Here is a 51,722-nt window from a genome sequence, read left to right as displayed (position 1 = left end):
AATGGATAAAATTTAGGAACAAGTTTTATTAGGACTAAACCGTAAGAAATCCCGCTTCGACCCAAGAATTAAAGTTTCTTAGAATAATATTTTACATTTTCTGAAATTTTTTGAGAATTTTCTGGGCACTTTTTTTCTTGCCAGAAAACGCCCACCCGGATTCCGTTCACCGGATTTTTTTTTACTGGAGCTTCATGGATCTTAAAATGACCGTCTAATTTATACGAGTCTAATAGTATAAAATTTTTCGAAAAACGAGGATAGAAATGTCGGAAAAATGTATTTTAAAGAAAAGAAATAAAACAATTTTCTGTTGGAACAATATAAGTATTATGTTGGAACAAATGGTACACTGATTTGGAACAATTTCGTACACTGTCGGAACAATGTAAGTAGGATAAAAAATGTGCCCATAAAATTATCAAAAAAATCTAAAACATGTAAAACATTATTTTAAGAAACTTTAATTCTTGACTTAAAGCGAGATTCTTTACAGTTTTGACCCAACAAATTGTTGAAGCATGTAAAATTGATAAAAAGTTTTATTGGGACTAAACCGTAAGAAATCCCGCTTCGACCCAGAATTAAAGTTTCTCAGAATAATGTTTTACATTTTTTGGAATTGTTTCAGAATTTTCTGGGCACTTTTTTCTCGCCAGAAAACGTCCACCCGGATTCCGTTCACCATAATTTTTTTTACTTGAGCTTCATGGATCTTAAAATGACCGTCTAATTTAGACGAGTCTAATAGTATAAAAAATTTCGAAAAACGAGGTTAGAAATGTCGGGAAAATGTATTTTAAAGAAAAGAAATAAAACAACTTTTCTATTTTCTCTTTCCTTTTATTTACAAATTTGTCATCTTGCCCTTTTTAATTATCATCAAAACTATGTAGTTTTGTTAAGTGAGAACCCTCCCCCATATATATAGGGGAGGGATCAAGTGAGAACCCTCCCCTAAGTGAGAACTCACCTTAGGTGAGAACCACCCAAAACTACGTAGTTTTGAGTAGGAAAATTAAGAAAAAATGATGCTGCTTAGTAAGGGGTTCAAACCTAAGACCTGTTCATCTACACTCCATGTTGTTTACCACTAAGCCAACTACTCTTTTTATATATTATTTCGTGCGCTGATTAATATATCATCTCCCTTTTAGCTTTTATTGTTTTTTTTGTTTAATATTTGACGCATGCACTTATTAATATCGATTAAATATGCATAATAATGAATTATTAATAGAAAAAATGAAATGTGCATAATAATGAATTATTAATAGAAAAATAGAGAAATGTGCATAATAATGAATTATTAATAGAAAAATAGAGAAATGTGCATAATAATGAATTATTAATAAAAAAATCCAAGAACATGCTCCAATTTCTTATTTATTTAATTCCTTTATATTTTTGTAATTTATGTTACATAGGAAAATATATTTTTTAAAATATACGTTAGGACATATATTTTAACTTTTAAAACACGAACTATGAAGTTTAGAACGTACGACATATTTTTTAGAACATACGTTATGTTTTTTAGAACATGTGTTATGTTTTTTCAAACATGAGTTATAAATTATATTATAGAACAAATGAAAAAACGATCCAGATATCTACTGATTTTTTAGAACATTATACTTAATTTTTAAAACACAAACTATATATTTTTTAAAACATACGTTATAACATATATTTTAACTTTTAAAACACGAACTATGAAGTTAGAACGTACGACATATTTTTTAGAACATACGTTATGTTTTTTAGAACACGTGTTATGTTTTTTCGAACATGAGTTATAAATTATATTATAGAACAAGTGAAAAAAATATCGAAATATCTACTGATTTTTTTAGAACATTATACTTAATTTTTGGAACACAAACTATATATTTTTTTTAAACAAACGTTAGAACATATATTATAACTTTTAAAACACGAACTATGAAGTTTAGAACGTACGATATATTTTTTAGAACATACGTTATGTTTTTTAGAACACGTGTTATGTTTTTTCGAACATGAGTTATAAATTATATTATAGAACAAATGAAAAACCGATCGAGATATCTACTGATTTTTTTAGAATATTATACTTAATTTTTGAAACACAAAATATAAACTTTAGAACATGCGTTATGTTATTTAGAATATGAGTGTTATAAATTATATTATAGAACAAATGTAAAAATGGTCCATATATTTACTATTTTTTTAAACATTATACTTAATTTTTAGAACACAAATTATAAAGTTTAGAATATATGTAACAATATTTAGAACATCGTCCTTAACATTTTAAAATATAAATTACAAAAATATAGAGGAATTAAATAAATAAGAAATTAGAGCATGTTTTTGCATTTTTTTCTATTAATAATTCATTATTATGCATATTTCTTTTTTTATTAATAATTTATTATTATGCATATTTAATTGATATTAATAAGTGCATGCATCAAATATTAAACAATGGAAGCTAAAAGGGTCGTAATATATTAAGCAGCGCGACACATAGTACACAAGAAAGACAATTGGCTTAGTGGTAAACAACATGGAGTATAGATGAACAGGTCCTAGGTTCGAACCCTAGCAATATTTTTTTAAAATTTCCATATAGGGGAGGGATCAAGTGAGAACATTCTCTTAGGTAAGGACACATCCTTATGGTGAGAACACTTTTTGAGTATAAAAATCAATAAAAAAACACTAAATGCTACTAATGGGAGTTGAACCTAGACACTCCTATCTACACTCCACTTTACTTACCGCCGAGACAATTACTTCTCTTGTGCATTATATCATGAGCGCTGCTTAATATACCATTGTGCTAGTAGCTTCTATTGTTCAATATTTGACGCATACACTTATTAATATCGATTAAATATGCATAATAATGAATTATTAATAGAAAAAAAGAAATGTGCATAATAATGAATTATTAATAGAAAAAATACAAAAGCATGCTCCAATTCCTTTATTTATTTAATTCCTTTATATTTTTGTAATTTATGTTATATAAGAAAATATATTTTATAAAACATACGTTAGAACATATATTTTAACTTTTAAAACACGACCTATGAAGTTTAGAACATACGACATATTTTTTAAAACATACGTAATGTTTTTTTTAGAACATGTGTTATGTTTTTCCAAACATGAGTTATAAATTATATTATAGAATAAATGAAAAAACGATCCAGATATCTACTGATTTTTTAAGAATATTATACTTAATTTTTGGAACACAAACTATAAACTTTAGAACATACATTGTGTTTTTTAGAACAAGCATTACGTTTTTTCGAACATGAGTTATAAATTATATTATAGAACAAACACGAACTATGAAGTTTATAACGTACGACATATTTTTTAGAACATATGTTATGTTTTTTTAGAACATGTGTTATGTTTTTTCGAACATGAGTTATAAATTATATTATAGAACAAATGAAAAAACGATCCAGATATCTACTGATTTTTTTAGAACATTATACTTAATTTTTGGAACACAAACTATAAACTTTAGAACATACGTTATGTTTTTTAGAACATGCGTTACGTTTTTTCGAACATGAGTTATAAATTATATTATAGAACAAATGCAAAAATGATCGAGATATTTACTGATTTTTTTAAACATTATACTTAATTTTTAGAACACAAATTATAAAGTTTAGAACATATATAATATTATTTAGAACATCGTCCTTAACATTTTAAAACATAAATTACAAAAAAATATGGAGCAATTAAGTAAATAAGAAATTGAAGCATGTTTTTGGATTTTTTGTTCTCTTAATAATTCATTATTATGCACATTTCTTTTTTTTCTATTAGTAATTTATTATTATGCACATTTAATCTATATTAATAAGTGCATGTATCAAATATTAAACAATAGAAGCTACATGGACAATGGTATATTAAGCAGCGCACTCCATAATGGATAAGAGAAATAATTGTCTTGGTAGTAAGTAGCATAGAGTATACTTCCAGGTTTGAATCCTACCAGCAGCATTCCGTTTTTATTGATTTTTATACTCAAAACGACGTAATTTTAAGTGATCTCGCCATAAGGAAGTGTCTTCCCCTAAAAAAGGGTTCTCACAAGAGCCATCTCCTATATATATATATATATATATATATAAAAGAATGCTTAAAAAAAAAGTAATATAAACAACTTAAATTTTTGTTTATTTTTTATTTTATTAATTTTAATGAAAAAAGTTTGTGTGTGCAAATGAGATTTTGGCAAATAAGCAAAATCATAAGGTTTGTTTCGGTATTTATCCTGCATTATTATATGCTTGCGAAATTGAAATTGGACTTGTTTTTGGTATTTAGCGGTATGGCTAAAGTAAACGTGGCCATATTCTCCATCAAAATCTTGTTGCGGTTATATTTGCATTAACGTGCGTGATTCTAATCTGTGCACCAATATTGACCCCAAGTCGGTTAACAATAAAAATTGAATTCCTACCAAGTTAAAGAGGAAACTTGTACTATTTCCAATTCCATAATGACTCTGTTTGGTAAAGAGCGTTTTGAAATAAAAAGAGCGGTTTTGACCAATTTTAGATGTTTGACCACTAAAACCGCTGATTGGAGTGTTTGGTGGAGAGAGGTTTGGGAGAGAGTTTTGGGATGAAAACGCTAATTTAGAAAAAACTCTTAAAATGAGATTTTTCAATTAGCGTTTTGCAATATTAAAATTAATGGACTTCTTTAACCTTAATAGATAGACTCCCCCTTCTCATGCGTCAAAATTAATGCCCTTATTCGTCTTTTTGCACAAACCGCTATTATCAATCAGCTAATTTTTACCAAACAGATCTACACAAACAACTAGTCAAATCAACTAATGTAATCAGCTAACAGCTAATATAATCAGCTAACAGCTAATTCCCAAACAGGGCCAATATTATAATTTAGCTAACAATTTTAAACAACAATTTTGATCACATACACTTTAACGACTAGACTTATTAGAATCTTAAGGTGGAAATTCAAAGCATTATGAGGTTTAGATTTAATAAGCCTAGATCTAACGGTGAATGACCAAATTTAGGATACATACTTTATAATTTAGGATCTAAAATTTGTATATAATTAACTGAAAAATAAACAATTAATTAATTACCAAATATAAGGTTCGAACTTTAGATTTAGATTAAACGACTTGAAGCCCTTAACCACTCACAGTTGCGTTCACATGGACCCTGATGACCACGTAAATTTGGTCATTCATCGTTAGATCTAGGCGGATAAAAATCCTAAGGTGGAAATTCAGAACATCCTAAGGCTTATATTTAATCCGCCTAGATCTAACGGTGAATAACCAAATTTATGTGGTTATCAGGATCCATGTGAACACAACTGTAACCACTCAAACCAACTTTAATTGATAATATTAATTACTAATTTCTATTAATATATATATTATTAGAATTAATCATGTTGGTCATTAATTTTTTTTATTTTTTTTGGTAGGAATTAATTTTTTTTATTTAATATATCTAAAATCTTATCAAAATAATAATTAATACTCCAAAATAGGAATTTTACAAAAATAAATAAATATTTTCTACATGTTATAATTTCAAAATTAATTTCCTTTCAGAAGTTTTGCTAGATTTTTATGTTATAAATCTACAATACTATAACTTGAAAATTATCCTTGAAATCAATTAAGGACCTCAAGTCGCTTAAACTAGATCTCGAGTTTGAGTCTTAACATACGCAAAAAACTTTAATTGGATATGCTTGACGTCGAACCGAAAAATCAGACAAACTATAAAAAAATAATATCATCCTCGACTAAATTTGTTTAATTGACCCATGTATTTTAATTTGTACTCTTTTGATCCATGCATATCTATTTTCCATTCCGTTCAACCTCACATTGTAAAATCTTAATGTGTGTTTCCATTCATAAACTCTTTGTTTAGTTTATGAATAAAATGGAAGGAAAAAATAAAAGCATTAAAGAGCATAAAAATTCAAAACAAGAATGAAGAATGGAAGCATATAGTAAAAGATTGTTATGGTATAATTATGATTTCCATATATTTTTAAATGATCATATCAAGATACAATTAATAGAAATGTTAGTGAGAGACTGAATTGGGTGAAACATAAATTTATATCAAATAACAAAGTGCATGTGAAAGTACACTAGGTAAGTAAAAAGTTTTAGCTCACAGGGGCTTTAAATCCATTTACACGGGTAAATTACACCTATGATTACTGAATTTTACTCATTTTAACATTGTGGTCACTGCGCTTCAATTCTTAACGGTATGACTACTGAATTTTCCACTTTTTAACATCGGTGACCACTAAATGCCTCAAAACGACAATTGACGGCCTCAAAATGAAAAATTCGAAGAGTTAATAATATTTTAAGAAACTTTAATTTTTAAAATTTTTTGTTTTGAGGTCATTATGTGTTGTTTAGTCAGTAAAGAGAAAGTGAATTTTTAGAGGAACAAAGATTAAAAAAAGTGATTTTGGAAAATAAAAAAATATAGTTTTATGGTAAGTGTCGTTCTAAACAATTTTAATTATTAAAAATTTTCATTTTGAGATCGTTAATAGTAATTTTGAGGAATTAGTTAAAGTTGAATGGTCATCGACGTTAAAACATATAAAATTTAGTGGTCATAGGTGTAATTTACCCCCATTTACACTTTGATAGTAAATTATTAGAAAAAAACATCAAGCAACAAATGATAATAATAAAAAGAAAAACCTTGTATTGGAATACGTACCTTAGCTCGACGAATTGGTGTACAGTGGCATTTTTGTAAATGAGTGGAAATTTGAAGGGCAATGGCTAACAACCTAGCGAGCAGCACTCAGCAATGAGAAGCAGCCAATTGTAGACACAGCTTCCAATATTTAGCCTACCATCCCATATTCTCCCTGCTTTCCGAAACCTCTTTCTCTCAGTTCGTCTCTCCTGCTAAACTAACACATCTCATCTCACCTCTTGTACAACTATTTCCCAAATCTATCTCTTCTTCTTCTTCTTCTTCTTCCATTAACTAAACGATCTTATTTTTCAGACAAATAGATGTGGCGGTGCGTGGCTCGTGGCCTTCGCCTTCCTTCATCATCATCTCCTTTTTTAAGGAATTCCATCTCTAATGATTCTCTTAGATCACACATTTCCAGATTTTTCTCTACTGCATCGGTTTGTCTTTCCCATTTCTTTTTTTTTTTACTTACTTTTGCTTTTCGGATACAGTCCATGTCTGATTTAGGGTTTGTAATCTTTGCTTTTCTAATTTATTTTCTTTTTCCCTTACTGTTTCGGGCTTACGCTGGGTTTGCGCCTATTTTATTATTTTATTGTTTTGCATATTTTTTTTTTTATTGATTTCAATAAGTGAAAATGACACAATCAATTTCAATTGGTCTTAGTAGAAGTGAATGCCTGCGTAAGCTTGGCTTAGAACTGTACATCACATGATTCGGTGATTTTCATGTTAGGTCGTAATTCAAACCAACTGTTTGGTGACTTTTATTTCTAAAGTTTTTTAAGTGAAGTCTTATAAAATAATAAGATATTCTTTCATTGTCAAGCCCTTTTGTTGGTTACATTCTGTTTATTGCATGATGCAGTGTTTTGATAAGAAAATATATTTGGTTTTAATACTGTAGCAGGCAGGTGGTTCCTCATACACCATTGTCGATCATACATATGATGCAGTAGTGGTAGGAGCAGGTGGTGCAGGATTGAGGGCTGCCATAGGACTCTCAGAGCATGGATTCAATACTGCTTGCATTACTAAGCTTTTTCCAACTCGTTCACACACTGTTGCAGCTCAGGTATAATTTAAATTATATTAATTTATTAATAAGTGTGCATGAATTGTTGAATCTGAATTTTGGTTTCATGAAGTCCTATATTTGTAGCTTAATTGAATTGCATCAATGGTTCATGGACCATTGGTAGGATCAAGTCTGTTATATATTTCAAGTGTTGTTAATTTTTGGATGTACTTTGGCCTGATGAAGCATGATTGGGGCATGTGGCTTTGTTCAAATGGAATCATTTATAAATTATAAGGGGTTTGCTTGCATTTTTTTCCTTTTCCTGTGATTTTTTTAAATTAGATTCCTATTGGACTGAGCATTTGGCATGTCTAACCATCAAATATTCCAATGCAAATTCTGCACATTCTGATCTAATTTGGTCTAGCTCCTACTTAAAAATATATTAGTGCAAATGGTGCAGGGTGGCATCAATGCTGCTTTGGGAAATATGACTGAAGATGATTGGAGATGGCACATGTATGACACTGTCAAGGGAAGTGACTGGTTAGGTAACTCAACTTTTCCAAGCTTGAAATTAGTTTTAAAACCAATTATATGGGGAGTATGATATGTGACCATGAACTGTATATTGCTTTGTTGAGTTAGATGGTTTGCTGAAACTTTAAGGGTTTTGTTTTTGTGCTTCTTGTTTATCATTTTCTATTTAAAATATAATTTGGTAGCTAGCTGAGTGAAGTAATGACATTGTATTGGATTCTGGTTTATTTGTTGGAATTTATTATGAAAACAGTAGAGTTCACTTCCATTTTTTCCCCCACAAATCGATAATGAAATTTCCTTGTATTCTCAAACAAAAGTGCTTGTCTAGGAACTCCAAATGATCTATGCAGTGATTCTGCTATTTGATTTTGTGTAACATGTTACTTTGCTGTACATTGATGTCTGGGAATATTGCTACAGGTGATCAGGATGCTATTCAATACATGTGTAGGGAGGCACCAAAGGCAGTTATTGAACTTGAGAACTATGGCTTACCATTCTCTCGAACAGAAGATGGACGGATTTATCAGCGCGCATTTGGTGGTCAGAGTCTAGATTTTGGGAAAGGTGAAGCTACTTGTAAATGAGAGCGTCAATCACTGAAATTTATGATTTATTTGTATTTTCTGACATGGTTTCTTAATTATGTAATCACAATAGGTGGACAGGCATATCGTTGTGCATGTGCTGCTGACCGAACTGGGCATGCGCTTCTGCATACTCTCTATGGCCAAGCTATGAAACATAATACACAATTTTTTGTTGAATATTTTGCTTTGGACTTGATAATGAGTAGTGACGGTACGTTCATATATGCTTTAGTACTATGATTGATTGTTTGGCAAAATGACACTCCGGATAACCAGATGCATAGTTTTCCATGTGACTGAATTTGTTTATTCATACTTCATATTTTGTCTTTTAATTTTTTTTTTTTTTTTTTTTTTTTTTTTTTTAATGTATATGATCTTAATTTGACCATCATTAAGATATGATGTGTTTAGATCCCACAGATTCATGTTTTTAAAACCATGGTTCTTGATACTGAACAGTTGCTAGGAAGTGGGGGCAAGTCTGTGTTGTTAGTCTCTGACTAAATTTTGGTGGTTAAGAGAGTCCACTCATACAAACATAAGTGAAGCGTGCACATACAAACCATGCTTTCATGCATACACATGAGATGAGAGTTCTTCATTTTAATACTGTTAGGAAAATTTTGGGAAGTTAAATGACTAGTATTAGACTTTCGTGTTAATCAGAGCTAAAATAATGTGTTCGGTTTGGATTTGCTAATTGACTAATGGGAAGGGTAATAACCAAAAAAGCATATTATGTATTGTCAGATGGCTAAGCTCTTATGCAAAGGTAATGAAGATTAATCTACTTGGCCTGGAATTTTTATGAAATTGTAATTTAGTCAACTACAATGCATGATATTGTCTGTTCTGTGGTTAAAAAATAGGCAAAACTGTTGTATTCAAATATGAGCTGCTATCTCACGGGATGGGAAGTATACCAGTGAAAAAAGAACATGGTTGAGAATGGAGATTTAAGTTGAACACTCACCATATTAGCCATTGACTGTTATGGAAAGCTTGAGCCTGTTGATATAATATAAGTAGGCAAATCAAGTTGACACGAGGAAAGACAGTGATTTGGTGTTTAACAACGCAAATTGTTTAGGAAGTGGTAATGTTTTAAACTAACCAACCTATGCTAATTAGGGATTAAGATTCAGTTGGGTTTTGTAGGCTAGCATATTGGATAAATCTTCTCCATGGCTTATTCCTGGTCACCATGTACCTCATAGGCTCATACTTTCCATTTTATATTCTTCTAATTCTGGCCTCACACTATATCAATCATTTCAAGTAACACTGCCCTTGTACAATCGGCATATTTTGGGGGCTTTCCCTTATTATAACGTTTTATTTGTTTGCTTGGAGGTTTCACTTGTGTAAATTTTACTGATTAGTGGCATCTGACATTCAGGTGCCTGCCAGGGAGTAGTTGCATTGAATATGGAGGATGGAACTTTACATCGGTTCCGTGCAGCGTCAACAATCCTGGCTACAGGGGTAATAAGTTAGTTATTATTATTATCTAATTGCAAATGCCTGGGAAGAGTTTTTTCATTCTGATCAATCTTTATCTGTATCGTGTTATTCTTTTAGGGTTACGGTAGAGCATACTTCTCTGCAACCTCAGCTCACACATGCACGGGAGATGGCAATGCTATGGTTGCACGAGCTGGGCTCCCTCTCCAAGTTTGTAGTGTTTCTTAGACTTGAAGTGAGTTTGGGTCAATGTTACCAACATCCAGTATTTTACTTTTCCCTTTGATGCATTTTTTCTGCAGGATCTGGAGTTTGTTCAGTTCCATCCTACAGGCATATATGGTGCTGGCTGTCTAATTACTGAAGGTTGATATTGTAGTATTCCTTTTTTCTGGAATATATTACTTCATCCAGATACTTGATTACGACTCAGGGTTAGTATATGTTGAAAATCATTCTTACTTTTCTGCATCTTTTAGGATCTCGGGGCGAAGGTGGTATTCTAAGAAATAGTGAAGGTGAACGATTTATGGAAAGATATGCTCCTACAGCAAAGGATCTTGCATCAAGAGATGTTGTCTCAAGATCAATGACCATGGAAATCCGGGAGGGGCGTGGTGTTGGTATGATTCCTTTTCATGATTAGATAGTTTCATTTTCTTGGGAGACAATGTTTTAGGTTTTATTTAATAATAAGATATGCATTTGAAAGTTGCCATTCCTATGGCCTAAAGCTTCGTGTTATTGAATTTTCAGTCTGAGTAATGCTTCTTCCATGTTAAAAACTGAATGCATCTTGTTTTAATTTTACAAGAATGATAAATTAAATACATTCGCAAGGCTTCTTACTCCACAACAAAGAGATTTGTGTTAAATTCGTAATGTTCCTGTAACCTGAACATTTGAGGTGTTTATACATGATATTTTGTAAATAATTAGCCCAATCACCTCAGTGTTTGGTAACAATGAGCTGATCAAAATCCTTTGAACTTGTTTTTGGAACTATCAATTCTCAATTTATTGCATGAATTAGGTTTTGCATTTAGAGCAAGGTTGATATGTTTATTTTCTTCAAACAGGACCTTTGAAGGATCACATCTATCTGCATTTGAATCACTTGCCGCCAGATGTACTGAAAGAGAGACTTCCTGGTATTTCCGAGACTGCTGCAATTTTTGCTGGTGTGGATGTTACTAAGGAACCCATCCCAGTCCTACCTACAGTGCATTATAATATGGGTGGAATCCCCACAAATTACCATGGACAGGTGAGTTAGTGGCATATATGTTGGAATCTTCTTTCACCGTTATCAACATTTATGGCCAATATTTGACTTAGTGCCCCTTTAAGAGTTTGAGACACAAGTGTAGTTAAGATTGTGGAATATCATGCTTCCAGTATAGTGTTTATGGGAGAAAAAAGTAAATGAATGAGAGGTCTTGGCCCTGAAATGAAATGTTAGAATGCCTTACTATTTCCATTTTTCTCTTTGTAGAAGAAACCTAGCATCACCTAGTTTTCAAAGTTATGCATTTTTTATGTTTGCTACTTCATTCTTCAGGTAGTTACCGTCAAAGGAAATGATCCAGATGCTATAGTTCCTGGACTAATGGCTGCTGGAGAGGCAGCTTGTGCATCAGTTCATGGTGCAAATCGACTTGGTGCAAATTCTCTACTTGACATTGTTGTGTTTGGTCGAGCTTGTGCAAATAGAGTGGCTGAGATCCAGAGGCCAGGTTATAGCCAACAAACTAAAAGAATCTACTGTCCTTTAAAAGAAAAGAAGAAAAATAATAAAAGACCAAGAGTTTACAGCTTGATTTCATTTGTGCAGGAGAGAAACAGAGGCCTTTGGAGAAGGATGCTGGAGAGAGGACAATTGCTTGGCTAGACAAAATAAGAAACTCAAATGGATCAAATCCTACTTCAAAGATTCGGCTAAATATGCAGAGGGTAATGCAAAATAATGCTGCTGTGTTCCGTACACAAGAAACGTTGGAAGAAGGTATCTAATTTCTCTCGAATCTAGATTAATTGATATGGTTATCCCCTGAAATAGCAAAACCCAGATTTTTATTGATGCTTATGCTTCTCTCCTTGTTTTTTAAATTCTTCTGAAGTAATAAAGTATAGACTCAATGGGGAGGTTGCTGTTAGGTGACTGATATTTGACATGTACAACTAGTAAATAGCTTTTAGCATAATTGGAAGTTGCATGTGATAAATAACCGTTCCCTACGCTTAACAAAGTAGGAATCCTTGTGCAGTTATTTCTCTCTGTCAACCCTTCCCCTCCCTCGATGTAGTTCTCTTTGGTTCTGTAGTAGCATTAAGTGATGGCTAGTTCTCACACTGCTGTAATTTTGAATCTATTGGCTAAGATTAGCATATTTCTCTGATGGCTCCTTTCTACTCTGTTGCTACTGCAGGTTGTCAGCTGATTGACAAGGCATGGGAAAGCTTTCATGACGTGAAGGTGGAAGATCGAAGTTTAATATGGTGTGTAATTAAGGATGTCAATGATCAAATCATTATGCTGAGTAGTCTATGAAGCGACTTTAAATTTATTTATCATTTGACAGGAATTCTGATTTGATAGAGACCATAGAACTGGAAAACCTCTTGATAAATGCATGTATAACAATGCATTCTGCTGAGGCTCGGAAAGAGAGCAGAGGAGCACATGCCCGTGAAGACTTTACTGTCAGTCTGAATCTATGACCAGTTAGTTACTAATAATGTGCTTCCAATCTTATCATAACAAATTATGTCACTTCCACTCTGCAGAAAAGAGATGATGAAAAATGGATGAAGCACACTGTGGGGTAAGTTTTATTTCCACTATACTAGAAATTTACGTACACTCAAATCTAAGATATTGGCTGCAAAATTTTAGCTAAACACTTGACAAAAGAAACTTCATGTTCCTGCAACATTTGGGTTTGCTTTCCCACATACGTTCTTTGTCCTAGAACAATCATCTACGTTTATGACATGAGGTAGCTTTTGCAATTAAGTTTTTATGGCCTAATAAAAAAAATTATGAACTTCGACTCTTGTATATCCAATTTTCGTAATTTTATCTTTGTAAATAGCGCCTTTTGACATAATAATATCCTTCTCATAATAAATCTTATGTTAGCTAACATCATTAAATTAACCTGATTTGGGTTAAGAATTTGCCTTTGGAGGCATACAAAATGTAGAGGTTTTACATGTTGTACTCTTGATTTCGTAGCCATATTATCTTGGCGGGTGGAATTCTTGCCATATTACCTTGTCAATAGAAAATTCTAACTGATGTTGCATCTGAGCTGAACTTGCGATTTACATTGATACAGTTAAAAGAATTGGATACATTTATTATCAAATCATTAGATTGTTTAGTTCAAGAAACCTTATTATATTATTTATAGTTTAGTTCTCAAAATTAGGATGTTGAGTTAGTGGGTCCTAATGTCATTCATTTGCTAGAACTTTCAATTTCTGTATCCGCTGGACAATTTGCAATTTATTTTCTTCTATCCCTCCAGTGGAGGGAGAAATCCAGAGACTAGGGGCTTTGATGAATATGTTGTAACTAGTTTTAGGCTGTAACAAGTGTTCATACTAATAATAAATGCGATGAATTGAGAGGGGGCTGTGAACTATGTGTTTGGTTAAAGGTAACAATTTACCCCAAGTTAGTTAAAAGTATGTAAGCCCTTAGTTTCTTTTTTCCCTCTTCAATGCCATCAGTGTTTTTGGCCTAGTTCAATCTTTTGCTCTTTTTCGAGGAATTTTGCCAGAAAATGTATTGTTTATAACTGGATTTTGAATTCAGTTTGTCGGTAAATCTTGTTGATTTTTACTTCAAAATAGGGATTTTTATTTTGAAGTAGAGCATAAACGACGAGGAAGAATATTGAGAAAAGTTTTATATGGTTTCCCCAAAAAAGTTGGGGTAAATTTGTGCCTTGACCTATTTATCTTTGTGCAGCCAGTACAATATGTGGCATCATGATTGACTGATTTTAGGTATCAAATCTAATTAAGATAGTTTTCTTTGTTTGATTTTCAGATATTGGGAGAATGAAAAGGTCCGACTGGATTACAGACCTGTACACCTGAACACATTAGATGATGAGGTGGAGTCATTCCCGCCGAAAGCTCGTGTTTACTGATGCATTTGGCTATTGAAGAACTGGGCAATAATAAAAAAGCCTTGCAGATATAGCAGTTTTGAGATAATTACGGCACTAATTAGTGTCAGATTTGAAATTATCTGCAAACCATAAAATAAAGTATAAAAAATGTGTTTGTATCAAAAATTCATACTGATCAATCTTTTAAAAAAGAAATAATAAAAAAAAAATCATGCTGATCAATTGATAGTTTAATGAGCTTTATATTCATGGTTTAGAACGTTGCAGGGGTCATTGGTATAAAGTGATTGATGTAATTTGGTAATTCTTATTTTCAGAGATGTTTATATACAATAATAAATTGCTGATTTGTCAATAATAGGCTGTTTTTATGCAGGGTAAATATTTGTTGATTTGTCTATGTGTAATTGTTAATTAGTCCATCCATGACATAAATGAAATGGAATCTAAGTACAAATGAAATAAAGGGTTAATACTCTCGAATATCTGCTTCTTCAACTTATAAATTGTTTCGTTAGCGTTTAAACTTGCCTTAAAGTGAATTATTAATAGTTTAATTTGTTTAAAGTTACATTGACGTTTTTAAAGTATTTAAATTATTTATTAGTTTTTTTGAATTTGTTAAAAGTGATCTATGTTTTAATTTTTTCAAATCTTATTTTGCTTTACCATGCCTACTTGGGTGGTTGTTTGATAAAATTTAACAAAAAATAAGTATGAAGTTTTAAACGCTGAATATTGTAAATGTTGAAAATATTAAATGATAGAATTGTTTGATAAATATTAAAAGGCCTAATACATCACTAGCTCCTTGAACTTTGTAAGTATTTCACCAGTTCTCTAAACTTGTTTATTTCGTATCATCAGCTCTCTAAACTTGTCTATAAAAGTAGATTAGCTTCCTGAATTTTGGAAGTGTCCCACCAACTCCGGAAACTTGCTTTTTTGTAACAATTAAATACAAAAATCATAATACTAACTCTCGATCTTCATCCATTCAATCTCTCAAACCTGCAACACTAACTCTTATAATAGGTTGAAAGGTAGGAGAAGTGAAAAAATTACCTCTCGAATACATGAAGACGCATTTTTAGAATTTAGGTTTAATAAGTTTTTCTATTTAGTTGTTACAGAATAAGCAAGTTTAGGGAGTTGATGAGACACTTGCAAAGTTCAGGGAGCTAATCTACTCTTATGGACAAGTTTAGGGAGCTGGTTGTAAGGGAGGGGGGGGGGGGGGGGGGGGGGTTAGTTTGGCCATAGGCAAACTCAACACCAAGCATTGGCAAAGCAACGAGAAGGCTTCGACATGGAGTGGCGAATGGGGCATGTCAACATACGCTGATGGAAGAGGCGGAGTTGGCATAAGGAATACTATAGGGGACAAAGACTACCCTGACGTTGGATCTCCGCCCTTGTCGATTAGGGACAGGAGAGTCGGTCGTACGTCCTTCCTAAAGGAAGGCGGATGTCTCCATAGAGGGGAACTCTATGGACACTGTAGGCGGATCGAGCCCACAATGCATGCCCATTCTAGGGTGAGATTTAAACACAGGGAGACCTCCGAGACGGAATACCGATAGAGGTATTGACGGGACCCTTCGGTAGGAGTTGGCTGGTTGAGACTTGGGAAAAGTCGAGGCGCCACAAGGGTTTTGGCTTGGCCTAAAGTTGGCCCCGTGGCATTTGGTATTAGAGCCTAAATTAAGCAAAGGCCTTGTGAAGTATCCAGTAGTCTCTTCACTGAGAAAGACCTTTGTGAGGTGGGTGAGCAAGCTTTAACTAAACGAGTTCTTCGTAGAGTGAGCGTGCCGGCTTTAACTAAGCGAGATCTTTGTAGTGTAAATCAACAATTCTTTAACTAAACGAGTTCTTCGTTGTGTGAGCCAATGTTGCTTTAACTAATTGAGTTCGTCATGGTGTGAGCGAACATTGCTTTAACAAAGCGAGTCCTTCGAGATGTGGGCTAGCGATACTAAACATCTTAAATTTCCCCAACAAATTGACGGATGGAAATTTACGACGCTTTTACGAAAATAATTGGTGATGCTTTTCGGTTTGATTGAAGCCCGTAGTTTACTAGGGCCAGTGTTGCAAGACTTTACCCAGTGTGTGGGAACGCGGAAATAACAAAAGGGAACTAAGATCACTAATGCATGTAAATGCTAGAAAGAGAATGCATACTCCCCTGAGGTAGTGGGCGATGAAATTATACGCGATTCAGTCCCTTTGAGGGGGGGGGGGGGGATGCTTAATGGATTTTCGAAATTCAACGCTCATATGAAATAACATGGTGATGTTCTAGCGAATAGATGGTTGTCATAGCAAAATTATTGAGGTGTAATTTGTGCTTGAAGTATTCTAATTCGGTTAGAAATTACATGTTCCTTTCCATGAGTCGAGAAAATCTAAATACAATTGAGGGATTGGGGGAAGGACATGAGTGGACTGTTGAATTATTGTATGACGATGTAGGCTTATGCGAGCATAATCCGAATTCTAACATATCTGAATTCAATGGAAAACTGTGTATGCCTTCTCAAGAGTCAAGGAAAACTCATTGTAGAGTTACCTTCGGATGACATGGACACTTCCGTCATAGGGAAGTAGACCTTATGGGGGAAATTGCGAGTATCAATAATCATATTGGCCCAATCTATCGTGGCAAAGGATAGACATCGAATGAAAGTGTAATTTTCGGGTGAGAACAACCCAGCGAAATGGTTCTTTGGCCATTTAAGGCCTTGTGGAGATCAAATGACGGAAGATTCATTTGACCAAAGATGGTCGTGGGAAGAATTGCGAAATTGTCATCTGACCCATAGATGGTCATGGGATGAAATTGAGCAAATGTTACGGTTACAAGTAAATGTGAAAAAGAAAAAAGAAAAAAGAAAAAGAAAAAGAAAAGAGAAAAAGAAAAAGAAAAGAGAAAAGAAATAAAGATCGTGATCACTCGAGAATATTCCGGCACAAGCCGATGCCATGAAGGCTAATAAAAATTCGGCAGAAGTCGAGGCCATGAAGGGTAATACAAATCAGGTAGTGGCCGAGGCCATGGGGGCTTGCATTGAAGATGAATAGTTCTAATACTATGAATGTATTGAGGGGACGCCTAAGGTGAGATAATTCATAGGTTTTATCCTTGTTTGTAATGAGCTTTGTGGAGGGGACGCCCAAAACAACTCATGTACAAAAAGGACGTGTTTTGTGTAGGTACTGTCACCCCAATAAACTTAAGAAAGTGGGGAGCCTCAACAACAAAATGAACGTGGTTCTATGTGTTGGAGCCCCAACAAGTTTGACGGATGTGAGAAGTCTCAACAACAAACATGATATGTTATAGACAAGACATGTTTTGTGCAGGATGCCGTTTCGTGCAGAACATGGTTTTGGTGTAGAATGTATTCCATGCAGGAAATATTTTTTGTATAAGAGGTGTTTGGCGCGGGCAATTGAGCTCTATGAAACTCGAGTCAGGCAAGCGCATTAAGCAAATGAGTCTAGCGATTAATAAGTTAACAAGCAAAGGTTTTAGCAAACTCCAGACATGTCCAACCAAATAAGAGGCGTGCTACTAGTAAGTTGAAATGTGAGACAACCAGGAGATCCTATCAGATCCTATGAAGGCAATGATCGGTGAAATACGAACTTAACCAAAGATTTGACGGAGGCAGATAGTAAGACCATCGATGGAAAACCCCCGGGGTTTTTAGTTCTGGGTTTCAACTTCGACTTCGAATTCATCCCGAGGGAGAAGGCAAATCAACCCAACGATGACAATTGAGGCATGACCAATGGTGATAATAGAGGCAGAAATCCAATACAAAAGGAGGCAGGAAATAAAGCAAAGTTTGAACCATCAGCAGACAAGTCCAAGCTTGCCTTACGTTTCCTCCTTAGCCATAAATGACAATGAGAGGATGTCAGCTACACAGTTGGTGTATCAACATCAATACTTTGGTATATCAAGTATTTCAATACTTGTAAAATCGTGTAAGAGTTCTTACCCTTCTATTGCGAATAATGATGGAGAGATTATTGTCATGAAATTTTGCTTCCATTGCGAAGGTGACATGTGGACATTGAAGCAAATGTCAACGACTTCTTGTTTGGCTCATCGACATCAATAACTTTCGTCGACGTTCCAAACCCCGCTCAATGGGGACGTTGAGCAACTGAGTGGGGGAGGGGAAGTGGGTCCTCCCTTATGGTATATTATATTAATTGAAGGTATATTATGGAAGAGTAAGAAGACTCGGAGAAAGATCCTTAGTATAAAAAGACTAGGAGGATGATCCGTGGAGAAAGAGTAGAAAGATTATCAGAGGATATGATCCATGGAGGAAAAGTACCCGGATGAAAATACGAGTTGATAGGAAAAGAATTTCTCAAAGCTTCAAAAACTTTTGAAAAGTACTTTTTCTATTGTCAAGGAATGGAGTTCATAGATGTAGTGCAAGAAAAGATCATCAGTTGAAGATGTTCAAGTTGCAGATTACAGAAATAGAAAAATGATGGTCGAAGTTGAAACCATCCCCAGTGCCAAGCGAACAAATGCGAAAGCTCAAGTAGAGTTGAAGTATAAGCGGAGATTGACGCGCCCCAGCGGCGTTCGGTTCCGCTGAGGCCGACTAAGGGATAAGTGTACCCCGTCGTTATCAAGTAATAAAATCTGGACAAGTCCAGGTATCGAATCCACAGGATTTATTTACCATAAGTATCGAGCTACTCGGTCTCAGGTGTTATCTAGGCTGTATGGGTTTTGAGTTTGTTTTGATTAAGTTAACCTACTCCTAGTTGAATTACGCTACTCCTAGCTAAGTTATACTAATTCGAACTAAGTTATTCTACTCCTAATTAAGTTAAACTACTCCTAGGTGATCTTTTACTAATGTAATTACCCGAAGGAACATGAGGGGATACGATGATAATGAAAATAGATTATTTAAACAACAGAATTAAAACCTAATCTAAGTCACTTATGTCCGAGGCGATTAACCCTACCTATCCTCCTGAGGTCCCTAGTTCGTGATTCCCTTGTAAGGCCAAAACTAGCTCTAAGGCTCAGCAATTTGGGCTTAATCTTCTATAGGGTCGTCAATCCTATAAGCACTGACTAGGTCAGATTCAGCTCGCAATATGTGCCAACTTAATTTTGGGATTATCGAATGAGTTAAACCAATGAGACAAAGCGTAAGACAAATATTAAAGCAATAAATTAATTGAATAAACAAAACTATAATATATATCAAACATGAAAAGTATTGTCACGAAGATACAATGAGCCTAGGATTCATAACATGGATCAGAAACTAGACAGAATGTAAAAGAAGAAAAATCCCTTTCAGGGAACCTGTCTACCAATGCAAGCGTCTTCCTAGGACTTAAGGATGGAACTTGAGCAATCCTCGGTGAACGGAGCTTCGGAGCTGTCTTCAATGGAGGTTGAAGGACACGGAGGAGGTGGAGAGGATTTCTCAAGGTGGAAGCTTAGGTTTTTACAAAGATAAAAGATATCTAATTTACAATTGAAAAGTCCTATTTATAGATGCGGTTCGGGACCTCTTTCTGACCTAATTCGTATCCTTTTGCAGGTGGGAAGTCGTGGGGTCAATCGTGACTTTGTGGGGCCGAGAATCAGTCTTTTGACTGATTCCCATAGAGCAGCTCGCCGAGCTGGGCGCTGCTCGGGGAGCTGGCCAGCTCGACGAGCAGGCCGCTGGGCAGCTCGCCGAGCAGTGCCTGGGCAGCTCGCTGATAGGGGTCAAAAACCCCTATCTTTGGGTACGGTTTTAGAACGGTTTTTAGCGTTATTTAGTTAATAAGCGAGCAATTCTCGCATTTAAATGCTTTTGTGTGAGTTAGTTAGAAATTGGAAATGTTTTATTTACTTTTCGTTGTTCAGGCTCGTTTTATGATCAATTTAGGCAAATACGACCAAAATGGCATGCATATTATAATTCCGTTATCTTTTGAAGCTAATTGATCCGTCAAAAGTCGCACCAAACAAAGCGGTTGCTCAAAATAAGCGATTGGCGGATCAATTTAGCCTTTGGACTAATGTTATCTGGAGTTTTTGTGCATGCGCAGGGATAAGTTCGGGCGAAAAACACATTGTTGGCATTCGGCAACCGTGCGGGGGCGTATCGGGCAAGACTGCTCGATGAACTGGCCTATTTTAGGCCAGCTCGCCGAGCAGGCCCTCAGGGGCCTGCTCGGGCGAGCTGGCCTTCGTAGGCCAGCTCGCCGAGCAGGCCCTCAGAGGCCTGCTCAGGCGAGCAGGAGCAGGCCACGCCTGCTCGCCGAGCAGGCCCTCAGAGGCCTACTCGCGACGAGCAGTGCCTGCTCGCCGAGCAGCTCGCCCTGCTCGGCGAGCAGACCTGCGGGAATTGGTCAAAAATACCAATTCCGCCCCCACGACTTCCTACCTGCATAAGGACACGAAATAGGTCATCAAAAGGGCCCGAGCCACGCCTATAAATAGGATTTTTCCAATGTAATTAGACATCTTCTTTCCTTTGTAATTTTCTTAGCTTTTCATCTTGAGAAATCCTCTCCACCTCCTCCATATCCTTCAAACCTCCATTGAAGATACCCCCGAAGCTCCGCTCACCGAGGATTGCTCAAGCTCCATCCTTAAGTCCTAGGAAGACGCATGCATTGGTAGACAGGTTCCCTGAAAGGGATTTTTCTTCTTTTATATTCTGTCTAGCCTCTGATCCATGTTATGAATCCTAGGCTCATTGTATCTTCGTGACAATACTTTCATCTTTGATATATATTATAGTTTTTGTTCATTCAATTGTTTTAATGCTTTAGTCTTTGTCTTACGCTTTGTCTGATTGGTTTAACTCATTCGATAATCCTAAAATTAAGTTGGCACATATTGCGAGCTGAATCTGACCTAGTCAGTGCCTATAGGATTGACGACCCTATAGAATATTAAGCCCAAATTGCTGAGCCTTAGAGCTAGTTTCGGCCTTACAAGGGAATCACAAACTAGGGACTTTAGGAGGATAGGTCGGGTTAATCGCCTCGGACACAAGTGACTTAGATTTTAATACAACTGCTTAAACAATTTTCATTATCATCGTATCCCTCCATGTTCCTTCGGATAATTGCATTGGTAAAAGATCACTTAGGAGTAGTTTAACTTAATTAGGGGTAGAGTAACTTAATTAGGCATAGAATAACTTAGTTAGAATCAGATAACTTAGCTAGGAGTAGTATAATTCAACCTAGGAGTAGATTAACTTAAGAAAAACCAACTCAAAACCCCTTAAGCCTAGATAACACCTGAAACCAAGTAACTCGATACTTGCAGAAATAAATCCTGTGGACGATACCTGGACTTTTCTAGGGATTTATTACTTGATAACGACGGGGTACACTTATCCCTTAGTGAGTCTCGTGGTGCGACTACCGTGAGGCGCATCAAGTTTTTGGCGCCGTTTCTTCTTCCTCAGGTTCGTCGTGCTCTCCCTCTCTTAGTCGTGGTAGGTTTCTTACCCGTTTTCTTGCCCTCCCACTTGAGCTTGCTCCTCCAGATGAGTTCCTGTTCAAAACTGAATGGAAAGTAGATTTTCCCAGAAATGTGGAGTTAAGCAAGGTGGGGTGGAAACCATCTTCCTGAATGTCCAAATCTTTGAATTGGCTATCAAGGAAGTTGGTAACCAAATGTCCAAGGCCAATGGACCCGTGTTTTCTACTTGTTTGGCTTGAAAAGCCTTCAAAGATGGCTTTGATACTATTGACGGGTTTATGGTTGGCCACACACCACAGTGTGAGCAATTCTGTCTTTGAGATCTTATTGCTCTCATTTTTGCCTAACAAGTTGTGAGCCACAAACTTGTGTACAAGGTTTAGCACTGGGTCTAAGAGGTGGATTGGGCTAGCAGTGCGGGAGTCAAATTCTGATAAGCCTGTTAATTGTTCCCAAGCTTTATCTTTTGTCATGGGTTCCTCAAAACCCGAGACTGCCTCTGGATGGTTATAGACTCCCATCAAGGCTGCTAACGTAGTGTCACTAAGATGATAGGGTACACCGTTCAGTCTGAAAGAATGCTTACCACACCCCATAGGCAACTCCTTTTTCAAGGTGGTCAGAAATTCTACAGTGAAATTGTAATACACTAGGGTCCTTTTTGTGGCCAGTCTATGCCAAACCGTGGAATTTTAGGATTTCATTGAAATCCTTTTCCAGACCTATAGATGTTAGATATTTCTGGTCAACAATGATTAGAGTGGCAAGTTCTTGCCTAGAAAACCAATGATACAATAGCCCCTCTCTCTCATCGACTAGCCCAAAAGGTGGGTTATACTTAGCTTGCAGAGCGTCACTGAATTCGATGTCAGAGTCGGCTTCATTGTCAACTGTGATCTTAGCCTTGCCTTTCCTTCCCATAGTGCCTGAGAGATAGACCAAACAGACTAGTTAGAATTTCTTCACAAACATAAACATAAACCTCCAAATAACCAATAAATAGGTAAAACCATAGTTCAGAAACTTAGGGACCAAAACCATAAGCTTCCAGTCCCTAAGTAATTTACCCGTAATTCTTAAATTCGTGCAAAATTAGAGATGCCCAGTGACTAAAATGTGTTAAGAATGTGATATAGAATTCTATTGGCAAGTTTTCAACTATAAACTGAATATTTGAACTTTGAGCTAAAATTGAGATTTTTACCCAAATTGAGCAATTTCTCCAAATATTCACAAATTAAGAACAAAAATCATACCCAAATCACATATTGATCATAATGTAACTATATATTGCAAGAATATCAAGAATGAAAAGCAAGTAAAAGGTTATTTGAGAAAAAAGATGAAAAACCCAAAACTTAGGTTTTGTCCCAAATCTCAAAAATTAACACCCTAAACTAAAATCTAAACCTAGAAACATGTTAGAAATCAAAAATAGGTAAGAATACATACCTTAGTTGTTGAATTCGGGTTAGTATGGAGGATTTGGGGTTTAGGTTTTGTGAAAAGGAAAAAAAAAGAGAAAAAAGAAAGAAAGAAAGAAAGAAAGAAAGAAAGAAGAAAGAAGTGAATAAAAAGAAAGAAAGAAAGAAAGAAAGAAGGTAAGGAAGGGGATGATGAGTCATCTCCTATCCTTATCTTTTTATTTTTTTCATTCATTTGTAAATATCTCTGTGAATATCATCTATACTTGTTTATCTATACTTGTTTATAACCGTTAAATACTTGTTTATATTTATACTTGTTCATATTTATACCTGTCAAAAACCCCTATATTTATACTTGTTTATATTTATACTTGTTCATATTTATACCTGTCAAAACCCCCTATCTTTGGGTACGGTTTTAGAACGGTTTTTAGCGTTATTTAGTTAATAAGCGAGCAATTCTCGCATTTAAATGCTTTTGTGTGAGTTAGTTAGAAATTGGAAATGTTTTATTTACTTTTCGTTGTTCAGGCTCGTTTTATGATCAATTTAGGCAAATACGACCAAAATGGCATGCATATTATAATTCCGTTATCTTTTGAAGCTAATTGATCCGTCAAAAGTCGCACCAAACGAAGCGGTTGCTCAAAATAAGCGATTGGCGGGTCAATTTAGCCTTTGGACTAATGTTATCTGGAGTTTTTGTGCATGCGCAGAGATAAGTTCGGGCGAAAAACACATTGTTAGCATTCGGCAACCACGCGGGGGCGTATCGGGCAACACTGCTCGATGAACTGGCCTATTTTAGGCCAGCTCACAGAGGTGGCTATGCCAGCTCGCCGCCGAGCAGGCCCTCAGAGGCCTGCTCGGACGAGCAGGGAGCCTGCTCGCGACGAGCAGTGCCTGCTCGCCGAGCAGCTCGCCCTGATCGGCGAGCAGACCTGCGGGAATTGGTCAAAAAGACCAATTCCGCCCCCACAACTCCACGATCGGCCCCACGACTTTCTACCTGCATAAGGACACGAAATAGGTCATCAAAAGGGCCCGAGCCACGCCTATAAATAGGATTTTTCCAATGTAATTAGACATCTTCTTTCCTTTGTAATTTTCTTAGCTTTTCATCTTGAGAAATCCTCTCCACCTCCTCCATATCCTTCAAACCTCCATTGAAGACACCTCCGAAGCTCCGCTCACCGAGGATTGCTCAAGCTCCATCCTTAAGTCCTAGGAAGACGCCTGCATTGGTAGACAGGTTCCCTGAAAGGGATTTTTCTTCTTTTATATTCTGTCTAGCCTCTGATCCATGTTATGAATCCTAGGCTCATTGTATCTTCGTGACAATATTTTCATCTTTGATATATATTATAGTTTTTGTTCATTCAATTGTTTTAATGCTTTAATCTTTGTCTTACGCTTTGTCTGATTGGTTTAACTCATTCGATAATCCCAAAATTAAGTTGGCACATATTGCGAGCTGAATCTGACCTAGTCAGTGCCTATAGGATTGACGACCCTATAGAAGATTAAGCCCAAATTGCTGAGCCTTAGAGCTAGTTTCGGCCTTACAAGGGAATCACGAACTAGGGACTTTAGGAGGATAGGTCGGGTTAATCACCTCGGACACAAGTGACTTAGATTTTAATACAACTGCTTAAACAATCTATTTTCATTATCATCGTATCCCTTCATGTTCCTTCGGATAATTGCATTGGTAAAAGATCACTTAGGAGTAGTTTAACTTAATTAGGGGTAGAGTAACTTAATTAGGCGTAGAATAACTTAGTTAGAATCAGATAACTTAGCTAGGAGTAGTATAATTCAACCTAGGAGTAGATTAACTTAAGAAAAACCAACTCAAAACCCCCTAAGCCTAGATAACACCTGAAACCAAGTAACTCGATACTTGCAGAAATAAATCCTGTGGACGATACCTGGACTTTTCCAGAGATTTATTACTTGATAACGACGGGGTACACTTATCCCTTAGTGAGTCTCGCGGTGCGACTACCGTGAGGCGCATCACTCGCCGAGCAGCGCCTGGGCTGCTCGTCGATGCTTAATTCATCGAGCGACTGCCGGGGGTCCCCGAGACACGATTTTTGCATGAAATTGATCATGTTTTAACCTGCACACGCACATAAACTCCAAACAACATTAGTTCCGAGTCTAAATTGACCCGCCAATCGCTCATTTTGTGTAAGCACTCCGTTTGGTTCGACTTTTTGCGGATCAATTAGCTATAAAAGATAATGGAAATTTAACGTACATGCTATTTTGGCCATATTTGCCTAAAATAACCAGAAAACGAGCCTAAACAACGAAAAGTAAATAAAACATTTCCAATTTCTAAGTAACCCACATAAAAGCATATAAATGCGAGAATTGTCGCTTATTCATGAAATAACGCTAAAAACCGTCCTAAAACCGTACCCAAAGATAGGGGTTTTTGACCCCTATCAAACCTCATCGCACTTAAAACTTTACTTGTCCCCAAGTAAACTATAAAACTAAACCCGCAATCATAAGCAAGCTAGAAAACCTCCTGGTTTGACTAGGTGCTTGACACAATTTCGAGCATCTGTAATTACATGCATTCGGAAATACAAAGTAGAGACACAATATCCAAAAGCCGCATTTTAATTATCACAGGTCATATGTTTAAGAAAAAGGACACATGTTCAATTAAACGAGCTTAAGGGGATAGCTAAGTAAAACACCTCACCATAGGTAGTTCACTCAATTCACACAATTTTGGTGGCTAAAGTGTTTACTCTCGGCTTATGTTCTTGCTTAGGATTACGTTGATTTTGCACGTTCATCCGAGTTGCTCTACTATGCTATATGACTCCAATGATATCAAAAACAGCCTCGAATTGGGGTTGTAATGTGGTTAGAGGGTTAAAGGTACAACAAGGGTTAGGAGTTCTAGCGCTAGAAAAACAAAGTTTAAAATGGCTTTAGCAAATTGTGAAGTGATTGAGCTTTTTATTCACATATTTTTCTGAGACGTTCTAATTTTAAGACTTGGGAGATATGGTTCTCCTTCTTTTGTTCATCTCTTTTCTTTTTCTTTTCTGTTTTTTTCTTTTTCTGTTTTTTTTTCTTTTTGGATAGTAACACTCATTCGCTTCTTAGCCTTTTGGCTTGCTACTGTGGTGCCATAAACAAGGATAAAGCGCTAGAAGAAAACAAAGGCTCAATACGAGCTTTGCAAAAACTTGGGTTAAGTAACAAACCAAGTGATGGTTTGCAAAAATTGGGTTAGAATGAAAGAAAAGCTATAAGCTACAAAATACAGGCTCAAAGGGGCTTCCTAGAGTAGATGAAAAAGAAAAAGAAGGTAAAGAAAAGGTTAATTCTAATGAGGCTGATTCATCATTTATCATCTCAAATCATTGCATGTAGGTTCAACTCAGTATTAGGTGCAAAATCTGTAATCTTTCCACAAGTCAAAGCATTCACACAAAAATGTCAAGAAAAAGAGCTTTTTGATGTTCGCTCTTGGGCTCAAATTCAACTCACAGTTCTTGGGTTTCAATTTTGTGCTTACTAGTTCTCCCCAAACTCAAGTTTAATATCACATGCCTTCAATTCTTAAGTTATCTACCTAAGTAATGATTTTAGCATTTCTTCCAAAGTAGGGTCTAAATGCAAACTTTAGCTCATGCTTTTACAGATACAAGGATTGTGTCCTACACCTAAACTAGTTGTCATGCAATCTTAGATTCGGTTCTCAGCCCTCAAGGACAAATAACGAAGTTTAGATTCGAAGGAGGTTCACGGTTTTAGGTCCTAAATATGCAAAAACATAATGATAACAACCCAAATTATTCTTGAATAAGGAATAAGGGAAAATTAATAGAGATAATGACAAACCATTATTTCTTCTAAAAGAGATATTTATGCATGATTAATGTGGAATTAATGATAATTAATGCAGGGGTGAATATGCAAATAATGAGGAAAAGGAAGGAGTTTCTAGCATTATGCCACACCACGTGGACCATGATGAGATACACCATAACGAGATACGCCCGATGAGAGCGAGTAATGGAGATCCGCCATTGTTCTCAAGGAGAGCGTACATACGCCTTGACGGATCCAAGAATACCAAAAGACGCCTTTATTACCATCCATGAATGGGAATAAATACAATTAAATGACAATTAATAGCCATTAAAGGGGAATAAAGACTTGACTGTTCGAATACCTCAACTCTGAGGGTTTTAATGATAAATCTGGGATTAATGGAGAATTGATAGCAATCAAAGATGAGTAATGGCACAACTCTTCACCTGCTTCCCCATTAATGCTGAAGGTTACATAAACCTATATAAATACCCCAGCTTCCTAGGATCAAAGGTACACATACTGATTCTCTACTTTTGTGCTTATAGTTTATTCTCAGAAATATTACTGACTTTGGCATCGGAGTGTCCCCGGCCGATCCCAACGGCGCCTCACAGGGAAGTGCTCCGATCAAGGATTTTTCCCCAAGTTATCAATTGGTGCGGTGAACGTGGACCTCTAACAAACAGAAGATCACAAAATCTTGATTGTATAGAGTTTCACAAAGAACAAAATAATGGAGTCAATGGAATAGAAATCTCAATCTCAAACTTTGGCTCAATCAATACATCAAATCTATCCAAAGATAGACTTCTCTATAGATTGGTGGGAAAGAGTTTTCTACATTAAATCTGGAGTTTTATGATAAATAAGATAAGTTTCCTACCCTTTCTTATTCCATTTTTAATTAAAGAAAATTGAAATTTCTTACCTTTATCAAGTGCTATGAATATCGTTACATGTTATTATGATAAATCTAATAAACTATGAAAGATGAAGTCATGGACACAAATCTTTCATTAAATCTTGCATGCTTACTATGCCCTCATATTTTTATGCATGACAAGTGTAATATGATATTATCATTGAATTAGTACAAAACACATGTATAAGACCCGTAATCTTGGGATTTACAAAAAAAAATTCATCCATTCAATGTGATTTTGTCATTTGATATTAAAATATCATAAAATGGCTCATGTAATTACATATGATTTAGATCTGGTCGGTCTTTTGGATGAACATGCATATAACTATTAGAAGAAATTACAAAAAGATCATATTTGGTTTTTCCTTGTACAATTCACCATCTATATATGGCTTTTCTCCTATATAGTACTTTTAATATCAGAAATTCATATTTTTGAATATTGTTTTGTCAAACAGTTATTTCATTCCCTTTTTTACAAGGATGTGTCTATTCATATAAAAACTGTTTATTTGACATTGTAAGAATTTCTTTTACCAACGTAAGAGAATTGAACATATTGAATCTATTTGTGATTATCGTGTAATTGTCCCTAACTATTAAAGCCATTATGGACTGATGAATTACCAAATTGGATAAACGAAACTTTCATACCCTGAGCTAACTACAAAATAGTGCAAGTGTCAGTTTCGGATCAGAACATTAATTTATGCAAAATTCTTAGGATATACATGACAGTTCCTTAGAGATTGTTTGGATGATAGTATATGAAGGTAGGTGATGATGAATTTTGAGCAATTTTCCTTACACCCCAAATTGGAGGAGAATCATGGTACATGTATTTTTCTTCCAAAATTACCCTTTGTATTTTATTTTATTCGTACAAATGAAATGATTTAAGAGTAATTTTATATATACCTATATTATTAAATCATCACTTACATTTCTTTAATTACACCTCATTCAAATGAGGCTTTAATGATCTCTGAATGCCATTAATGTACGGATGCACAATATTAATTGCAAGTAAATAGCAACTATGTAAGATATCTTACCCAATATAGAATGTCATAACTTTTAGGACGTTTAAAATAAATATGCTATCTTGGATATTAATGCGCATTGAAATACAAAAGGACATTATTCTTAAACCATTCTTATTATGGTTATTTATTAAGAATTCATTATGATATTCATGTGCAGTAGCAATCTTTATGGTTATGACCGTTATACGTGATATTATTACTAAAACAAGCACGATTAAAATTCTATTATGAATTTATTTGACATATAATATTTACTCGGTTTTATCCTTTGACTAAGTTCATTCTAGAGGCAGTGACCAACGTGAAGGAATTATTAAGTTGATTCCAAGATGAACTAAAAATTCCATAAAGAGAATTGCATCATACATGATATTTGCCAACAAGGCCAATGCAAACATTCTTTTGCTATGAAGTATGTTCCATGGATCAAGCCATTGATCCCCAAGGTAAGTGAATATAGCTTTTATGCCTTACCATAATCTTTTAATAATGGACAGAGTATGCCCCACTTTTGGAGTTCTTTCAGTGCTAACCCACAGGTACAAGGGAGTTGCTAATACTACAACCAGTGCAAACACTGATATGAAAAATAAAGCTCAATGCAAAGAAGTGTATATGCAGAGTCACTTCAGAAAAATTCCTTGACTATGTCATTAGCAAAAAAGGTGAAAAGAGCGCCTAAATAAAAGCCATGTGAGGAAAAAGGTGAAAAGAGCGCCTAAATGAAAGCCCCACTATGGGTGAGAAAGATCCAGAGGTTGAACGGGCGGATCATCATACTAGAAAGATTGTCAACAAGCATATCAAGGTATAAAACAATTCCTAGCAGAACCACCCTTGATGAGCAGACCAATCTGAAGGGGAGACCTGCATTTGTATCAATCTGTCATGGATAAAGCTATGTGCACCGTGGTTATTCAAGAAGAAAAAGGTCAGCAGTTCTCCATCTATTATGTTAGCAAAATGTTGAAGGATGTGGAGACAAGATATTCGAAGCTAGATAAAACGGCTCCCACGGTTGTGACAACATCCATCCGCGTTAAACCATAGCTCCAAGCATAACCTCAACATGATCGAGATCAAGATCAATAGCCGGCTTCACCATCACGATTCAACATTGAACACATGGATGATGCGATTGAAAGGCGAGTACATGCCATTCTAGATAGACAAGAGAACAATTTAGAAAGATACGCCATCCAGTTAATAGGAATTCGCCATTCACAGCGCGGATCATGGGGTACGAGGCGGAAAAAATGATTAAAGCTTCCAACTTGCCACAATATAAAAGAAAAGAATCAATATAAGCGGGACATTACATATCCCGAACCCAAAGGAGGGGATCATGTAACCGTTGGAAGAAACGCCAAAGCGTACTACAGGTTGGCCACCACACTGAAGCTTGCTGGGAGCTGGCAAACTAGATAGCTTTGTCCAGAATAACAAATAACAAGATGACAAGCAGAAGACAGATCCCAAAAATAAATTCAAAAGTGTCATTAATGTCATAGCAGATGGACCAGTGTATCAGCCACCCGTGGAAAAAGCAAAAATATTCGCTCTGGATAAAACATCCCTCCATTGCTCCTTTTGCAGAAACAGGTCCAGTAATCTCTCCACATGCAGATGCATTGGTAGTAACAATGGAGATTCAAGGATGGGAGATAAAATAAAGCGAGTAAAGACACGGGCAGTTCTCGCAATGTCATCACCAAAGGTGCATTCGCCAAACTAAAGGTTGATCCGATCCAAATAGAAACAACCATTGTTGACATCATTAGAGTGACGGGTCACACTATCCAGACCAAGGGCCAGAGGTTGCAGCCCTAATTTCCATCCGTCGTCTGACAATGTACATTCCCACCAGCAAAGGAGGAGTAATGATTAGCGGGAACCAAAAGGTGGCTAAAGAGACTTATACTCGACGTCACTATCAATCCGCCCACAATCCAAAGAGGACGAAGGTGAGATATATTAACTTGTCACTACAGCTTTGGGCGACACAGAAACGCTCCTTATTGCTGATGGAAAGCGGGTGCGGATCGCCAAAGGATTAAAACTTGAGATCAAAGAGGATGTTAAAAAAGTTCTCATTGAGTCTGAAAGCGTATTTACATAGGAGAATGAGATCCCCACAGGAGTAAGCCCAGATGTGATTACTCATAAGTTAAACATCATTGAGGATGCGGTTCTAGTTTCTCAGAAAAGACGGAACCATGGGCTTAAAAATCAGTATTTTTACATATTCTTATATGTGCATTAAACTGTTATAGTATCCTATATTTTATAATTTATTCTTTCTCGCCATACTTCTTATATTCATTTGCCTAGCTTTTAGTGCTGATATACGCCCAGTGGCTGGCGAATGAAAAGTTCCACAGGTGGATCAATTACCTCAAAGATAGGACAATTGATCCCATCACGGGCGGATCCCCTTTCCATAAAGATAAGAAGCACAGACCCTCAGGAGCTTTCAAATGAGCTCAACTCTCTCCTCAAAGACAAGAAAAGGATTGACCACCATCAAAAGCGGGTTAAAATCGTCTCAAACATGAGATCATTACACCCTCAACTTTCTCCTCAAAGATAGGAGAACACTCTCATGGGCGGATCCATCTTTAGATGATCACCATTCGAGAAAGAGTTAAAACATTCCTTGGACGTAAGGACTTTACACTTTCTTACTCCCTTCCCAAAGAAGGGTTCACAAGTCCTACGGGCGGATCGCTTCACCTCAAAGATAGGTAGCAAGTTGATCCCCTGGGCAGCTTTACTTCCTCTAGAAGGAATAGAACAGCTTCAAACCTTCACAAAGGTTCGCACAACGGAGTATGGCTGGCCACCTACTCCATATTAAATCCTACAAACTTATATATTTACTTAGGCAAACGTAAAAGTAAATGGCGACCATAAGGATTAAAACAATTGTACTTAAGTTTTACAAACAATCGGACAATAATCTCAGCGGCGGATCGATCTACCTCAAAGATAGGAAACAATTGATTGCCGTCAGAGACAGAGTTAAAACATTTCTCAGACATGAGAACTTTACACTCTCAAATACTCTTCCCAAAGAAGAGTCTCAAGACCTGGCGGCGGATCGATTCACCTCAAAGATAGGAAGCAAATCGATCGCCTAAGGCAGCTTAACTTCCTCACCAGGAATAAAAGCTTCTAAACCTTCACAAAGGTTCACACATTGAGATACGGCTGGCCACCTACCCTAAACAATCAGAGAAATCCTAAACCAGATTCTAGAAAATTACTTGCTAAAAGATATAATGCATTAGTAAAAATAGTTCTGGAAAGCAAAGGGTTAATCAAATTCATGAAGCATCGTCTTTATCCAATTCATGAAGCCTCGTCTTCATCCAATTCATGAAGCCTCGTCTTCATCCAATTAATGAAGTCTCGTCTTTATCCAAACAATGAAGTCTCGTTTTCATCAAAGTAATGAATCCTCATCTTCATCATAGAAATAACAAAGTCTCGCCTCCACAAAATGCACAAAAGTCCCTAAATGGCTGATCATTCTTACTGATCCCTAAGTGCGGGTCATTCTCCTCAATATGGCAGAACTGAACAAAAGAAGTCCCTAAGGCGAATCATAATCCTATGTCATAGGAACAAATGGTCCCATAAAGGGCGGGTTATTCCCTTTCTAAAGGAAATATAACTCTCAAGAAGCCCCTAGAGGATAACAATGGATACGGTTGGCCACCTATCCACAAGGAAGCAAAAGCCCCTAAAAGTGCATCATATCCATATATGATCCCACATAGGGCGGATCTTGTTCATAAGATCCCGCATAAGGAAGCCCCAAAAGGCGCATCATTTCCATATATGATCCCTCATCTAGGGCGGGTCCACTTTCCTCCAAGATAGAAAAATAAAACACCATTTAGACAGCCCTAAAGAGCTTTTTATACCATTAGGGGGGGCTTCTGATAACAACCCAAATTATTCTTGAATAAGGAATAAGGGAAAATTAATAGAGATAATGACAAACCATTATTTCTTCTAAAAGAGATATTTATGCATGATTAATGTGGAATTAATGATAATTAATGCAGGGGTGAATATGCAAATAATGAGGAAAAGGAAGGAGTTTCTAGCATTATGCCACACCACGTGGACCATGGCGAGATACGCCATAACGAGATACGCCCGATGAGAGCGAGTAATGGAGACCCGCCATTGTTCTCAAGGAGAGCGTACATACGCCTTGACGGATCCAAGAATACCAAAAGACGCCTTTATTACCATCCATGAATGGGAATAAATACAATTAAATGGCAATTAATAGTCATTAAAGGGGAATAAAGACTTGATTGTTCGAATACCTCAACTCTGAGGGTTTTAATGATAAATGTTGGGATTAATGGAGAATTGATAGCAATCAAAGATGAGTAATGGCACAACTCTTCACCTGCTTCCCCATTAATGCTGAAGGTTACAGAAACCTATATAAATACCCCAGCTTCCTAGGATCAAAGGTACACTTACTGATTCTCTACTTTTGTGCTTATAGTTTATTCTCAGAAATATTACTGACTTTGGCATCGGAGTGTTCCCGACCGATCCCAACGACGCCTCACAGGGAAGTGCTCCGATCAAGGATTTTTCCCCAAGTTATCACATAAATAAAACCCGAAAGCGTTTAAACTAAACTAGACATGACGCCACAAAAATTAAAAAATTATACAAATTTTTGTAATATTGTCTACCCCTCCTCCTCACACTTAAAATATGCAATAAGTTCCAACATTGCATCTAAAACCATCAAGCGCATGTGCAAAAAGTTAGGGTGGAGAAGACAACTTACTGATTTTATCGCAATCGCCAAAAACGTGATGATTTGCGGTGCCAATTTTTTTTTCCAGCTCCGTTCGGGAAAAAATCCCGAACTGTTGCTTATCTCGACCGAGCAGCTCGGCGAGCTGGGCGGCAGTGCTCAGCTCGCCCGAGCTGGGGTGCCCGGCGGGCTGGCGCGGCAGCGCCCAGCGAGTTAGGCGACAGTGCCCAGCTCGCCCGAGCTGGGCCGCCCGGGGCAAAATTATGCCCTCTCTCTTTTTTTTAACCCGAGCAATGAAAATAAAAACGTAAAAGAACTAAACCAACCTAAAAGTATATCTATAAAATTTATTAAAAAGTAAAAACCTGAAAAGTTTTATTCAAACTTGGGTTGCCTCCCAAGAAGCGCTACGTTATAGTCGGTGAGCTCGACATAGAGTTCCTTCCTAAGTATAAGCTTCTATCCACGTTAGGAACTCGAATTCCTTAACAAATAATTCGTACCTACAAAACGGATTAGGAGCCTCAAATGAGTTAAATAAAAACAAGAGGCCAAATTTAAACAGATTATGAAAACGTTTGGTTTGCTCCCTTTTGGATTCTCTTGGTAGGTCGAAGAGGATGAAAACTTCTGAACAAGGAGTAAATCCAAACTTTTCTAACTTTTGAGGAAAAGGTAGTTGAAAAACACAAGCTTCGATTTGATCATTTATTTCTATCACATGATTTAGGATTTTAGGTTTTGAATCGGGGTTGCTTACCGCTTCCGGTTCCTCACTTACCTCGAGTGATGCATGTGACAGTGGGCTTGGTTTTACCTTTTTGTCGTTCCTCATGGAGATGGCTTGAGCTGATTCCCTTTGTGGGATTTCTATGTTTTCCTTTATGCATGGGAGAGCATCTCGGGATTGTTCTTGCATCTCATGGTTTATTTGAGCCAATTGGTTGCTCAAGTCCTTGCAAACCTCCTCGTTGATTGTAAGTCGGGCTGATATTCCTTTCAAAAGGGACAGCACCTCATCTCGTGAGCTAGAGGGTTGTGGAGGAACTTGGCTTACTTTTTCGTAAGGGAACATTCCCAATTCGTTTTCCCTGTGCTCATTAATAAACCTATTTGGAGGCCTCAACATGTTAGGGTTCCCATAGGACAGATTTGAGTGTTGAGGTCTCTTCCAATCACTACCATAAAAGCTGTAAGAATTGGGGTTAGAATTATACCTTTGGTGATTACCCACAAAACTTACACTTTCATTGGTGTTGAGGCTCAGTTTCGCCATCAAGATATCCATTTTCTTATTTAACTCGGCCATGGAAGGATAAAGAGCCTCATTCTCCAGGGCATGAATGTATTGTCTTGATGGGATAGTAAACTTTTGAGCTTGCCACTCGACTCTTTCTTGCCAATTCATTGATCAGAGAATGCTGAGAAAAAGTGAAGTTCTAGCACAAAAGTTGATAAGTAAAAGTATATAGTTATGAACAAATACAAAAGATATGAACAAGTATAGAAGTTATAAACAATTATATATAAACAGGTATAAACGACATAAACAAAGGATATTCACAAAGGAATGCCTAAACTAACAAATCGACCTTTGGTTCGATATTGTAGAAGAAATAAATCCCCGGCAACGGCGCCAAAAACTTGACGCGCCCCCGCGACGTTCGGTTCCGCTGAGGCCGACTAAGGGATAAGTGTACCCCGTCGTTATCAAGTAATAAAATCTGGATAAGTCCAGGTATCGAATCCACAGGATTTATTTACCACAAGTATCGAGCTACTCGGTCTCAGGTGTTATCTAGGCTGTGTGGGTTTTGAGTTTGTTTTGATTAAGTTAACCTACTCCTAGTTGAATTACGCTACTCCTAGCTAAGTTATACTAATTCGAACTAAGTTATTCTACTCCTAATTAAGTTAAACTACTCCTAGGTGATCTTTTACCAATGTAATTACCCGAAGGAACATGAGGGGATACGATGATAATGAAAATAGATTGTTTAGACAACAGAATTAAAACCTAATCTAAGTCACTTGTGTCCGAGGCGATTAACCCTACCTATCCTCCTGAGGTCCCTAGTTCGTGATTCCCTTGTAAGGCCGAAACTAGCTCTAAGGTTCAGCAATTTGGGCTTAATCTTCTATAGGGTCGTCAATCCTATAGGCACTGACTTGGTCAGATTCAGCTCGCAATATGTGCCAACTTAATTTTGGGATTATCGAATGAGTTAAACCAATCAGACAAAGCGTAAGACAAAGATTAAAGCAATAAATCAATTGAATAAACAAAACTATAATATATATCAAAGATGAAAAGTATTGTCACGAAGATACAATGAGCCTAGGATTCATAACATGGATCAGAGGCTAGACAGAATGTAAAAGAAGAAAAATCCCTTTCAGGGAACCTGTCTACCAATGCAAGCATCTTCCTAGGACTTAAGGATGGAACTTGAGCAATCCTCGGTGCACGGAGCTGTCTTCAATGGAGGTTGAAGGAGACGGAGGAGGTGGAGAGGATTTCTCAAGGTGGAAGCTTAGGTTTTTACAAAGATAAAAGATATCTAATTTACAATTGAAAAGTCCTATTTATAGATGCGGTTCGGGCCCTCTTTCTGACCTAATTCGTATCCTTTTGCAGGTTGGAAGTCATGGGGTCAATCGTGACTTCGTGGGACCGAGAATCAGTCTTTTGAATGATTCCCACAGGGCAGCTCGGTGAGTTGGGCGCTGCTCGGTGAGCTGGCCAGCTCGCCCGAGCAGCGCCTGGGCTGCTCGCCGATGCCTAATTCGCCGAGCGACTGTCGAGGGTCCCCGAGACGCGATTTTTGCGTGAAATTGATCATGTTTTAACCTGCACACGCACATAAACTCCAAACAACATTAGTTCGGAGGCTAAATTGACCCGCCAATCGCTCATTTTGAGTAAACACTCCATTTGGTGCGACTTTTGGCCGATCAATTAGCTATAAAAGATACTGGAAATTTAACGTACATGTTGTTTTGGCCATATTTGCCTAAAATAACCAGAAAACGAGCCTAAACAACGAAAAGTAAATAAAACATTTCCAATTTCTAACTAACCCACACAAAAGTATATAAATGCGAGAATTGCTCGCTTATTCATGAAATAACGCTAAAAACCGTCCTAAAACCGTACCCAAAGATAGGGTTTTTTGACCCCTATCAGAGATCAGTTGGAAACAAGAATGCTGATAGCTTGGTGGAACCTCAATAGCATTCAGATAGAAGGGAATCTCTTACAAGAGGAGACGAGTCCGATCAACGGGGACGTTGATCCTCTAAGTGAGGGAGAGTGTGGGGGGGGGGGAGTTTGGCCATAGGTAAACTCAACCCCAAGCATTGACAAAGCTACGAGAAGGCTTCGACATGGAGTAGCGAATGGGGCATGTCAACGTACGCTGATGGAAGAGGCGAAGTTGGCATAAGGAACACTATAGGAGTCAGAGACTACCCTGGCGTTGGATCTCCGCTACCCCCTAGGTCAGTAGTCGGAACCGACTTAAGCGATCCACCCTTGTCCATTAGGGACAGGAGAGTCGGGCATACGTCCTTCATGAAGAAAGGCGGATGTCTCTATAGAGGGGAACTATATGGACACTATGGGTGGACCTAGCCCATAGTGCGTGCCCATTCTACGACGAGGTTTAACCACAGGGGGACCCTCCGGGATGGAATACCAGCAGAGGCTTTGACGGGACCCTTCGATAGGAGTTGGCTGACCGAGACTTGGGGAAAGTCGAGGCGCCACGCGGGGTTTTGGCCTGGCCTAGAGTTGGCCCCGTGACACTGGTGATATGAAATAAGCAAGTTTAGGGAACTGGTAATATGAAATAAGCAAGTTTAAGGAGCTGGTGAGACAATTGCAAAGTTGAGGAGCCAATCTACTATTTTGGACAAGTTCAGGGAGCTGGTGATGTATTAGACCTATTAAAAATAAGTACTGAATTTATGAATTAAAAAATATTAAATAATAATTTTCAAACTTAAAATTTTAAGTTAAGACCCTGTTTGGTGAAGAGATTTTTGGGGTAAAATTAGAGGTTTAAACCACTTTTAAAAGTTGACTAGTCAAACCTCTAATAATTGTATTTGGTGAAGAGAGGTTTGAAAGAACTTATTGAATCCAAAAAGCTAATTTTGAGAAAAATCATTTTAGGAGCGTTTTCAATTAGCTTATTGCTCCATCTCTTTTGAGTGACATTTAATTACTATCTTTTAATTCTAAATAAAGAGTTTACCATATCTTTATATGTCATTTTTGTTGGAAAAATTTGAATAAAATTATTTAGTAATTTAGATACCAACAAACACCTCCTTTCAATGAACAGTCGTGTCCGTCGTGAACAGTGTGTTCATATGTGAACAGTCGTATCTGTCCGTGTACAGTCGTGTTCGTTAGTGAAAAGACATATCCTTTCGAGTTCTATTTATATAGAATGGATTGTCAAATTCACAGTAAGTTGAAGTGAGTTGAAAGTGTTTTTGAAATAACTCTTTGTCTGTTCATGTTGTTCTTGTTTTCCTACTCCGGTGATAACTAGGCTACACACGGTTTGAGTTCGCTTGCGTAATCTGTTGTATCCTGGGAGACGATCGTCAATAGCGACGACATCTGTCTTAAGGAAACTGCTAATACAGGCCTCAGATTTGTCTAACTCCATTCTTTTAATTTTCTAGTTTTACTGTTTATATGTTTTTCTGTGTTTGTTTGTTTTTTTGGTTAATCACATCTAAACAGACGTAATTGTTTGTCTAACAATTTTAAGACAGAATTACGTTTGTCTAACAATCTTAAGACAGAAGCTGTGTTGTGTGATTTTAAAAAAAATACACAGAAAAAAGGGTATGGCAATAATACAGAAGAAAGAGTAAGGCAATTCTAATTTTATTGACATGCATCTAACCTCTGTATGTTTTGGTGCTGTATTCTTAATTTGTTTAATTATTCTCGTGGCTGCTATGAACTTGAAAGTTTATATGTTTTTATTTTGACTGTGAAGCAGTTATATGAGGTTAATTGATGAGTTCATTGTGTAGTGGACAAAGCATGAAAAGTCAATTAAATTATGAAGGAGTTCTTGGCCTTTGGTTGATGTTAAACAATAATTAAAATCTGTGTAAAAACCAGATTTTTGTTTTTCATTTATTTTGGTTTTGTTAATCAAAGAAAACCAAAAAGCAGGTAGAATTTTTTTTTGGTACAGGAACTTAGAATTTATAGTATAAGTTTCTGTTCCGAACGGAATATAGTTTTGATGAAATGTTTTTGTACATTCTTTTTATCATAGTATATATATAAATATATATTAGCAGGGATGCATTGGAGATGGCAGATCAGATTAATAAAAAGATCCAAATGTATACGAGAGTTGGCATAGGATCTCTCTGGTTTAATACATGGTGCCAGTTGTTTGACGAACCGGAATACATTAATGATCAATTATCTTGACGAATAGATTATACTTAAAAATTATATTGGTTCTGTTTGTTTAAACAGATTATAATATTCTGATTCTAACTTGATTTGTTTGGAATTTCAGGAAGAAAAAGTTGTTAAATTATTGTATAGTCTCTGTTTGTTTAAACAGAGTAATTGCCTTTTGGCATGTGTTGGTACATACGTTAATTGAAGATGGATTCGGTTCTAAGAACACGGACATTTCAAAGGTTTTAAACCTACTTGTACCAGTGGTAACGTATAAGCCACAACGAAAGTCTACGAAAATTCATTGGTATGAATTTTAAGACTTATTGATAAAAGAAAATACGTTTTCTTTAAAGATGATGATGATATGCGAAAATTCCATATTTGATATTATCACGCGTAAGGGTTGATATACATTAGAAATGTGAAATGTCACAAATTGAAAAATCTGAGCAATGATGTTATCTAGCTGAGTTGGTTGCTGGGAGATGAATATTAGTTGGCTAGATTTAATTTGTGAAAGTAACTAAAAATGTAGAAATCAAATCGCCTGAAAATAAGTACGTTTCAATGATGGAAGAAAAGAAAAATATCATATCAATCGGTGAATATGCGGTATAAAAAGCTTCTGTATGATGAGTTACAGGTAGAAAAGCTTCCGTGTGATACCACCGTTAGTCAATTGATCTCAACGAGTGTCATCCTTGTTGATTTTGTAGAATCAAAGGATAACACAGCGGATCCGCTAACCTAGAGGTTAAACCGAGATCAAATTGATAAATCATCGAAAGGAATGAGACTAAAGCCCATAGAGAAGAGGCGTTATGTGAAGGAAAACCCTACCTAGTTGACTGGAGATCCCAAGAAATAGGTTCAAAGGGACAACCTAATTGCATAAACCTTATGCGTTCACTGTGGGGGTTAAACCCACGTCCATTCCTAGATGTAAACAGTGACACCAACGGAAAAAGGTTAAGCTATAGGCTTTTAATGATACATTGTGCGTCAGGTATTCTGAGCAAATAAATCACCTATGTTAGAGTGAAGTGGGGTCGCTTCGATGGAGACTAGTGGAGCCTAGTTATCTTAAACTCTCGCAGAACCAGGCGATGTTCATGACCATAACGTACATAACCATGAGAACCACACCGTGTTATGTTGATATCTGTGTGAGGTATATCACTGATTACACAAACGGCAGAATAGTTCAAAGCATCGCGTCTACTAGTCAGCCAGTAAAGTAAATATACTTTCACAAGGGAAGGTTCAAGGCACATTAGCTACCTATCCTATGCAGATATCTTCTGTAGAAAGTTATCACCACATTTTAATCGTCCCGTTTCTAATTTTATTCATGTGGGGGATTGTTGGAAAAATTTGAATAAAATTATTTAGTAATTTAAATACCAACAAACACCTCCTTTCATGAACAGTCGTGTCCGTCGTGAACAGTCGTGTTCATATGTGAACAGTCGTATCTGTCCGTGTACAGTCGTGTTCGTTAGTGAAAAGACATATCCTTTCGAGTTCTATTTATATAGAATGGATTGTCAAATTCACAGTAAGTTGAAGTGAGTTGAAAGTGTTTTTGAAATAACTCTTTGTCTGTTCATGTTGTTCTTGTTTTCCTACTCCGGTGATAACTAGGCTACACACAGTTTGAGTTCGCTTGCGTAATCTGTTGTATCCTGGGAGACGATCGTCAATAGCGACGACATCTGTCTTAAGGAAACTGCTAATACAGGCCTCAGATTTGTCTAACTCCATTCTTTTAATTTTCTAGTTTTACTGTTTATATGTTTTTCTGTGTTTGTTTGTTTTTTGGTTAATCACATCTAAACAGACGTAATTGTTTGTCTAACAATCTTAAGACATAATTACGTTTGTCTAACAATTTTATACAAACAACCATTATCAATTATCTAAGTTTTAGCAAACAAGTTTATACAATCGACTTGTCAAATTAGCTAACCAAAAAGGTAATCAGATAATCAGCTAAGAGCTATTTACCAAACTGGTCCTAAATCTTTTGACTTACAGTGATTCCATGATTTAAACTAAAATATTTAAGTGTGTTATAAAAAAAAGGTTAAACTCAATAAACACTTAATGCACTAATTTTAAGCGGTGAAACTGGTTATCAAACGGGTTTGAGTCATTTTTTTGAATATGAAATATAAATGTTCAATTATTCAACAAATCAAAATCATGTACTATAGCATTGGAACTTTTCATTGAAGGAATAATTACAAGAGCTTCTGAGTAGGAGGTGACAATGAGGTGGGGTAGGATGCGTTCATCACCACACTTCAAATAACTAAGGTTGTGGATGGATTGAAGGAATTTTACTTGCCTTGACAAAGTATCATTACTTTGTGTATTTTCACCATTGGATGATGAAGTATAAAATTAATCCAATGATTAAAACACACAAAATAAGACTTACTTTGTAAAAAACAAAGTAAAAGCATAGCCTTTACCTCCTCATGAGATGTGGTTTCATTTAGTTTATATGTTGGTGGATGGACGGACAATATATTCTCCTTGAGAGCTGTTGTATATCTCTTTGAATCTTCAACATTTTTTTTTGCTCATTCTTCTTTTTGTTGTAAGATCCTTAGGTCATTAGCTGGGGTTGTCTGTAGATGTCATCAATGGTAGTGTGGAAGAAGAATTCTTACCCTTTAATACAATAGAGATCTGAATTTGGCAAACGTGACATTGTAGAAATCTACAAAAACTACATTAAACATAACAAAAACTCAATTAATAATCTAAATTTACAAAACGGAACAAATAGAAACTACAAAATAATAATCTAGAAAAAAACTACATAAAACACAACTTTCTCAACTGATAAATAATTAACAATTTACAATGAGAAGAGAAATGAGAAGATACGATGATTCCATGAAAAAAACAACTAGAGAAACAAAAGAAAGACTAAAAATGATACCATATTGAACTCTCTGAGAACATAATGTAAAAGAGAGAAAGAACACATGCAGGGCGTTTTAGGACAGTTTATATATTACGCAATTAATAACCGTAACAGTTAAAAGGTCTGGACTCAAGAGAGAAAATTAGCGCTTAGAATGCCACAATGAATAATTGAATGTAAAATGGTATTCCAGAGGGTTCTCAATTTTCAAAAGATTCATTTAACACATGATAAATTTGACTTTTTATAACGAGCTATACACGTAATCCATTACAAATATTCGATCCATTTTTTGTTGACCAGTGCATTTGTAACGAGCAAATACAACACGCGTTAGAAAAAAGTAATTTATAATGGACCTCCCTAAGCCTATTACTAATAGTCCAGTCAACTAGCGATCGTTACACAAACACTAATCGTAATGGGACGAATAACAACACGTTATGATTAGGCTGTTACTAATGAATTTTTCTATTAGTGGCAATATGGTGAAGATTAGGGTTTATATTATATTTTGTAGACTTTTTTTAAAAAGAGGAAGAAGAGGAGGACAAGGCGCGAGCAGTTTAGAGGGTGAATTAGGATTTTGGTTTTGATCCTTCATGGGCAAGAAGGCTCGTGTAAAGGTTGAGAGATTACAATAATATATGGTGTGTATATATACACACACTAGGAAATAATAATTTAGACTAAAAAGATAAATACAAAGTAAGAAGATAATTATTCAGTAAAGATAGTGTAATGAGAATTTTTTAATGTTAGTTTTTATTTGATGAGTTTAAAGTGTTTGTAGAATAAATAAATTTAGTGATATTTAGGTGAAGTGTCTCCAAATGAATATGTACGAAGTGTCTACCCAATAAATATTTCTCATTTACTCCATGCTGAATTTCAATTAAAATGGACAATCAGTTATCAAGTCCATAGTTTGTTTTGTGTTCTAGATTCAATTCAAGTACAATTTTAGGTGGAAAATTGGTATTAAATGTAAACAATAAAAACTAAAACGTATAATAAAATAATCAGAATAATGGCTTTTACTTATTTGTAAATAGATAAAAATAAGAGAGTATTTAATTTGCATATGTATATGTACATAAATAACGACAAAAATATAATATTTTCCTTTTAGAAAATTGCATGTGCTTTCTTTTTATTAGGATGTGCTGCTTACAGAAAATTGCATTTACCACAAACAACGTTAAAACTCATATCCCAACAAAACCACTCAATTAATATTATTTCAATAACATCGATCTCTTATATAGATTCCAACCTCACATAAGTAGGAGCTCCATCCTCATTTTTTTTTTTCTTTATTTTTTTTTTTTATTTTTTTTTTTAGGAAGACTCAATATTCATTTGCATTCTAAATTTTTCTAAAAAATTTAACTGGCTCTCTAAATTTTTAAATTGTTTCGATAGCTTTCTAATTAACTTGCTTCAAATGTCCAGTTAGTCTCCTAAACTTCAATAAAATATAATCAATTAATTGTTCAGTTGTAAAAAATTAAATTAAATGCGAAAGATATATTGTACGCGTCTTAAAAAAGGTAAAATGAAAGTCGAGGTATGCGGTTCTAATATTAGAGAAAACAAGTTTTACAGTCGAGCAAGTAACAATTTTCTTTTTAATCTATTCTACGAATTATGCAATAATATTTTAAGGCGCGTGTACCACATCTTCCGCGTGCACTTTACTTTTTCACAACCGAGTGATTAATTGATTACAATTTATGCAAGTTCATGGAACTAACTGAACATTTTATACAAATTGAGATGACTATTAGATATTTTAAAAGTTTAAAGACAATCAAACTTTTTGGACAAATTCAACAAAAAAAAAAAAATATTAAGCCTTTAAAAAAATAATAATAAAAAAAAATACTATATATCCCTTTTAGGATTGAACAAGTCTATTATACTATTACATTGTAAATATTAGAAAAATTCTCCTACTAATCAATAATCAAGTTCGACATTAGGTTGATAAAAAAGAGATAAACATTTTTGGAAAAAAGTGTCAATTTAACTTTATGTACAAATAGCTCTATTTAGTTTTAACATTTTAAATGATATCAACTTAACTATAAGGCCTAATGCATACCCAGCCTCCTAAAGTTGTCCGTTTTGTTCATTTAACCTCCTCACCTTACGGGACAACCCTTTAACCTCCTAAACTCCATAAAAATGGTATTTCTCATCCCCTTAACTTGTCCATTTATCCCCCCAACTCATAGAATGTCCTATTTACCCCCTTAACTCCATAAAAGTGGTATTTTTCACCCCTTACAATCCGTTATCGAAGCCTAAATTGATAACTTTTTTTAAACGTTAAACCTATATTTATGTTTTCCATAAAAGTGGAACCTAAATTGATACTTCCCCAAAAATCATAGGCCCATTTCGGTACATTATCCCTACATATAATGTATTTAACTTGTTTATATTAATGTTCTTGTTATTTGTATTTTTTATTCGTTCTTTCTCCATTCAACTTTTTTTACTACTATAAAGGGATAAGAAATACCATTTTTATGAAATTAAGAGGGTAAATAGGATCATAAGTGGTGAGAAATACCACTTTTATGGAGTTAAGGGGGTAAATAGGATATTCGATGAGTTGAGAAGGGGTAAAATGACAAAGTTGGACAAGTTAAGGAGGTGAGAAATACCATTTTTATGGAGTTTAGGGGTTAAAGGGTTGTCCCGTAAGATGGGGGGATTAAATGAACAAAACGGACAACTTTAGAGGGTTGGGTATGCATTAGGCCAACTATAAATAATGGAATTTGACGCTTTAACGTTTGTAAAACATTATCGATTTAAATTTGGGGCTAATTTGGTATCATTTAATAAACTTTGGGTCTAAAATAGTGCTATTTTATACAATAGGGCTATATTGATACTTCTCCAAAAATCCCGAGACCACTTTAATACCTTATTCTTAAAAAATTAGTTTTTAATTTTTCTTTAAGAAATATTGATTATTGTTTCAATGTTCATGGAAAAATTAGGTTGTACCAAACTAAAGTTTTTTAAGAAGAAATCCAAAGGTTTCATTCATTGAAAAAATAGTACATTTTTATATAAGTAATTAAAAAATTAAAATCCAGAAATAAATCGAGATTATTAATTTATTTAATATACATTTATTGAGATTTTACTGTAGTAGATCGATCATAAGTTTTATTCAATAAAGATTATATCTTAGGTAAAAAATTGAAGAAGTTGAGACCTTTTAAAGTTTTTTTTTTTTTTTGAAAGTTGGGGACAAATGAAGAAGTCCTAGGAATCGCAACAAGGTATGACATCACCTAAGCCTCCAAACCCAAATCCGAATATATTAAAAGATAGAAAAAGTCACAAAAAAGTCAATAGAGTGAAAGAAACAACCCACAAACTAAGCGAACCGATATAAGGTTCGACCGTTAAAATTGTTCCAGAGAAAGCTAGAACAAAAAATCGGAAAAGAGTCCCACCACATAGCATCAGAGCAAGTCCTACCAAAGTTTGCCTTTGTATTCAACCACCTTCACAAAAATTAAGTCGTGTTACAAGGCTCGGCCGTTAAAATTATTTCAGAGAAAACTAGAGCAAAAAATCAGAAAAGAGTCACACCACATAACATCAGAGCAAGTCCTACCAAAGTTTGCCTTTGTATTCAACCACCTTCACAAAAATTAAGTCGTGTTAGCAAGAAAATGGCGATTTTGCTTCGCGTAAACAGATTACGTGAAATCTGCGAAGAGCAAATCAACAAGAAAGGGACGATTTTGCTTCGTGCAAACAAACTACGCGAAATTTGTGAAGAGCAAATCAACAAGAAAAGGACGTTTTGACTTTGCGAAAAAAGATTACACGAAGTCTGCAAAAAAATCATGAAACACTTGATTATTTTAGCTTCACAGACTTCGTGTACTCTTTTTCGCAAAGTCTAAACGTTCTTTTCAACCTATTTTTCCTTGCAGACCTTCGCAAAACTCATTTCGCGAAGCGATTTTCTAAAAAAAATGAAGATTAAACAATAGATACTTACATTATTTCCGACTTTTATCATTGAAATCGACAATAACCATATGATAAACGCAGAAAAGCACGAAGTATAACGTCGAATAACCACGCAGAAAAGCACGAAGTATAAGGTCTGAGAAAGGGAAGGAGAAACCGTGCACTTAGAAGAGGAAGGAGAAGGGGAAGATGAAAGATCTGAGGTATTTTGGAAAAGCCACAATAATATAATCTAAATATGTAGTGGATTAGATAAGTATTCTAAATATATAAATAAATCCAATTTTATAATTTTTCCTTTTATATTTTTAATAGTTGGAAATCAATTTTTTTTAGATGTTTTTTTTTTTTGATAAAATTTAGATGTAAATATTATAAAAGGAAATGTCTATTACATTTGCTAGAAGAACGGTCAATAATGTGGCTCATGCGATCCCACACAGTGCATTGTCTTTAGATTCGATTAGGAGTTGGCATAATGCATCACCCTTTTTTTTTTTTTTTAAATCCTGCATCACCCTTTATTTATACACTACTTAAATGCACATGTAAGCTCTTTGATTAATTGAAATACCTGCCTCTTAAATCACTAACCCTTCTCTTACTTGTCTTCGGTTGCTGCTGTTTAGTTGAAGACTTCTTCCTCCCACTGTTTTCATTTTTTCTGTTTTTGTAGTTATTTTCTTTTGTTTGTGTTAGTTTTGAGTTGGATCCTATATATTTCATCGTATCTCTGTATCCGTTTGAACTGCGTTTGGTGGTTAAACTTTCTGTTTTTGCAACCATCTCTGTTTTAGCAAGGACATAAACGATAGATCTTATCCGTAGATCACTGGATCTACGTGGTTGCAGAAGAAAGGACTTAGATCCGAAGGTTCAGAATGGTTCCAAAGCTGAAGATTACTACAGTTGCTTTGCGGCGAATTTGGAGTTACGATCTATATATAGTTCAAATGTTGTTTATGTTTAATGTACCTTTAATGGCGTTTTTTGCTTTTAATAGTCGTTTTCTTGCTTTTAATAGTCATTTTCTTGCCTTCGTGGACTATGTATTAGGCTTTTGCCTATATGTATGTAAGGTTTTATTCCTTACTGATCTCTTATGTACTTGCAATTTTATGATTTAATGAAATATTAGCATTCCTATCACAAAAAAAAAAAAATTGAAATACCTGCCTCTCCAACAAAAATTCTCTAACTGCTCCTTCCCGGTCTTTTCCATTTTCATCAATTCTTCATCAATTTCATCCATTAATCTTCCTATTAATTGAATGTTTCTTCTTTTTCAAGTTGTAGTCTTCTATTTAAGGAGGAAGAAAGAAAAAAAGTCTTCCTTTTTCCTCCTTGCATTGTTCTGTTGTTTTATTTTTATTTTTCTTTGTTCAATAAATTATAGTTGAATTGCATATATTTCACCAAATCCCTTATTCCGCTTGAATTGCATATGTTGTTTGTTATCTTTTCATTGATAACTTTTTTCTGTTTTAGCAAGAGCAGAAATGGTAGATCTTATACGTAGATCGCTATATCTACGTGATTGCAAAAGAAAGGACTTAGATCCGAAGATTCAGAAGAGTTTAAATGCTGAAGATGAGAATACATGTGTTTTTCTGCAAATTTGGTATTTGAAGAAGTATATATTTTATCTATTGTTTGTTTTATCTGTACCTTTAATGGTTTATTTTGCTCGTTATAGTCGTTTTTTTACCTTTATGGATTTTGTAATAGGTATAACCTGTACTTATGTAAGGTTTTATTCCTTACTTTTCTTATTGTACTTGATATTTTCGTATTTATAAAATGATGTATGCATTTTTATTAAAAAAAAAAAAAAAACGAAAAAAAAATTGAAATACCTTCCGTTTGTTTTAAATTTTTTTTTATAAAAACATTATCACAAAATTAGACGGATAAAATAATTAATGCTTTTTAAAAATTGAATTATATATAAATGGTACACAAATTAATGTATTAGAAAAAAAAGATAGTTGGTTAGTCTATCAAAATGAGGATGATGAGTCAGGTCATGGTGCTTTTAGCTATATAATTCAAAGCCGTCTCTGTGGTGGGAAAAAACAACTCACTTATCACGTTGCTTTCATTCTGATTCCTTCCCATTGTAAATTCCAACTCTCCTCCTTCAATATAATGCCTCTCCTTCTCCGCTTTTCATTTTTTTAAAGGGAGAGCAAGATTCCTCCACTCTTAGACCTTCCTTCCATCTTCATATTCATCAGGTCTTCTTCAATATTATTGCCTGCGAATTTACTGAAGATCTGGTACTCCTCACATTACCTTTTTCAATCTTTTTTTCAGCTCCTTTTGGAAAGGATTTGGGATTATTTTGATCGCATCCATTAATATTTTCGTGGATATTCAACGCTCTGATAGTGTTTTTATCTGTGTTCTGTGTTTGCCGATTCCTAGGCATGATCTTTATTGATATTGAGCTATATTTTTTATTTTTCGGAATATGAAGTTGAGATTATTGGTTTTTCAGATTTTAGTTTCACCAGATATCTCTCTGTTTTTGAGGTTGAATATTGATTTTAGGAATGAAAGTTTGGTCAACCATTCCATTGTTTTAATTTATTGGATGCGCTGATTCAGTAGTTTTCTAATGTTTGATTGATGAAATCGATGAAAAAATGAGATCATTAGTTTCAATTCAAATTCCTTGATTTTTCAACAAGTTCTGGAGGAGAGGAAGATGTTGACTTTTAATTTGTTTTCCCACAGTTGGATTATTCACCTTTGATGGAAAAGTCAAAGTTGCGATCGTGCATTCTACGTTTGGATTTTAATGTATTATTTGGATTTGATTTGTTTGCTGAAAACGTCTAAAGTGTAGAGAAATTACTCCTTCAAAATTAGCTCAACTTGTTTATATCTTTGCACTTACTATTGTTATAGTCAATTGACAGTGAAACATGTTTCTGTGGAGAAAGAGCTCTCAAAATCATCAGAAGGAGAATGATTCTGCACAGCAAGATGCAAAGGTAATTAACTCTTTGAGGTCTATGTTCACGGCTCAATTTGGTTATTCAACTCAGATTTATTTGACTCAAAATGAACTTTGAGTATCAATTTGGTCTTTTGATTCGTTAGATTTGATCAAATTAGTCCAAATTACTTGTCAACATATCAGTTTTGGACTAATTTAAGATGATAAATTATGGACTAAATTGATACTCAACTCATTTTGGATCAAATTGATTCTAGGAGCCGAGACGAGGTCAACAACCCTTTATTTGTTCACCTTATAATGCAAAACATGACATTTCAGTTTCACTTATCCATAATGAGATTAAAGAAGTTGAAAACAGAGCAAATGGAATTGGATAAGGTTGAAAATGTTAAAATGGGTTTGCCTGTGAACAGGTGAGTGAACTAAGGGCAGCTCTTGAACCACTATCGGGGCGTAGTTCGAAATACTGCAGTGATGCATGCCTAAGGAGATATTTAGAAGCTCGAAACTGGAATGTGGACAAAGCAAATAAAATGTTACTAGAGACACTTAAGTGGAGGGCATCTTATAAGCCTGAAGAAACCCGTTGGGTATGTATGTCAAAATCTATATCGAATCTAATCTTTTCTACATCATTTTCTTCATGCTCTTAAAATGCAAAATCACTTCTTTCTTTCCCTTAAACTAACTTGTATTTTAACCTTCCATTCGGTGCAACATAAGTGAAAATGTATTCAAGTATATATTCATTCTTATGGTTGAGTTATTTTATTGGATTGTGATTTCATAAAGATATTTCACTGTCCGTCCAGCATGAAATATCACATGAAGGCGAGACTGGCAAAGTATTCAGAGCAAATTTTCATGACCGATATGGGAGGACTGTTCTTGTAATGAGGCCAGGGATGCAGGTTCCAACTTTTCTTATTCCTTATGCATACAATTTGAACTCTTTTTTCCTATCAAACTAGTCTAAAAGTGACATGTGTTCTCGTAATTTGTTGACACGTTTAACTTTGGACTGATTTGATAACAAATCCCAAACTGATTTTGACAAATTTTGGCAGAATACATCATGTGCAGAAGACAATATAAGGCATTTGGTGTATCTGATAGAAAATAGTATCCTGAACCTTGGAGAGGGACAAGAACAAATGTCTTGGTTGATAGACTTCACAGGATTGTCATTGAGTAACAATGTCTCAATTAGAACAGCTCGTGACATCATTAACATTTTACAGAGTCATTACCCTGAGAGGCTTGCTATTGCATTTCTCTATAATCCACCTAGAATTTTTGAGGCCTTCTGGAAGGTACCTACCTTTATTCTCATTCATTATAAACTCCACTTTTGTCAATTTGGTCAAATTAATGATAGTTTTATACTTGGTTTAATTAGGCAGTGAAATACTTTCTGGATCCAAAAACATTTCAGAAGGTAAAATTCGTATATCCAAAGAGCAAAGACAGTGTAGAGCTGATGAGGTCGCTGTTTGATGTGGACAATCTAACCAGTGAGTTTGGGGGCAAAGCCACTATGAAATACGACCATGAAGAGTTCTCAAGGATGATGGTTGAAGATGATTCCAAAACTGCTAAATATTGGGGATTTGATAACAACCCAATACCTTTTGTAAAAGCAGAAACCTGACTAAAATTATTACCAATGGCTGAAACATTAATTGCGTATAAGACCAATATTACATGAAATACACATGCCTATATTAATTTGTATAGGTGGCTCTTGCTATGAACTACCAACATGATTCTTCTTTTTTCTGTGCTTTCTTTCTATGCCTTCAATTATCCAAACTAGCACAAATAAAAACATGTTTTTTTTGTCAATTTTTAATCAAGGACATTTTTTCTAACTTTTTCCACTTGCATATATCAATTAATCAATTTCAATGAATTAAGCGTCATTTTAGCCCTTAAAATTGTCGGACTAGTTCAGTTTAATCCCAATCGAAATTTGGATATCAACTCATCCCTAAAGTTGACTGATAAATTAGTCCAAATACAATACTTAAAATTTAGTCAAATTTGTCAAATATTACAAACTTCAACACTGAGTTGATACATAAATTTTGATTAAGACTAAACTGAACATGTTTATCAAATCTAAAGGCCAAACCAAACCTTAATTCGAATTTCAGTATATATATATAAATATATATATATATATACTACTACTACTACGATGTGCAAGATTTACCATAAATTATTACTTTATTTATTATTTAGATTAAAACACATTGTAGAAAAGAAAAATTGCAAATTAAAACTTACATT

The 51,722-nt window shown here is 35.4% G+C and overlaps 2 protein-coding genes across 6 annotated transcripts; both read left to right on the top strand.

The window, feature by feature from the left end:
- Positions 1-6,900: 6,900 nt before the first annotated feature.
- On the top strand, positions 6,901-14,891 carry LOC136205062 (succinate dehydrogenase [ubiquinone] flavoprotein subunit 1, mitochondrial). 2 transcript variants are annotated; one of them, XM_065995570.1, is made up of 16 exons: positions 6,901-7,204; positions 7,678-7,842; positions 8,252-8,339; positions 8,752-8,898; positions 8,992-9,132; positions 10,324-10,409; positions 10,506-10,598; positions 10,691-10,754; positions 10,868-11,011; positions 11,468-11,655; positions 11,950-12,124; positions 12,223-12,393; positions 12,818-12,887; positions 12,971-13,091; positions 13,176-13,213; positions 14,449-14,891. In XM_065995570.1, the coding sequence occupies exons 1-16, from the start codon at positions 7,085-7,087 to the stop codon at positions 14,549-14,551; spliced, it is 1,914 nt and encodes a 637-aa protein (XP_065851642.1). In that variant the 5' UTR covers positions 6,901-7,084; the 3' UTR covers positions 14,552-14,891. The 2 variants fall into 2 exon arrangements, with proteins under 2 accessions (XP_065851642.1, XP_065851641.1); XM_065995569.1 differs by having other exon boundaries at positions 7,675-7,842.
- Positions 14,892-48,513: 33,622 nt separating this feature from the next.
- LOC136205016 (CRAL-TRIO domain-containing protein C23B6.04c-like) lies at positions 48,514-51,209 on the top strand. Of its 4 annotated transcripts, none has more exons than XM_065995567.1 (7): positions 48,514-48,741; positions 49,202-49,267; positions 49,387-49,461; positions 49,844-50,020; positions 50,243-50,341; positions 50,498-50,743; positions 50,830-51,209. In XM_065995567.1, exons 3-7 carry the CDS (start codon positions 49,393-49,395, stop codon positions 51,079-51,081), a joined length of 843 nt encoding a protein of 280 aa, XP_065851639.1. In that variant the 5' UTR covers positions 48,514-48,741; positions 49,202-49,267; positions 49,387-49,392; the 3' UTR covers positions 51,082-51,209. The 4 variants fall into 4 exon arrangements, with proteins under 4 accessions (XP_065851639.1, XP_065851638.1, XP_065851637.1 ...); XM_065995566.1 differs by having other exon boundaries at positions 49,376-49,461; XM_065995565.1 differs by lacking the exon at positions 49,202-49,267.
- Positions 51,210-51,722: the final 513 nt, after the last annotated feature.

Source organism: Euphorbia lathyris, chromosome 1, assembly GCF_963576675.1.
Source record: "Euphorbia lathyris chromosome 1, ddEupLath1.1, whole genome shotgun sequence".
NCBI lineage: Eukaryota > Viridiplantae > Streptophyta > Magnoliopsida > Malpighiales > Euphorbiaceae > Euphorbia > Euphorbia lathyris.
The sequence above is the reverse complement of the archived record's forward strand: the minus strand, read 5'-3'. Positions and strand labels throughout refer to the sequence as shown.

Coding starts and splice junctions, on each gene's coding strand:
- LOC136205062 (XM_065995569.1), top strand. CDS start 7,085: ATGTGGCGGTGCGTGGCTCGTGGCCTTCGCCTTCCTTCATCATCATCT. Junction 9,133..10,323: donor CTTGATAATGAGTAGTGACG/GTACGTTCATAT, acceptor TCTGACATTCAG/GTGCCTGCCAGGGAGTAGTT. Junction 11,656..11,949: donor CCACAAATTACCATGGACAG/GTGAGTTAGTGG, acceptor TTCATTCTTCAG/GTAGTTACCGTCAAAGGAAA.
- LOC136205016 (XM_065995565.1), top strand. CDS start 49,393: ATGTTTCTGTGGAGAAAGAGCTCTCAAAATCATCAGAAGGAGAATGAT. Junction 50,342..50,497: donor TAATGAGGCCAGGGATGCAG/GTTCCAACTTTT, acceptor AAATTTTGGCAG/AATACATCATGTGCAGAAGA. Junction 50,744..50,829: donor TTTTTGAGGCCTTCTGGAAG/GTACCTACCTTT, acceptor TGGTTTAATTAG/GCAGTGAAATACTTTCTGGA.